At 44.6% G+C, this 72089-nt stretch overlaps 1 protein-coding gene across 1 annotated transcript; it reads right to left on the bottom strand.

Moving 5' to 3' along the window:
- Nucleotides 1-18748: 18748 nt before the first annotated feature.
- On the bottom strand, nt 18749-42348 carry EVA1A (eva-1 homolog A, regulator of programmed cell death). Its single transcript, XM_021699177.1, has 3 exons — nt 42056-42348; nt 34961-35134; nt 18749-20026 (listed from the first exon to the last, which is right to left on the bottom strand). Exons 2-3 carry the CDS (start codon nt 35004-35006, stop codon nt 19653-19655), a joined length of 420 nt encoding a protein of 139 aa, XP_021554852.1. The 5' UTR covers nt 35007-35134; nt 42056-42348; the 3' UTR covers nt 18749-19652.
- Between the last annotated feature and the right edge of the window lie 29741 nt (nt 42349-72089).

Raw genomic sequence — 72089 nt, 5'->3', positions numbered from 1 at the left:
GGGGGAGTGGGAGAGGGAGAAGCAGGCTTCCCGCCGAGCAGGGAGCCTGATGTGGGACTCGATCCCAGGACCCTGGGATCATGACCTGAGCCCAAGGCAGACGCTTAACGACTGAGCCACCCAGGCGCCCAGAACATTCAAAGGTCTTAAAGTGGCTCTGACCCCAGGCCCTCAAAGCCCCACCAGCCTCAGTGAAGCCCTGGAGAATAAGGTGGCAGAGAGTCACGGGAGAGAACTCACTGCCCACACTCGGGACCTTTGCTCCCTGGCCCAGTAACAGCGTTGCTGATCACCCTAGACTAAGGGTTGGCAAACTATTTCTGCAAAGGGCCAGACAGCAAATATTCCAGGCTCTAACAAGAGAGGCAGAGACAATTCTGAAGAGGAAAAACCTAAGGATATTTATCTACCAGATCTCAAAACTGATTATAAAGCTATGTTAATTAAGACTGTGGTAATGGTGTAGGGTTAGACAAATAGGTCGATGGGATAAAATAAGAGGAAAAGACATTCCTGATAAGTAACAAAGACGGCCTTGCAGAGCAGGGGGAAAAGAATGGACTAGTTAATAAATGATACCAGGACAATTGGTTGTCCCTGGGGAGGCGGGGAATGAAGGTAGATATCTAACTCATCTCAACAATAAAAATCAATTCTAACATGAGGAAAGCATGAAGAACAAAATTTTTCAACTTTTAGAAGAAAATATAAGAGAATATCTTTTTGCTCTCAAGGTAGGGAAGGAATCTTACATAAGACAAAAGTAAAGCACAAATCATAGGGGGAAAGACTGATAAAACTGACTCCAGTAAAATAAAAATTTATGTTCAACAGGAGACACCAACAACAAAATTAAAATTCAAGCCACAGACGAGGAGATTTACAAAGCATGTAACCAATGAAGGATTATATCCAGAATTTGGCGGAGCAAGATGGCGGAGGAGTAGGAGACCTGGATTTCGTCTCCTCTCAGGAATTCAGCTGGATAGGGATCAAATCATTCTGAACACCTACAAACTCAACAGGAGATCGAAGAAAAGAAGAGCAACAACTCTCTCATCAGAAAAGGATTATATCCAGAATTTATAAAGAACTACCACAAGCCAGCAAGAGTAAAACCACCCAGTGGGGGAAAAGGGCAAAGAACATGAGTGAGTACTTCACAGAAGAGGAACCCCAAATGGCTAATAAATATGTGAAAATATGTTCAACATCACTAATAATCAGGGACATGCAATTTAAAATAACCAAGTACTATTTCATATACCAGAGTAATAAAATTAATACAGTTGATAATACCATGTGTTGGCAAGGTTGGGGCAAAAGGGGAGCTTTTCTGGGCAGATTCTGAGAGTGTAAGCTGGTACAATCACTTTAGACAAAAGTTTAGCAATATCTGCTAAAGTTGAAGAGGCACAAAATTATGACCCAAAATTCAACCTCTAGGAATATACCTTAGAAAAACTCTCATACGTGTTCCAAAAGAAAATATAGTTAGAAGATGGAATAAACCCGGCCTAAGGAGATGGAGAAGAGAAAGTGGGTCTACACTGCCTGCAACAAGAGGCAGAGCAATGGCAAATTATCTGAGATTACGTGAAAAGAAAAGTGGTAAGAGGGATTTTTCAAATCATACTTTTTCCTTATTCTTGTTTTTTCTGATTGCTTTTTATGGAGAGATTAGGGACTCCCTTCGCAGATCTGATATTTTGGGCTGATGCTCGTCTTGGGAGAGTCGGGTATGTTTTGTTTCAGGTGTTCTGTGTGAGTCCATCGGTGTTAACATCAGCTTGTGTGTAAGGTAGAGCCCACACCATTCCCACATCCGTGATCTGTGCCTGACTGTGGTTCACTGTGGTCTTCCCTGAAGCCAAGTCGGAGTGTTTGGAATTCATTGCACTTTGATGTAAAGGGCATCTGGGCATATAGAAGAGGAAGCCTAAGTCTTTTGTTATGAAAACAAACTGTAAATATTAGGTAGATTTATAGAAAATGCAAATGCACTTGGGGTGAAGGTGAGCTAGATTAGGTATGTGCATCGAGAGCTGAAGCTTCTGCACTTGATAGCTCACGCCTGCCTAGGACTGCATCCCTCCACCACTTAGAACAGAGCCTTTGTGATGGCTTGTTTGCCATGCGCCACATTCTCCTCTTGTGACTCGGATAAATTTCTCTAATACTGCTATTTCCTAGGCACTGGGAAAGGAATCTCCTTGGTACCGAGACATGAGAATCCCCTGGATCCACCACATGGATTTCCAAGTGCTCATGAGCAGGTTCTCTATGCCACAAAATGCCAAAATTACACCCCGAGGGCAAGCAATTCTAAATCAGGACAAAGATTGCATTTATAGACACAGCTCCTGCTTTTCCTTAAAGTGCTTCTTCCCCTTATTAAGGGATATGAGTTGTTAACGATACTGGAATTAAAATTAAAAACTTAATAAAAAGAGACATTTTTTAAAATTAAAGGGATATGAGTTGTTAGTGATAGGCAAAGATTAAACTGGGAGGAGATTGGGCAATGGGGAGGGAGGTTATAAGCTAGACAAACTTCTGTGCAAATGTCCTTTGGCCTGGACTTGAGACGTCACATGGCCTGCTCCTATGATAAATGCAGGCATCAATAAAGCTTCCTTGTATTCTGTGAACATGACCCATCTCTGCCCTCCACCTTGAAGGTTCTATGTCTGGAAGCCTACACTCTTAGTGAAAGGAGGAGTCCTGGAAATACTAAAGGAGACGAGCAGCAATATTTCTTGAGTTTGTATCATACTCTAGACTCTATTCTTATTTTCCTATGCATTAACTCATTTGACTCTCCTAATAGCCCTACAAAGTAAATATTATCACCCTCATTTTATGAAGGAAGCTGAAGCACAGAGAAGAAAAAAAAAAAAAAAAACCTTTTTTTTTTTTTTTTTTTGCCTGGTGCTATGTAGCCAAGAAGCCGAGGGGCCCAGGTTCAGAGCCAGACAGCTCCTACTTCTGGTCTCTGCTGGCTCCTGCTAGACTCCAGGGCCCTACCTCACAGTACGGCATAAACTCAACTGGTGGGAGCGAAAGGAGGCAGGTTGACCAGTCTGGTAAATGTTCGAAGGGAACTTGGAGAACTGAGAGAGTGAGAGAGAGAGACAACTAGTGGGCAGCACTAGGGAACGATGCTTTGTAGAAGCACCGTTCTGCACACTTGGATGGTTTTTGTTTTCATCAGTGGCCTATATGTTAGAACAGAAAGATAAACAGTTGGGTTTCTGCAGACTGGTACACAGCAGATGGCATATACGTGGAAGATGATAGGACTTCTTCTTCCCCGTCCTGCACTTCATGGAACTTGGGGGAACAAGCAGCCTCCAACCCAGACGGCTGCAGGGAGGAGTGTCGCATAGATAGAAGTCAGGTTTCCATTAAAACAAGATGTGGAGGAAACCCTCAGGAAAGAGGTGGATAATACAGGATAATCGTTTTTTTACCTTACAATGGGGCATCCACAAGGTGGTGTAGAAAGGTTTGGAAGTGAGAGTAAAGCAAGCAGGGAGTGTGCAGGATCCAGAGGCCAGCAAAGGTTAGCCCGCCAGAGGACTTGCGTTATGAGCTGTAGAGCATTTGGTGCCCTACAGATGCCCTGGGGCTCCGGAGCACGGTGTTGTCCTGGCTAGTTTAGGCTGAGGTTCCAGGTGCTGGCATAGGGCCTGCAGAAGCTGAGGTGGGGGCTGGCTGGGGCCCCAGGGGATGCTTCTGTCCCTCATTGCCAACGTGCCTTCTTTCCAAGAACTGCGGGAAGGATTGAGGGTCAGGCAGGGAAATTGTGTGAGGTAGAGAAAGCCCAGGGGAAAATGGTGCCTTTGGGCTGCTTATCCACATGCCTCAATTCCAAAGAACATGAACAGCAAGAACAGATTTGCCCTCTACCCACTGTCATATGTGTGAGTAAAAAGCAGACAATTTGAGCCAGAAGCTTGTAGGGACACCCTGGCCTCTCGGTAAAATATGGCACAGGCCTCTTTCTGTGTCCTCCCAGAGCCTTCTCCTCTGCCTGGGTTCTTTATGTCAGCAAAGGGGCTGGTCAGGTCCCGCTTTAATTAATGCCTCCGAGCAGGACGGACGTGCTGTGCTGATTTAGGGCAGAAGTCAGCCAGTCTGTCACCTGTGATAAAAGACAGCCTCACCTGCTTTTGTTATTTTTTAAAACTGTTCCACAGTTTGGTGCTCTGTAGAGAATGTCGCTTTTGACCCGACCACCGTGGAACCTGACTCCATTCATCAATATTCTGCTCTCAAGTTTCCGCCACCAGGAGGCCAGGCAAGATGGCTCCAAGTGTGGTCTGAGGACCACCCACAGGAGAGAGCCCCTGCTCCACGCCAGCCTCGCACTCCCTAGAGCTGGGCTGGGATCTCCATGTTTATCACTGCGCTCTCAGGCACATTCCAATTTTGAGAACCACATCGGAATGTCCTGACCCCTTTCCTGGCTCTTTAATTGACGGCTCCTTATTTCCTCCATAACATTAGTCATTCACTGACCAAAACCCATGAGAATGTAAGATCTACAAGGAAAGGAGATTTGTCTGTCTGTTTACTGGCGTATCCCAGATTCTTAGAAGAGTGCCAATTGTGTAGTCGCTGCTTAATAAATATTCCTTAAATAAATGAAATGTTTTTTGAACGCTCACTTTGTGTCAGGCATCACTAAGTGCTGGGCCTGCCCCAGCAAACCAGGCAAGCGGGGGCTGCTCCTCTCCCTTCACAGCTTCTGGTATTTGGGGTAGGGGGAGGCAAGCAGCAGACAGGTCGGAGACTGGACAAGCGATTACAATAAAGTGTAAGGAGTATTATGATCGGGGGTGGTGAGACTAATATCAGGGTTTGTGGATGTGACTCTGTGGAAGCCACAGAAGGGAGGGCAAGGTCCAACACCCCTTCTTTATCATTCAGGTGCAGATGGCTCCCTCCTCCTCCCCGACACAGATGCTTGAGGGCTCGCACAGCCAGTCAGACCTGAAGGGACTCAGAGGCCAGGGAAGGTGGGAGGCAGGCTGGGTGCCCCCTGTGGGAATAAAAGAAGGATGCGATAGGGTGTGGAAGAACATCCACGGAATGCACTGGTGAGGACAGAAGTCTGTTTCAATGTCAGCAGGAGGTGGGAAACTGTCCCAGTCTCTGCGGCATGTGAAGCCTCACCCAAAGTAATAGTAAAAGCCAGAAAGTGAAAGAGGGGGTGGGGCTTGTTCAGAGCATAGCAAAAACGGGGTGAGAGGCTTACATTCATTCCCTGGGGCACAAGCAGCCAGGCACGTGGAAAGAAGACAGACGGTGGGTGAGAATCTTATGGCCAGCAATCAGCGGGGGTGCAGAGCCAGCATGAGAGGGAGAAAGGGACCCAAGCCGCAAGCAGCAGATGCGGTGTGGTCCTGTCCACCTCATCCTCAGCTTCTCCCTCTGCCTTTCACTTGTACTCCATCACTTTCTACAGGCAGGTTCTGTTCTCATCATTTTGAATAAAAAAGAAAACTGGAATTTAATCCTGCTTTCTTTTCTTTGACTGCCAGTTACAAAAACTGTCCTCTTCTTTTCCTTGGCTACTAGGAAATTCAGAGCTAAAGGCAAAGTCCAATTAAAACAACCAGATTTGTCCTCAGCATTTAGTAAATTTGTTTCCTGTTACTTCTCCTTTTTAAAAAATATTTCTCTTTTCTATTTTAACAGCTGCACTGCAATTGTTTCTATTCTTGAAGGCTGCCTTAAATTTTTTGGAAGTTTTATGCAGACATAAATTATGAATAAATCAAGCACATGTGTCCATTTTCTCCCACATAGCAATCCCTTAACATTCACTCTGACTACATTGCCTCTTCTCTGGCCTTTCTGCAGTCCTCATAATAATCCTTAGTTACTATTCACCGCAGGCACCAACATGCCCCTGGAACCTCTCATTTCCTTCATATTCACCTTGATTTCCACTTGCTCGCCTTGCTTCTGGCTCCCACCTCTGCCCTGACCCCTAAGGTTAGCGTTCATTGCTCTTCCCTGGCTCCGATGCCTCACTCTGCCTCCCGGATCCTGACCACGTGACACCCATTCCACTGGAGGGGGATCAGAGCGACCTTCCTTTCCACAAAGGATTCTCCCAGGGAAATTGAGCATTCACTGGGGGGACCTACACAGGACTTGGTTCAGGAATTTTGAAGCTCTGGCCCCAAATCCCAAGCAATGAAATAACTTAAGCAAGGTCTCCCTTTCTGTATTTCCATCCTGCTGTTTGGTAAATGCATGCTCACTCATTCACAACTAAGGCTTTCAAACCCGGCACGCTCATCCCGCTGTTTGACAGTTGTGCTTCCCAAACCCTTTGAATCTTAAATTAATGTCACTACAATGTTATGATTCATTGCTCTAACTCTCGCTCAGGGTTGTGACTGTTTCTTTTAAGCAGCTCTTCCATTAAGGTGGAAGAGCCAGCATAGAACACACACATATGTCCGCCCAAAATCCCCAGCTCTGTGGGTGGTCCCAGCCTTGTGTTCCAAATACAGCTCTGGGAAGGGGAGGAAAGGAAGGTTATGCTTGTTTATCTTTCCCAAAAACTTAACTTTCAGTGGATGTCTGTGCTTGTACACATGGGTTATAGGGATTCTACTCTCCCTTCCTTTCACTAAGAGACAGGAAAAATTTGAAAGGGGTACAACTGTGTGTATGTGATACTACCTCTGAGTTCTCCAGCCCCCAAAACGAACTTTATCTTAGTCCAGTTTGACTAACACAGAGCACGAAAACCATTCATTCATTCAATAAATGTTTGTCGAGGATGCTGTTTTAGGAGCTGGAAACACAGCAGTGAAATCCTTGTGGATCTTGCACTCCAGTGAAGAGAAAATAGACAATACAACATGTAAAAATGATGTAACATTGGATTGTGCTACATGTTATAAAGAAAAATAAGAAGATAATTTTAGATAGAATGATCAAGGAATGCCCCTCTGAGGTATCATTTGAGCAGAGATCTGAATGAAATAGAGATTTCCCCCCTTCCTTGGGGGGATGTCTTCCATGGCAGACATCAATAATCAGTCAGCATCATCAACTCTTTTCCATGGAGCCATACAATCCTCTTAGCAGTCCAAACTATCACTGCCATTTGGTTGGTGTTAGCATGCATGATCAGGCCTGTTTTCCATCCTGTTCCAAAAATCCCTTCCTTTTCTAGAGCAAGGAGGAAAATGTAAAATAGAGAATGAATCTAGGGACAGGTTTTGCCCATCATTAAGAACCTAATGATGTAAGATTGATTATCTTCTTCCATTTTCTTGTCATAAATACAAGATGTTTCCATCCTTTTGCAGTGTTTACTTTGTATGTTTGAATTTATAACTCAAGACTCTGGTATTTTATGACCCATTTATAGTCACCGGGCTCTGCAGCTACCTAGGCTGATTTATCCTATGTACCAGCCTTAAATTGTGGATGCTCTTATGCTAGAGGCATATTCTCAGACTTCAACTTGAAGCACATTGTAAGTAACATGTTTCCCTGACAAAAATCCATTTCCTAAATAAAAACACTCTATACACACCTCAGCCAATTTTCTTTTTATTCATTCATTTACTGAGTACCCACTGGGTGTCAGGCACAGAGCGTTATTAAAGGTCGGTAAGACACATGATGTCTTACTGAAATCTTCTACAGATGCCAGTGGAGGATAAAGTACTATATAGGGGAAAATCCAAATCTTATCCTCCCATAACCATTTTTAAGACCCATGACCTTACAGATCACTACCTAATGATAGCCAGTGACTGCTAGTTGCCAGCCCAGTGACAATCTTCATTCTACTTAATTTCTACTTAACCCCGAGGACCATTTCTTTTTTGCTCTCCAATTGTATCTCTCAGTTCCTATGACTAAGCATTGTTCTGCCCTCTGTTCCCTCCCATCTTTCTCTACATTCTTTCTCTTGGGGACCTCAGTCACTCCCAGAGATTTAACATTGCTTTCACGCAGGTGAGTTTCAAATATGTATCCCTGGTTACAGCTTCTCTTCGGAGTTATAGTCCACCAAGATATCATTCTGGAACCTGAGATTCTATATGTTTGAAGTCAAACACATCATCACTGCATTCACCAGGGTCTTTTATATTGCAAATGACAGAAATCCAACTTAAAGTAGCTGAATTGGGAAAAGAGGAATATATTTCCCTATGTAGCCGTAAGAGTCCTGAGCTAGATCCAGGAACTCAGTGTTGTCAAGAATTGAATCTCATCCTCTTTTCTTTCCCTTCCCTTCCCTCCCCTCCCCTTCCCTTCCCTTCCCTTCTTTCCCTTCCTTCCCTTCCCTTCCTTCCTTCCCTTCCCTTCCTTCCTTCCCTTCCCTCCCCTTCCCTCCCCTTCCCTCCCCTCCTCTTCTTCCTACCTTCCTTCCTTCCTTCCTTCCTTCCTTCCCTCCCTCCCTCCCTCTCTCTGTCTTTCTCTCTTGTTTATGTGTGTGTGTGTGTTCATTCCCTTCTTTCTAAGTCAGGGTCTCTCTATTAGAATATGTTCATTTAAGTTGCCATAAGCACCAGGCTTACTTTCACTGCCTAAGTAAACCTAGAGAAAGAAAGAACTTCTCTTTCCCAATAATTCCATCAAAAATTCTACAACTGAATTTCATTGGGCTAACTTGGGACACTGATCATCCTGTAACCAATCACATGACTGAAATGTAGAGATATGCTTACTATTGATCTAAGTCCTTGGAAGCAATGGATTGGCTTCAATCACATGAACTGTAGTCTTTTATAGAAAAAGTGAGAAAAAGGAGAAAGTATGATGGATAGGCAAAAGCAACAGATATCAACTATAATCTATTCCCCCCCAAAAACAAATCTTTCCTTGCTTTCTCCTTTCCATTGCCTGAAGACAAATGGCCAGTCTTATTAGCCAGTTCTCAAAGTCCAACCCTCCAGAAACTAGATCTAACCGATCTTTTAGGACTGAATCCTCACCACTTCCCTAAGTATGTCTCATGCCTCTAGTTAACTACAGCTACTCACTGCCCCTCATTCTGCCTCTAAAGCTCTCTCTGGCTGTTGTCTATAACCAGGATGCTGTCCCTCCTCTCCTTTGTCAGTGTCCTCACCACTTTTCAGGCCCAACTCCAGGACCTCTGTGGATGTTCAGAAAGGAATTGTTATGTAGTCATTTTAAATGATTTTGAATAGATAGAAGCTTGGATTAGATGGGCAGTTTCTGCTAAACTTGGATGATTGATTTCTGGCTTATAAGATTCTCACATATATGAGAACACCTTATGTACCCACAAAAGTCTTTGGTAAGCAAGAAATAACCCAGTATGCTGGTACATGAAGCACCAAAAAGATGTGGGGGTAAGCATTACTGGTAACAGGAACGTACTGATAAGGCTGCCCTTCCTTCGGAAAAAGGCGAACACTATGTGTATATGCTGTTCACCAAAAGCTAGGAGGCATTCTGCTTTAAGGAAAGATGGCTAATAGATATGTATCGACTTCGAATGTGTATTCACTTCTCCTTCTTGTGTCATTGAGTCTTCATTCTCCCTAAGACTGAATGCTTCAGAGAAATAGAGGCAGCTCCATGACTATTTTCCCCAGCTTTTGGAAAGTTCTAGCAGTCTTACTTTCTTTCATAGTCTTTCAAAGACTAACTAAGGTAGAGGACACAATTCTCTTGGTGTCTTGAACATAATAAGTACTCAGTAAACACTTGCTGAAATGATACCCCTGGAAAGTCCAGAATCTATGCCAAGGAATTTCAGTGGTAAAAAAAAAAAAAGTGCTTTATGAACATCCTACTCTTTCATAGATTTTCCTCATATTAATAAAATCTTCAGATATAATCAGAGGTTATTTTATTTATTTGTTCATTTTTACAAAAGAACAAATTTTCCCCTATTGGCAGTTCAAAGAGCCTGGCAGAAAATAACAATCAGCACAATTAGTATTTTTTTTTTTAAGATTTTATTTATTTATCAGAGAGAGAGAGAGAGACAGAGTCAGGCAGAGGGAGAAGCAGGCTCCCTGCTGAGCAAGGAGCCCGATGTGGGACTCGATCCCAGGACCCTGGGATCATGACCTGAGCCGAAGGTAGAGGCTTAACCAACTGAGCCACCCAGGCATCCCAGCACAATTAGTATTGCCACCAGGTATAGCAACAGCAATAACACCAAAATTGCCTGTGAATTTCAGAAGAGCTTTTGGATGCTAAAAACTTAACATTCAGTCATTCATTCAATGCGTATTTACTGAGCACATACTAAGGCATGGCATTGTGCTAGGAATACTGAAAAGACAGATTTATTGACCTCATAAAACCCAGAATCTAGGAGGAGAGAGACAATTAAACAAGAAATTACCTGACAAATACTCTTTAAGCACTGAGTATGTTAGAGCATTTAAACTCAATGAACAAATTGCCTGCCTCTTTATTTGCAATATGTCAAGGTTAATCCTTGGGGCTCTGTTTCAAATCCAGTCAGGGAACATCAGCATTCTTATAATTTTCCACACTTTTAGTTTAGGCAAAAGGGCAGAGTTGGGCATGTCAAGGACACCTTTAGCAGCACCTGCTGCCTTCCTGGTCCCTAGAGAAATCTTGCCAATGGTCCCCTTCACCTAGAAGGAATTGGTGAGCTACAGGCATCTTGGGACATTTGGGTCACTGCACTCACATGCAAATTGGTTCAGAAAAGTTTAAAAACTACTTAGGTATTTGGGGAAACCCTCCAAAAGTAGTTTTAGATTTTCATGCTTTTATATTCATATGCTTCATAAAAAATTTTGAATAGTAGAGTCGATTTCAGTATGGACCCAAATTTCTGAGAAAGCTTCAGGAATTCTATGTACTGGTGGTTCTTTGAAGGCCTGGAATACAAGCAGGCACTCACTCCAAATTTCAGTTTTAATCTGTGCTTTGCATTCAGTTTTATTGATTTAAAGGAGTGCTTCCCGAAGTGTGTCAATGGACCCCCAGGTCCAAGGAGTGGTAATTGGTGAGCTGCAGAACATAATTTGAGAACAGTTATCTTAACAGATATTGGTGTGTTTCGTGAATAGTTTTTTGTTTAGTGAGTAGTTTTTGAAATAAGGACCCAATTTTGAATTCTAAGGGCTATATCTGCAACAACTGACTGGTTGCCAAGGATACCACTGTGTGCAAATTACAGAAAACATAATGAACAGATGGATTCTTGGAGGGAGGAGAATTTATCTGAACATAAGAGGCAGGTGGAGATAAATATTCTGATTGGAAAAGAAGTCAGAGAGTTTATATGGCTGACATAAAAACACACCCTCATCATTTTAAGGGCCTCCGCCATTTATCTTCTTCTGCCAATGGAGACATCATTAGCTTTCAGATAGATACCTGGGTGGAGGCCATTTGAAACCTGAGGCTAGCTAATACAACTATGTCTCATCTCCCAGGTCTGCCAATCATTTACCTCCAGTTGACTTTCAATCACATTCTTCCCAGTTCTTCCCAGTTCTTCCTTCCCTAACTGATAATAATTGAGCTCTTCCTTGGGTGCGTTTGCCAAATGTTCTATAAAACCATCAATCTGCAATCAGCAACATGTTCTACACACTAAACTTCCTCTTCAACTTCACCTCTCCCTCTTACCCAGCTTGTCTATAGGAATTTCCTATATTTCCTGAGACTATGGTGAAGCCTATGATTCTTCTACAACCCAAGGAGCACAGGGTTAATAAACATATCATTTCCTGTTGTTCCTATTGCTGCTGTAACAAACTATCACCAACGTAGTGGCTTAAAACAACACACATTTATTATCTTATAAGTTATGAAGTTCAGAAGTCCAAAATGGGTCTTAGGGCTAAAATCAAGGTGTTGGCAGGGCTGGTTCCATCTGGAGATTCCCGTGGAGAATCTGTTCTTTTTCCAGCATCTAGAGGCGGCTTGTGTTTTTTGGTTCATGGTCGCATCACTGAAAACTCTGCTTCTGTCATCACACATCCTCTCTGACTTAAACCCTGCTACCTCATAAGGACCCTGTGACATGGGGCTTACCCAGATAATACAGAATAATCTCCTATCTCAGTTATCTCCTTAATTTAATCACATTTATAAAGTCCCTTTTGTCATGTAAGGTAACATATTCACGGGTTCCAAGGATTTGGATGTGGATATCTTTCGGGAGTCATTACTCAGCCTGCCACAGTTGAGGAGGGTATAGAATTCTTTTTTTTTTTTTTTTAAAGATTTTATTTATTTATTTGACAGAGAGATAGAGAGAGAGCACAAGTAGGCAGAGAGGCAGGCAGAGGGAGAGGGAGAAGCAGACTCTCCAAAGAGCAGGGAGCCCGACATGGGGCTCGATCCCAGGACCCTGGGATCATGACCCGAGCCGAAGGCAGCCGCTTAACCGACTGAGCCACCCAGGTGCCCCGAGGGTATAGAATTCTGCATTTATCCTTTTTTTTTTAAGATTTTATTTATTTATTTGATAGAGAGAGAGAGAGATAGGGAGAGCAGGAACACAAGCAGGGGGAGTGGGAGAGGGAGAAGCAGGCTTCCCTCGGAGCAGGGAGCCGGATGCGGGACTTGATCCCAGGACCCCGGGATCATGACCTGAGCTGAAGGCAGACGCTTAACGACTGAGCCACCCAGGCACACCTGTCCTATTCTTTATCATTATTTCCAGACCATTCCTCTACAACAGTGTCAGCAAACTTTTTCCATAAAAAGCCAAATGGTAAATATTTTAGACTTTGTGGGTCAAGGCAACATTGAAGATATTATGTAGGTACTTACATAACTAAACATTTAAAATGTAACTATTTTAACATGTAAAAACCTTTCTTAACTTGCAAGTGGTACAAAAAACGTGGTAGGCTGTATTTGGCCCATGAGCTGAAGTTTGCAAAATTCTGCTTTACAAGCTCTTATAAAGTACTTCCTTAGAAGCTCATGCCATTTTGCTAAATCACTTCTGCTTTATTTTGCCTCTGTCACTTACAGATATCCTGGTCACTCTTCAATACCCACTGATGAATTGCCCACCTGGAGAAGTATTCAAAAAGGTAGGAACAGCCACTTGAGTCCTAGATATGCAAAAGTCTAATTCTGCAAAATAACAGTAATATCCTAAAAAGAAAATTATATTTCTGTTTATGTATCTCTCCTTCCTATCAAAAGTTCCTGGTTCAGAAATGCATTCTTCCCATTCAAGGAATCCACTAGGGTATATCCACATATTATCCTGAGTGATAACAGTTTTTCCATTCTGAGGACATATATGAGACTTGGTGTCATAACACAGTCTAAAGAATCAAATATTCTCCATGAAAAGACCAGAGACTATGGATAAAAACACAAATTTGGGGGAGTACAAAGGACAGATTTTGGTTCATCACCTGGTCTTTTTGACTATGTGGAGCTGGTTGCACAATTCTGAATCTGAACAGGCTCCCAAATATGGGGCCTGGCCTCAAGCCCAGAGAAATCTTTCTTCTTTGAGTCTCAGAAGTTCCTTGTGTTCTTCAGATGGGAGCTGGAAGGGAAGGTCATTTTTAATTTCATTGATGCCACTCTTAGACCCTGATCTCTGCCTACTGCTGAAAGAAAGAATACAAAAAGGAAGAGAGAGCTAGGGAAAGAGACTTTCATATGACAGTTCCCTCTCTTAGAGACTGAATGATGGTTTTTCCTACAGAAAGGAGATTTTAAAATGCATCTGAGGGTCAAGTGCCTCAGATCAAGTGAGGCCAAGATGATCTTGTAAGTAGGAATAATAAAAGATAGATGATGTAACGATTTTGGAGGCACACTCCCAGTGGTTAAGCCTAATATAAAAGTTTCCCTTTATTTGGTTCAAGCCTGAGGGACTGGAATATTGGTCATCAGTGAGGTTAAGAATAGCCATTGCAATTTCTTTTCTTTTTTTTTTTTAAAGATTTTATTTATTTATTTGAGAAAGAGAATGAGATAGAGAGAGCATGAGAAGGGGGAGGGTCAGAGGGAGAAGCAGACCCCCTGCTGAGCAGGGAGCCCGATGCGGGACTCGATCCCGGGACTCCAGGATCATGACCTGAGCCGAAGGCAGTCGCTTAACCGACTGAGCCACCCAGGCGCCCGCCATTGCAATTTCAAGAAGGAATACCCATTCCTTATAAACCTGTAAAAATTTTGTATGACTCTCAGTGCTGGATTAAACGTGGAAAGTGCCCTGAGAGTCCTACCACCTGGTCACATCTAAGTTAATGTAAAAGAAGATGGGAGAGATTCTAAATTGGAAAGAGACAAGAAAATGGTTAACAGTAGAGGAAAGCATAAATGATAAAGCAGATAAAGCAGACCTTCATAAACTTAAGAAAAATCATCTTCATTACAAACAGTTAAGGCTCTGAAGCTCTGTAGAACAGCACACTGCAATTAGCCCTATTTCCCATTCTCTGAGGCTTTGTGTTATTTTATTATTCAAAACTATCTAATGAGAAGCTACTATGATCCAGGTCCTGCATGCACACTGAAAATACAGAGGTGAATAAGGTACTGTACAGCTGCCAAGGGCTTAAAGGCTAGGGCACAAAGGCAGGTACAGAAAAATCACATAGAGTGTGAGTGCGCAAGCAACAGAGGGGACACAAGGGAAGATTTGATTCTATCTGGAAAATGTAAGGAAGATATTCTTATCCCAGGGTGAAAGAGCAATTCATACATTTAAAACTTAAAGAAAAATTCATGAATTTTTAAAGATTTTATTTATTTATTTGAGACAGAATGAGAAAGAGGGAGAGCACATGAGAGGGGGGGAGGGTCAGAGGGAGAAGCAGGCTCCCTGCCGAGCAGAGAGCCCGATGCGGGACTCGATCCTGGGACTCCAGGATCACGACCTGAGCCGAAGGCAGTCGCTTAACCAACTGAGCCACCCAGGCGCCCCAAATTCATGAATTTTTAAATCTACAATTAGGATAAAATGAGGTCATGATGCAGATTCTCAAGCAAGACCTGGGGAGACTCTTGACTCTTACCCTGAAGCCTAATACTTACCAGTACTAAATTTGTTAAATATTAAATCCAATATTTAGGGCAAAGAAAGAATATATCCTGATCTATAAAGACTGATTTGGACTGGCAGATAATTAGAAGACCGACACCCCTTTCTGACCACAATTTTTTTTCAACCACAATTTTCAAGAGGAATCCATTTTTCAATATGTGCTATCTCAACATAGGTTGAGAAGATGAGGAAAAACATAATAAATGAGGCTCATTTTGCTCTGCCCAAAGCTGACTAGAAGAGTAAGTATAGCTCTCAGAACAGCCACTCTGATAAGAATGATGCTGAAGCTGTGAAAGCTATGGCAACAGGCAGGAAGTGCTGCCATTTTACTTCAACACAGTGAATACTAGAAATGTATATGTGTAAATAAAATATTAGCATAAAAGGGAAAAAGTACCATGAGAAAAATAAATAAGTATGAAAATATTTAGCATCAAGAGTGGAAAGGCAGGAACAAGTTAACCTTGACTCTAACATGAATTATTGCAAAGGGAGATGGATGGATAGATATCCTCAGTGAATATAAAGTAAGCCCAAATAAAGCATAAGAACTTAAATGTATCCTTTCATAATAACAGTTCTCAATAAATACTTAATAAAGGCCACATATGACAAGCCCACAGCTAATAACATACTCAACAGTGAAAGGTCTAAAACTTTTCCTCTAAGGTCAGGAACAAGACAAGGGTGCCAGTTCTCACCAGTCCTATTCAACATAGTACTACAAGTCCTAGCCAGAGAAATTAGGAAAGAAAAAGAAATAAAAGGCATCCAAATAAGAAAGGAAGAAGTATACTTGTTTTGTTTGAAGGTTGCATTATCTTATATATTGAAAACCTAGAAGACTCCACCAAAAAACTCTTAGAACTAATGAACAAATTCAGCAAAGTTACAGGATTCAAGACACGAAAATCTGTTGTATTTCTCTATAATAATAATGAACCATCTGAAAAAGAAATAAAGGAAACAATTCCATTTACAATACCATTAAAAACTTAAGAATAAATTTAACCAAGTAGGTGAAAGATCTGTACCTAGAAAACTGTAAGACTTTAATGAAATATATTGAAGAAGACACAAATAAGTGGAAAGATATCCCATGTTCGTGGATTGGAAAAATTAATATTGTTAAAATGTCTATACTACCCAAAGCCATCTATAGATTTAGTGCAATCCCTATCAAAATTCCAAAGGCACTTTTTACAGAAATAGGAAAAAATAATCCTAAAATTCATATGGAACCACAAAAGACCCCAAATAGCCAAATTAGGCTTGAGCAAGAAGTAGAAAGCTGGAAGCATCACACTTCCTGGTTTCAAATCATAGTACAAATCTATAGTAATCGAGACAGTCTGGTATTGGCACAAAAACAGACACATATACCAATGGAACAGAACTGAGAGTCTAGAAATAAGCCCACACATATATAGTTAAGTAATATTTGACAAGGGAGCCAAGAATACTCAGTATGAAAAGGATTGTCTCTTCAATAAATAGTGCTGGGAAAGTTGGATATTTACATGCAAAAGAATGAAATTGAGCCCCATCATACACCACTCACAAAAATTAACTCAAAATGGATTAAAGACTTAAATGTAGAGGTGCCTAGGTGGAGCAGTTGGTTGAACATCCAACTCTTGGTTTCAGCTCTGTTAGTGATCTCAGGGTCATGGGATTGACCCTGCATTAGGCTCTGCGCTTATCACAGAGTCAGCTTGGGATTCTCTCTCCCTCTCCCTTTGCTTCTCTCTCTCTCTGAAGTAGGTAAATAAACCCTTAAAAAAAAAAAAGACCTAAATGTAATATCTGAAATGGAAGAACTCCTAGAAGGAGCACTATACAAGCCAGGCCAAGTAGTCCTTCCCTGTGATTTTAATTTTGAACCTTGAGGCAAGATGTTTCTTTCCTTTCATGTCCTTATGTTGGAATGATGTTAAGTCCAAAAGTGCCTAGGGTGCACTCCCCGCCAGTAGTGAAGGTTCAGCTGAGGGGGTTCAGATATGCCATGAGTGGATGGTGACCACTGTGCCTCACAGTGCAGAAAGAGGCCCTTAAAGGAAGTGGGTGGGGAGCTTCCTAGGGTAAATGTACTCCTAACATCTTCTCAGATGTTTAACTGTCAGCCAGTGCTTCTCTGAGGAACCATGGAAGACCAGGGAAGCTTCATCAGAAGCATCCTTTCCATGCTGTCTTCTGAGCTAAGTAAACTGTGAAACTGCCCCCCCACCCCCCACCCCCACACACACAACCTGTGAGCTATATGGGAGCTTGGTCAGTAGCAATTAATCCAGTACACTGTAGAGGTATACATAGGTCACAGTTTCATCTGAAGTAGAAGAAAATGAGACCAGCAACAGAGAGAAGCAGAGATGAGAGCTGAGAAAGAACAAACTTTTGATAGCATTTCAGCATCTGGACCCCGTCATCCATGAAGCCTGATCCAACACTACTTTTCCCAGTTATATGAACCAATAAATGCTCTTAAGTTGGATATTATTCTGTTGCAAATGAAATGGCCTAATGCAGAAACTGGAACAAGGAATGACAGACCTAATTGTGTAACTGCTTGGGTCAAGATAAGGAATATAACAATTGAGGTCTCCCTATCTTTGGCTGAAAAGCTGAAATCCTTAGTATATGGAAGTGAAGCAGTGGGTTAAACTGTTATCTAGTATTTTGTGCCTTAGGCAAAGTCCCCACCACCCTAAAGATAGGAACTTTATGGACTTGGTAGAAAGGCATCAGGATATTGGGGTGAGAAAGCCTGATGACCCAGAACCTTCCCAAACACCTCCATCACTGCAGCGCCCTTAGCCCCTGGCCTAACAAGGGTCATATCCTTCCCTGTTATCAGCTTTGGGTGAATGCTGGGGATGAAAGCAACACCTTGCTGTTTCACTTTTCTAAGAGAGACCAAGGTGATGTTAATCTGAAGCCCAGGCAATTATTGCCTAGGGACTGAAATCACAAGAGTGGGAACCCAGATTCAAAGACACTGATTTACAAGATTTTTGGCAGTTGTTACTAGCCAATGGGGCAACCCAAAATGATATAATCAGATCAGCCACCAAGGTTTCAAGCCAACTGTATCGCCTCCTGGGCAAACAGAGATTTGTGAGTGTTCACTTCTTAAGACAGCCTTCCAAGCCCTTATCACAGACAGTGGGTTGCTAAAGCAATAGAGACGCCAGCAGAGGAAGTCTCCCAACCATCCTTTCAGGCTTGGTGATGACGCCGATGGATGTCAGTAGGAAGGCTCGGGAACGCCCAAACTGGCTGACTAAGGAACCCACTGCATGTCAAGAGAAGGGAGCCGACAGAGATTGAACTCACTATTCCTGTCTATAAGGCTGGAGGATGCTGCTTGCTTCTCTGTAACCCATTTCTAAATGTGTTTCAGCCTTGCTGTCTTTCTTCTCTACTGACTTCCCTTCTCCATATGGCCACCATCTTATTCTTAGCCTTGGACAAGCCTATCCTCTGCTTAACAACAACTCAGCTACATTGTAACTATAATATGCAACACACAGCAATGAAAGGTCCCCAGTTAGTCACACAGGGGCCATTTCTTTATTCTCCAGTTTCTCCATTTCTCCCAATTCTCCAGTTGTTGAAAGGGCCTGGCAAAAGACCATAGCCACCTATGTAAAAGGGCTGCCATTTAAAGTAAGCATTACAGCAGAGATGGACATGAAACAAAAAGAGATTTTATGTAGCATTTATTTTTTTTTTAATCTCATCCTAATTTTGGCTTTATTCCTCATCTCCTATTCCCATTCTTTTCTTGGAAATCCAAACTTTTTTTTTAACAAAATGTTTAAAATCATAATTATCTAGAGTCATAACAAAATTTCTTCTCTCCAAAAAGGGGGAAAACACAGCTTTTATTCTTATGCACCATCCTCAAATACGCACATTAATATATATTTTATAAACTATTTAAAATAAAACCCTTCATCCTTTGAGGTTATTGATATTTTCTAGCTCACTGACACATTTCCCATAATACATTAATTCTACCCATTTTCATGAATGAGGTGGGAACTATACTAAAAAATAGGATTTTAATCCCTGAGGTGCCAGTTAAAATGGACAAGGTTGCCATTGCAACACAAGATTTTTAAAAATCAGCCTTAAATAATAATCATAAATCATGCTATCTGGATGACAGTCACCTCCATAGCATGGGGTCATTTAGAAAATGGAATTTAACTGGGTTAAGTTCACCCTGCTACTCCTAGCCTTCATGCCATGACAATCTTCCTTGTGTAAAGGAGTAACACATAGCAATGAAGTCTGCAGAAACTTCTGAGATCCTCAGAAATCAAGAGAAACCACAGTCCCGTTTCTCTAATCTCCATCCAGATTGCTAGAGAGGGTTTTTCAGCACCATCCTACGACCTGCAAAGATTGATGAACTGACTTGGTTTTTCTACTTCTCCATAAATTTAGTCGAAAAGGAAAGCTCAGTCCTCCTGGCTAGAAAATGGGCGTGCCCTCTTATCTCTGCCCCCAGGACTGCAGCAGAACTACGTTAAGCTCTGTGCCCACCCGCCCTGCAGCCCCTGGCCCTTGCCGACGGCTTCCTGCGGCGCGCGGGCTTGGGCTCCCGCCCCTAGTAATAGCGGTTCAAGCTCCTGGTCCCGGGAACCTCGGGTTGGCCGTTCATCCAGATCTCCCTGATGATGCGCTCCCGCTCCTCCAGCCGCTGGGCGCGCTCCAGCTCCTCGGCCGAGGTGAACACGTTCTTGTTCAAAGTCCTTTCGAAGCGGCGGTGCCTCCTGACCGAGATGTCAGACGCCGTGTCTGAGCTGCCATCCTCGCTGTCGCTGCTGTCGCTGCTATTCTCTCGGTCCTGCAGGCACTTCTTCCGGGAACGCTGCCGGCAGTCCGTGTGGCAAGAGATCCTCATCACCAAGGCAGCCAGGGTGAGCACCAGCCCGATGCACACGCCGGAGACAAAGTACAGAGCTGCTCGCTCAGGATTTTCTGCAGGAGGAGGAAGAAGAGGCATTTGAGAGATGACGACTCCATGTGCGGAGAGCACATAGGGCTCCTGCCCGCCTTGCGCACCTCTCACCACACCCCAAAGCTTCGACGGTTACAAATATTGCCTTCCCATGTGACAAACTACATAGTGTATTCAAAACGTAATTATCAACGAATGGTGAATCTGGGTATAGGGCGTATGGGATTCTTTTTTTTTTTTTTTTAAAGATTTTATTTATTCATTTCACAGAGAGAGAGATAGTGAGAGCAGGAACACAAGCAGGGGGAGTGGGAGAGGGAGAAACAGGCTTCCCAATGAGCAGGGAGCCCAATGTGGGGCTCGATCCCAGGACCCTGGGATCATGACCCGAGCTGAAGGCAGACGCTTAACAACTGAGCCACCCAGGCGCCCGGGCGTATGGGATTCTTTTCCTCTATTCTTGCAACTTTAAATTTGAAGTAATTTTAGAATGAAAAGATAAAAGAAAGAAAAGTATTATTTAGGATGTATTATAAGCAAGCAACTGTACCTAAATGTCATTTGCTTAGGAGGTGTATATGTGTTTAAAGCCTATTTTCGCCTACAGAGGAAGATTCTTGGCTTCTGAATTTGCTCCTGCAACCCCTAAAGAAACTTTTAATCACAGATGTAAGCAGCTTTTTTTTTTTTTGATGACAAATTTATAAATAAAATCAAGGACCAATGCCTCCTTTATTCTAACTATACCATCACAGGCCTAAGTCAATACATGTGGTCAGTCCTTAGATGCCCCCCACCTCTTAGTATTCTGACTCTTATACAAGCCCCTTCCTTTGAGGGCTGGACCTAGTGGGCCGAACCCAGTGATCTATTTCTAAAAAACAGAATATGGCAAAAGAGATGGATGAGTCTAAGATTAAGTTACAAAAGACTAACTTCCAACTTGCTTATGCGTTTTGTCTGGCTTTTCTCACTCACTTGCTCTGACGAGGCCAGCTACCATGTTGTGAGCTGCTCTACAGAGGGGCCCATCAGCAAATTAGTTTTCCATAATCTCTATTCACTGGTTAGTATGAATCAAAACATATATTTTTTTTGTGGGTTTTTAAAGAATATAAGTGGGATCATATATAATACATATCTGTTTTTTTTTAATTTAAGAATGTTTCTTAGAGAGATTTCCAGATATGCCAATAGCATTCTTTTTGACTGCTGCCTAGTCTTCTGTAGTATAGACATATCAAAGTTTAACTATTTCCTTATTACTATCACATAAATGGTTTACAATTTTTCACTATTATGAGCAATACTAATGTCAACATGCTTGTATCCTTGTACAGATCTCTTTATATACATGTAGAATTATTTCTACAGGTTAGTTATCTAGAAATAGGACAACTGCATCAAAGGGCATAGGCATTTTGAAGTTTTATGCATTCTTAATTGTACCCAAAAAAGGTTCTATCAGTCTAAATACAGCATATTGAATGCATGTGTTTATGATGCCTCCTTCCCTTTGAAACTTCTACCAAAATGACAGTGATGTGAATACAATAGATATAAATTATAGGTACAAAGAGGAGAGGAGAGAAGAAAATAGAAGACACTAGTAGCAGATACAAGGGTAGTCAACAAACAACATAAATGTGGTGAAAGGGGGTGACCAATATCATGGTGGTGTAAGATATCCCAATTTTTGTGTCCCTTTTTTTTTAACAGCTAATTAAGCATCCATCCACAAACAAAAGTGTCTCTGTGGGGACCCTCTGATCCAACAGCATAGGCCAAGAAAGCCAGGACGAGTCTCTCCCACCTGCCCATCAGATCATCCAGTAACAGACAGACTGCAGACAGAATTTGGTTTGGACTGTGGAACGAGCAACCCCAACCCTAACCCTTCCCAGCTGTGTTTGGGGAAAATCTTGAAAAGTGTTGACCTGGGCAAATACCCATGGATGAAACAGAATTCCAGCACATCAGTGAAGGAAACAAACAAACAAAACAAGTTTGAAGGAACTTTTCCAGTAGTGCCCCTCCCCGCCCCCCGAGTTGACATAGCACAGAATTGAACTATCCCGTGGCACCACTCTGTGGGGGAAAGGGGAGCAGTGTGTGAGTGCCTGGCTACCCTAGCTTTGCCAGATGCTGCACAGGAAACCCATTTCCCTCCAGCAACATTCAGAGTACTAAAGTGGGACCTCCATGACTGAGAGGAGGGAAGAAATTGGGAAAGAGGCAAGTAAGAATATCAAAGGGCATTATAAAGGGACACAGTTCATGCTGACTGAGCTCAGCATGTCTGGAGAAAGTCCACCCACAAGCCTCTGGGAGAAGCTCAGCCAAGGATCTTCCTACCACCTGGCAGACATCCCTAATACCCCAAGTGCTAAACCCATACCTTCCCTCACTTTGAGGTGGTTCCTTACTTGGGCTCCAAGATTGGCGGCAAAAGTTGGGTAAACCGGAATGCTATCAGAAACACAGACCTGGAACTGTGGGCAAGAGAGAAACCACAATCTTGAGCTGCAGCACCACCTTCTGGAAAAACAAAAGAGAGGTTTCCAGGAGCCAACCAGGTGAGCTGTAAGATCCAGAGAAGACATAAAAGCTTAAGAATTCTGCCACAAGAGGGAGCAAGAAGTGTGGAGCAGGTGTATAAATACAAGGTCTGAGAGAATCCCATATACAACAGGACCAACAAACAATATACCCCATCTGAAAGCAACTAGTGAAGAGTTGAGGAGGTGTCTTTTACTTCAGAGGCAAAGCAGCAACACAAAATTACAAGGAACATGAAGAATCAAGAAAACATGTCATCATCAAAAGATAATCCTTCAATAAAGACTTCAAAGACATGAAATCTTATGATCTAGCCGATAAAGAATTCAAAATAACTGTTTTGAGGAAACAATGAGCTACAAAGAAACACAGAAGATAATTCAGTGAAATCAGGAAAAAATACATGAACAAAATGAGAAATTTAGCAACGAGATAGAAACCATAAGAAAGAACCAGACAGAATTCTGGAGCTGAAGAATTCAATGATTGAAATGAAAAATGCAATAGAGAGAATCTGCGGCAGAGTAGATCAAATGGAAGACAAAATAAGTGACCTAGAAGACAGTGCTTTTCAAACAACCCAGTGCAAGGCAAACAGAGAAAAAAGAATGGCAAAGAAAGCCTATGTGATCTATGAGATTCGGTCAAATGTACAAATACTAGCATAATCAGGGTTCCAGAAGGAGAAGAGAGGAGGAAGGGGCCAGAAAGTTTGTTTTAAAATATAATAGCTGAGAACATCCCAAAACTGAGGTGACACTTTGACATCCAAGTTCACAAAGCTAATAGATCACAAAGCTAATATCTCAATGCAAAAAGACCTCCAAGCCACATTATAATGGAACTGTCAAAAATCAAAGAAAAAGAAACCTAAATGTATCTAGAGGGAAAAAAAAAAAGTATAACTTATAAAGGATTAGGCTATCAGTGGATTTCTCAGCAGAAACCCCACCGGCCAGGAGAGAGAGAGTGGACTGACATAGTCAAAATGCTGAAGAAAAAATTACCAGCCAAGAATACTCTATATGACAGTTATTCTTCAGATATGAAGGAGAAATAAAGACTTTCTCAGTGAAACAAAAGCTGAAGGTATCCTGCCTTACAAGAAATGCTGAAAGGAGTCCATCAAGCTGAAGTGAAAAGATGCTAATTAGTGGCACAAAAACATCTGAAAGTGTACAACAAACTGGTAAAGGTAAGTATGCAATCAGATTTAGAAAACTCTAAATCTGTAATAGAATAGTGTGTTAACCACTAAACTATGGTATAATTAAAGGAAAATAGTACTAAAAATAACTGTAACTATTATAATCTGTTAATGAACACAATATATAAAAAGAGGTAAATGGTAACATCAAAACTATAAAGAGGGGAATAAAAGGGTGGAGCTTTTGTATGCAGTTGAGAAGCTTTCAATGTTTTACCAATGAACACGATGTTAGCTGTGGGTTTGTCATATATGGCCTTTATTATAATGAGGTATGCTCCTTTTATACCCAATTTGTTGAGGATTTTATCATGAAAGGATGTTGTATTTTGTCAAATGCTTTTCCTGCATCTATTAAGATGATCAAGGAAACATAGGGAGATGAAATCACTGTCTTTAAGAGATATCTGCACTCCCATATTCGCAGCAGCATTATTCACAATAACCAAGACATGGAAACAACCTAAGTGTCCATCAAGAGATGAATGGATAAAGAAAATGTGTTGTGACCTTAAGTACATTATTCTAATTGAGGTTAAGTCAAAAAAAGTAAGACAAATACTGTATGATATCACTAATATGTGGAATCTAAAAAAGTCCTCATAAAAACAGGGTATAGTAATGGTTAATAAATGCTGGAGAGTGAGAGAATTGGGTATGTGTTGTTTAAGGCTACAAATTTGCAACCAGTAGATAAATTTAAGTCCTGGAGATTTAAAGCACAGCCTAGTGAATATAGAAAACAATATTGTATTATAGACTTCAAAGTTGCTAAGACACTAGATCTTAATTGTTTTCACCATGGAAAGAAAGATAATTAGGTGATGTGAAAGACATGGTAGTTAATGTTATGATGGTAGTCATACTGCAATATATAAATGTATCAAGTCAACACCTTGTAACCTTAAATCTACATAATGTCATGTCAGTTATATCTCAATAAAAATTAATTGATTGCTTGATTTAAATAAATAAATAAATATTCAGTGAGGGAGGATGAAACTGAACCCTGTCTAGTTGATATCCAGGAAACATTGAGAGGATTGAGGGAGCTCCTGGCCTTGAGGAGCTTAACAGCCCAGCAGGGAAGCAGACCCACCCATTCCCATACTAAAGGGAAGAGTTTCTATAGAAGCATGAAGAGGGATCTCCAGAAACACAAAGGTGAGTGGAAAAGCTAACGTTCAGATATGGGGATCTGAGAAGGCTTTCTAGGAAAGATACCCAAATCCATGCTTTTACCAGGATGGAAAACCACTGGGCAGACCAGCATCAATTTGAAACCTCATCTCAGTCATCTTTTAAACACTACTTACCTACCCTGCTGAGTTGTGGTAAAGGTTAAAGGTATTACAGATGACCAGCATAAAGGGATTATCCAAGATCTTGGCAAGGAGAGGCATTCAATAAATGATAACTCTATTTATTTATTTTCTTCCTTCCTCCCTCTCTCCCTTTCTTCCTTCTTTCCACGTTCTCTACCTCCCTTCCATCCATCCCTCCATCCATCTAATATTTTTTCCTCCTCCTCCCTTCCTTCCCTTCTCATCCCACCCTTTCTTCCCTGGAGTGTGTCTCCATGTTTTTCAAACCCTGCCCTCACCACGCCCCCATTTCAGAGGTTAACTTTGAAGATGGTTACTGAACTTTATCTTGGGAACCCCTCTTCTCCCTCTAGCTTAACTAGTGCATCCTATCCTGCTACTCCAACCAGAAAACATACTCTTTTGCCTACAGCTTTCTTAGACATGGATTCCCAGAAAAGCCCAGTAAAAGCAATGAGAGAGGGCAAAGAGTTGACTGGGCCTCACTGGTTCCTGAGGAGGTGACTCAGGGCTGATTTTCACAGCTGATATAATTTGTTTTGTTTTTCTTCATCATGCTTCTGCAAAAATCAAAACTGTAGCTCTATTGTGGTTGTTTTCTCTAGTCTGTGCTCCAGGTCACTTCCTCCTGGCCAATGATCCACCCTGGTCTTGGCCAGATCCAGACAGCTGTTAATTGCCCAGGAAGTAGAGTGGGGAGGGCTATTGTCGGTTGTTTTCCCTCAGTAAATAAAAATAAATGTATTGCTGTATCTTGCTTCCTGTAGGGTCATTGTTTTCGTGGGCAGGAAGAGGCTCTATGTGGAGGTCCTGGGCTAATTTCATTTGCAACCTCGGAGGTCAGATCATGCCCAGCAGACTCTATAGGAGAAGAGCAGCATCAGTCTAGGCCAGATCAGCTGGTCCCCGTGCAAGTGTAACTGGTTCCCCTGCCTAGACTTTTGGCCTCAAAGCTTGCAACCCCCCCTTTTTTTTAAGATTTTATTTTATTTATTTATTTATTTATTTGTTTGTTTGTTTGTTTATTATTTTATTTTATCTTATTTTATTTTGAGAGAGAGAGCATGAACAGGGGACGAGGCAGAGGCAGAAGGAGAGGGAGAAGCAGACTCCCCGCCGAGCAGGGAGCCCAGCTGGGGACTCAATCCCAGGACCCTGGGATCATGACCTGAGCTGAAGGCAGACGCTTAACCAGCTGAGCCACCCAGGTACCCCAAGCTTGCAATCCCTTGATTGGAAAGAAAAATGTTTACAAATAGGTTTTAAAGAAGAGTAATGGGGCTTTTGTAGAGTCAGGGGGTATTCAGCATAATCTCTTCTCTGAACTCTTAAAGCATTGCAAGGATTCCTCTTTATGAGATTCTGCCCCTCCCCATAGAGAAGCAAAAACTCCCACTGACGCTTCTGCCCTCTCTGAAATGCTGGAGAAAGCTGCCCTCTTTCTTCCATCCCTGACTTGTTCTTCCTTGGGAAGAGGAGGTGTGGGAGAATCGCTGCCCCACTAGGCTGGCTCTGGAGTATATATACTCCCTCGCTTTCGCCTCTTTCATCTTCCCTTACCACCTGTCCAGGCCATAAGCATCCCTAAAAGAGGCCTTCCTTTGACCTTACCCATCATCCTAATGCACCCTGCTCACCTTCCTTCATCTACCGCTGGAAAGATCTATGGTCCTATGGCCCTAGGACTAAGGGGAGCTAGGTAGAAGGCCCTGAACATTCTCTGCTCTGGCGTAACCAATGCTGCAGTTGATACCCTATTCTGATTCTTTACTGACTCCTTGAGTCTGGAAGGGGGGGGAGAATGTGATTAATTAGCCCCTCTGATCTAGGCAGCACTTTATGTAGTTGTATTATAGTTAGTTATGTAATGACTATATTTCCCATACAACAGTGAGAAATTTGTGGGCAGAATCCACCTGCTTCACTTTGGATTTACAGAACATGCAGCACATTGCCTTGCTCATTGTGTGTATCTCACAAATATTTACTGAATTAAATCATGAATACATAATTTCTAAAAGTCCGGGTAATACATTTATTATATATGGATAAATATGTATAATAGATGTACATATGTGTATATATGTGTGTATACATATAAATGTGTGTGTGTGTATAATGGTACAACATTAAAAGAGTAAGGGATGAAAAAAATTTATAAAATCACCATAAGCCCACAACCTGAATATAACTACACACTGTGTAGTGTAGTGAAGTGAATTTTCTTCTGTTCTTTCTTCCTATCATATAAATATGTACATATCTATTTATATTTACTTGGTTGTATTTATATAATTTATATTTTTATCTGCATACTTTTTTTGTTTGCTTGTAAGACTATGTTTAAACGCAGTTTTAGGTTCACAGCAAAATTAAGAGGGAAGTACAGAGATTCCCCATAACCCTCACCCCCACATACCCATAGCCTCTCCCATTATTAACATCCCCCACCAGAGTGATACATTTGTTATAACTCAGGAACCTACACTGACACATCATAATCACACAAGGTCCATATTTTACATTAGGGTTCACTCTAGGTGTTGTACATTGTATGGGTTTGGACAAATGGATAGTCAGAGTACTTTTGTGTATAATGCTACTTCCTTTTCTCCTTGTTTCATGTGTTGCCTTATAATGCATTCTCAGAAAAGGAATATTTGTGTTAGAGGATACGTATTTTTATACCTCTTGATACATATTGCCAGTGGCTTTTCAAAAGTAATACATTAAATTTTCTTGCCATCAGCTGTGTATGAAAATACTACTTTTACCAAACCCTCTCCAGGAGAGTATAGTCCAACTGTTAAAATTTGTTCTAATATGATAGGTCAATAAATGGTTTCTTTATTCCACAGAAATTTACTGTTAGTCTGTAGTGTCTTTGGGGCTAAAGACACAAAGGTTCTCAACTCTCACAGGATTTCCAGTATAAAAGGGAATAACATGAAACAGAAACTACAGTACTTTCTTCAAACCCCAAATTTGTGACTATCAATTGAGTTATGCTGGATTAGACTCCCTCACTGCTAAGAGACCACCTCTCTCAAGCCAATCTCATGGGAAAAGTGATTCAAATTCTGGCTGGCTACTACATAGTTCACACCGCTGTACTTACAGTTACACATTCAAAGAATATTAGGTGATGGACATTAAGGAGAGCATGTGATGTGATGAGCACTGGGTGTTAAACGCAACTGATGAATTATTGAACACTACATCTGAAACTCATGGTGTACTCTATGTTGGCTAATTGAATTTAAATTAAAAAAAAACAAGGAATACTGTTTAAATAAGAAAAAAAATGATCCCCCAGTACATCTGCATTGGAAAAAATTACTGTAAATAAAGCAAAAAGACAAATGCCAAAATTATGAAAAATATTTGAAATATGCCACAGAGACAAGGGGCTAGTACATATGTGTACTAGAACACCTAGAAAGAGCATTAAGAAAAAAGACCAACAACCAATACAGAAAATGGACAAAAGATTATGGACAGTTCACAGGAATAGAAAGACAAATGGCCATTCAGTGTATGAAAAGCTGCTCACCCAAAGCAGGACTTGGCACACTATGCCTCCTAAGCCAAACCTGACCACCGTGTGTTTTGTTATCGGCACACAGCCGTGCCCATTCATCTATGCTCTATGTCTGCTTTAGGCCAACAGCACAGGAGTTCGGTAGTTAGAACAGAGACTGTATGGCCCACAAAACCAAAAATATTTATTATCTGACCCTTTACAGAAAACGTTTGCTGACCTGTGACCTACAGAAACAGAAATTAAATGACATTTAGATATTTTTCATTTATCAGATTCTCAAATCTCAACAGTTTAAAAATAGCGTTGCAGGACCTTCTTATGCATCCTAAAAAGAGTAAATGGGTAAAACTCCTGAAGTGGCACTTTGGTGATATTGACCTTAACTAATAATTTATACACCTTTTGATCCAACAGTTCCACTTTTGGGAACTTATTCTACAAATGCACTTGAACATGTATGTGTGCCCACAGTTCTTTTTATTGCAACCCTGTTGCCCTGTTTGAAAAGATTTGAACTACTCCCACTGGCCAAGAGAGGACTGGTTAAATTATGGTTCATCTGTACAACGGAACAGTATATAGTCATCTAAAAGGAGGAAGCTCTCTATACGCTGATATAACATATCTTCATGATAACGTTTTTGGTGAAGAAAGCAAAGTACACAAGAGTATGTATGATATGCTACCTGTGTTTAAAAGGGGCGAGGATGAGACTGGATGTTCATCTTTTCTTACCTGTGCACAAAGAACTCTGGAAGGATGCAGGAAGGACTGATGATGGCTCAAACGTAGGGACTGGATGGAGGGGGCAGCTCTGAGCTAAGACTTCTCACTATATATCTTTTTATATCGTTTGATCATTTAGCCATGGTTATTCACTGATTAGTTGAGCACCTATTGCCAGTGCCTCTAGAATAGTGCCAGACACTATTCTAGAGGCTGAGGAAAGAAACAAAAATCTCAGTGTTCCTGGGAGCTTATATCCTACTGGGATAGATAGTAAATAAACAAGATAAACAAATAAAACAGGTTGTATGTTAGATGGCAATAAGGTGATAAGGAGAAGAAAACAGTAAAAGTAGGAAGGAGGATATGAAGTGTCAGATGTGTGCTGGAGGGGAGCAGGCAGGTGGAGTGACCAGAGGGAATCTAACCGAGAAGGTGACTTTTAAGGAAGAAATGAAAGGAAATGGAAGAGTGGTCAGAAGAATGTATTATCAATTCAAAACATTAAATTAAAGAGCAATCATTCCATTTAATCTTTCTAACAACCCTATTAGAAGTTATTTATGAGGTCATTACTATTAATGAGATGATTATCCTCATCATAAATTATTATGTTATGATCCCAAGGGGTTGCTTGCACAGAGTTGAAACAAGAAATGTTAACTGCTCCAATCCCAGTACTGAGATACAGGGAAACAAAACGTGTGTGGAGGAGTACATGGAAGGGCAGGCACCTAAGCCAGGGTGGGAGAGTGAGGAGAGAGGATGGTAGAACCTGAGAAAAGGTGCAGGAAGTGGTTTAGAATAATTGAAATGAGATCTTGATCAGGGAGCTCTACAACTAAACAAGAGCACCGAGAAGTCAAGTTCAGACACTAAAAGCCCTGAGAAAGCACATAAGAAACTGCGGATTGGAGAACTCACACTACCCCCAAATCTCTTCTCCCTTGCTTGCCTCTACAGCATGTTTTCCAAACTCAGCACTATTGACCTCTTGGACCAGTTAATTCTTTGTTGTAGGGGGTTGTCTTGTGCATTGTAGGATGTTTCTCCACTGCTAGATGCCAATAGCAGCACCCCCCACCCCAGTTGTGACAACCAAAAGTGTTTCTAGATATCTCCTGCAGTCCCCCATAGGGCAAAATCATCCCTGGTTATGAACCACTAGTCTAAAGGTTGAAAAAGTTGTGTCATTTTTTTCAGCTAGATGGTCAGGTAACACAGTTCTGGCCAATGAAACATGACATCTACTGGATCGTCCTTCCTTTTTCAACCATCTTGAATGAAGGCAAGAGCAACAGCAACCACTTTGCAGCCATGAGATGACAAGCATAAAAGAAAGGACATGAGAATCACAGAGATGGTGGTCCCTACATCTTTGAGCCAATGCACCACCTTCCTCCAGACTTCTTGTTATGAAGGTAAGATATCTCCTATGTGTTTAGGCCACCAAGTTGAGGCTTTCTATTATTTGCAGCTGAAAGCAATCCTAACTATAAACCATACAAAAGTGTTTGGATTTCATCCCAGAGATAATGAGGATCCACTAAAGTATTCTAAAAAATAAAAAAGAATTACATCATCAGACCTAGTTTGGAAAGATCATTTTGCTACAAAATACAATCTTTGCTATGAAGCAAGATGGGAGGCAGATAGACCATGGAAAATGCTGTTATGCAAGATAAGCAAAAACAGAATGGGGCTTGGATCAATTAATTCATTGATGGTGGGAATAAAATGGAGGGGACACATCTGAGAAACACTGAGAGGCAAAATGGACTGACCCTAAGCAACTGGATATGTGCAGTGAGTAAGATACATCTTCTGGCGTAGGTGATGCCCTACATGGTACATAAAAGAAAGAACAACTGACAGAGAAGGACAATATTCCATGCAAGCCAGGTTGAATTTGAAATGTTTATGGCACACCAAGTTGTAATGTTCAGGGCACTTAGATACACAGGCCTAGAAGTCAGAAAAGAATAAGGAAGTGGTAATTTTTAAAATATATGGATGATATAATTCTAAATTTTTTTTTAAGATTGTATTTATTTATTTGAGAGATTGAGTGAGCACAAGCAGGGGGGAGGGGCAGAGAGGAGAGGGAGAAGCAGACTCCCTGCTGAGCAGGGATTCCCAACGATCCAGGACCCTGAGATCATGGCCTGAACCGAAGGCAGATGCTTAACCAACTGAGGCATCTAGGTGCCCTAATTCTAAATTTTAAATTCCAATAAAATAACATGACTTATTACAAAAGTGGTATCAATGAAGTATAGAATACTTAAACATACAGCTAAGCAAAAGAAATTTAAAAATACACGGACACACTCATAAAATCCCAGCATCCAGATATAATTTGCAATAAAATGTACTTACATATACATGTGAATATACAAACATAAATGGCCCCATACTGCATATGCTATATGGTAACAGGCTTTATTCGCTTAAAAACACATCATAAACATTTTTCTATTTCAATTAATATTCACCCATTTTTTTGATTTTTTACTATATAAACAGTTCTGAGATCAAATGTCCTCATAGTAAAATTTTTGCCCATATCCCTAGTTATTTCCTTAGGATACATTCCTAAATGTGGAACTTCCGGCTAAATGGTATACATGTTTTTAAGGCTTTTGACAGATATTCCCAAATCACTCTCTAGAGAGGTTGTAGCAATTTACAATCCCATAACACTGTGTGTGAGTACTCATTTCTCCACACTTTCTCCAAAACTGAAATTATATACATAATCACTCAAATCTTTGAGAATTTTATAAAATAAAAATGTTAACCTCATTGTTGTTTTTATTTGGCATTTGTTTAATTGCTAGAACTCAGGCCATGTATGTTTTATCAGCGATTTGTAATTTTTCCTTGGCAAACTGCTGATTCTTGTTTTTTGTCTACTATTCTTTGGGAAATCTGATCTTTTATTGATTGGTAAAAGCTCTTTATATGTTATAAACTTTAACCCTTCTTCATTAATGCTGCATTTTTCTCTTAGTTTGCATTTGCCATTTAATTTTAGGGTACATTTAGATAAACAGGTATTTAAAATTATTCAAATTATCAGGGCACCTGGGTGGCTCAATCGTTAAGCTTCTGCCTTCGGCTTAGGTCATGATCCCAGGGTCCTGGGATTGAGCCCTGCATCGGGCTCCCTACTCAGTGGGAAGCCTGCTTCTCCCTCTCCCACTCCCCCTGCTTGTGTTCCCTCTCTCACTGTGTCTCTCTCTGTCAAATAAATAAATAAAATCTTTAAAAAATAAAATTATTCGAATTGTCAAGGTTTGAAATGGCTATTGTGAAGAATGAGAACAAGATGTTACCAGAAGCAAATACAGACTGAAGTACTACTTGAAAGGCTCAGCTGAAGTTTGATACCATGAATTTCTAATGGTTTCAATCTGCAAAGCTGTAGCAGCATTTGGTTATTTCAGGCAGAGGGCAAAACGGGAGAAAGAGGGATTTACTTAGAGTTAGTGTTTTGCCTGTTGTTTTAATCAGGAGCTAGACAAAGAAGAAGGGAGTTGTGTGCATTAGCAAATATGTTGCTGCAATGATGGACCACATGGACGAAATAAGAGGCAACTGATGCTCCGGAAGAAATTAGAAGGGATCAGGGGCCCCTGTGTAGCTGAAGACCACATACAGCTGAGTGAGAATCTAAGCGAGCTACAAGATTAGGACATTTTTTACAATTTTCTTTGAACATATTTTTTATTATTGCCTTCAACCCATTTGTTCTATTTTCTTCTTTTAAAACAATTATTTTGTATCTGTTATATTCACTTTCATATTTTAAATTCTCTTAACTCATTTTCTTTACAGCCAGAGATTGTTGCCCATCACACTCAGAATTCATTTTTAGCCAGCAAGTCTATTTACTGGATCTGACCCATTTTATTTGAGCCACTTTACTTTCCATTTCCTTGCATTCTCTTTATTTCAGCCCATATTTATTCAAAAGGAGCATTATCTTCCTGTGTCCCAACCAATATTTAATTCCAGAATATGGGGTGAGGAGGAGAAAGGTTGGAGGGGGGATGCAATCTATCAGCCCTAGCAAGATCACAAGACACACGGTAAACACCAGACCATTCAATGAATTACCACGTTCAATGGTCACAACTCAGGGTCATGCTGGCTGAAATGGAAAACTGCCAGGTACTTCCTGTGCCAAGCAGAACTCCAAAGCCCAGGAGCCTGTATGCTCTCACCCAAGATATATTCTTGCAACAGTTGATTTGCAAGTGTCCTTGGAGGCCTTGGAAACTCCAGGCCCTCCCTGCCACCACCCACTTCATTTTGGGGATGTCTTCACTAGAGAGTTGAGAGCATCATCATTCAATTGCTTATGAAACGTAATACACAGTATGGCCTCGAAGAAAGAGCAAAGCTGAGATTCCTCTGATGTGTGGTGTCAGGGGGAAGGAGGCCCCAGGCACCAGACTTCCTAGAGTGGTGAGGAGCTGACCGATGACCCAGGCCTTTGCTGACCCAGAAAGGGAGAACCCTGGCCTTGAGGCCTGTGTAGACTACATGCTGCATCTTGCCGCCCCTGAGAAGTCCTCCTTTCTAAAATTGGGTTGCATGTCATCTGAGATCCTCTCTCAAAGAGAAGCCAGGGGCTTCCTTTATCCTCAACCCTGGCTCAGATTTGCCATTGTAAATAGATATATCAGGTTTTATATCTGAACTCTGAGGTCACCACATATCAACCCTGGCTAGAGAACCAGAAAGCAAAATCAGTCCTCTGATTAGAGGAATTCTAATCAGAACCTCAGCCCCTTCCTTTTTATACAACATCCTGAGACAACAGGCAAAACAAAACATAGTGAAAGCAAACTATCAAAAAAAAAAAAATGTAAAACTCATTCAAGCAGCAGAAAATTGGTTTGGTCATTGAAACCATTGAGCATTTTCATGTATTTTTTTTAATTTCAGCTTGATTGAGGTATATTTTCATGTATTTTTAAATGGCTCCTCTTACAAGAACAGCATCTATTCTCAAGAAAGGATCTTGAGGAACAGTAGACCATCTTCCTAAGAGTATAACTTTGAATTAAGGAAGGGACAAATATCAGGCTCTCTCAGACTCACATGCTTTGTGTCTTCATGTCTCCCAGGAGGTTATCACACACCTCATACAGCCCCACAGACACAGACCACACACACACACACACACACACACACACACACCTGGGCGGGACTGAGAACCACTGCATAGAAATGAGCAGGCTGAGGATACTCCAAGAGCTTCTCCCACAGGGAGTCAAATGCATAATGACGGGAAGATAGTAGCCCCAGGCTACTTCATTCACTCGCTGGAGCCCAAAGGAAACCAAACATTTTTAGCAAGATAAAGCTTTTAGAGTCCCCCCCACCACCACCACTGATTACCAAATTAGAGAATGCCAAGCTTAACTTTCAAACCAGAAGATCTTTTATCTCAAAATTCAGCGCAGCAGAATCCCTCTGCTACAGCTATGTAGCATTTCTCTCCTGAGAATAAGGCCACTGATGGCCACCCAGGGGATAGCCTCAGCCCTCAGCCCTGGCCCAGCCAAGACTGGACAACTACCTGAGACAAAGGAATAGGCCGCTAGGATGTTGCTGAGCAAAGCCATGTTCACGCACTCGGTAATCACCAGGTCTGTGCTACGGCAGAAGGGCGGCCTCGACGTCGCATCCAGAGGAAGCCTCTTGGAAATGCTTGAGCTGGACCAAGGCGGCACCTCCCTCTCTTCTCTTCTGTCTGGGAACACAAAGTGAGTGATGAGAACACATTCTGCTTTCCTGAGGCCGTGTTCCAGGTAGACTGGACTGAAGAACAAAGAACCAGTCTCCTAAATACCAGCCAGCCTTCCCAGCCAGGGATCTGGGGTCTTGTGCCCTTTGTTCTAGCTAGCTTCTTGACTTTCAAGGAAGCAGCAACTCCTTCCATTTCTGTTTTTCCTGGACTTTCTCCTTTCTCTTCCTCATCTCCTCCCCAGTTCCCTTTTAACACTTTCCCCTCACCTTCCTTGGAACTTTTTATTGTATTCTGTCTGGCTCACCTTGGAGGCACAGCCCATCAGCACTTCGGTCACTCACTGTAACCTCTCCTCTTTGCCTGGTTCTGCTTTCTCCAGCATTGACAGTATTGCTGTACTTTGATCAGTTTGCCTCATCCTACAGGTCACCAATTGTGTGTCTTTGGTAAAGGGTCAGAGCTGGCTGTCCCAGATATACCGAAGTGGTTCCAGTTCTTAAATGCCCACAAGAACTTGGGAGCTTGAGCCCACTCTCTGCCGCCAGCTTCATGACTTTACCTGTGACCATGATGGGCCAACCACATACACACATATACATACACACACACACAGACACACACACACACTGCCACAGCCTGCCCACCAGCAGAACCGTCCCACCGGGGTTCAGAATAGGGACTTGGGATCTCAGTGTTAAGCAGCTCAGCCTCTGGCTGATGGAGCACATCCTCTCCCCAGCTGCTGCTGCGGCGGCTCAGACCTGGCATTATCATTACCCAGTTCACTCAGAGATGCTCTCGCTGAGATGAAGGGATGAAAAAGTGGCAAAGACCCTGACAACTCCTATTCAATGCTGCCCTAAGCTGAGGATGGGGAACTGAGTCACAGTGAATGGAGGGATGTCAGGTTGGGGAATGCTAAAGAAGCAGAAGCCTCCAGTCCTTGGAGAAGAAACAGGTTCTCAGGGGGGTCATGGTCTCAATAACATGGACCACACAAAAGGGCCTGGGGAGCTGCAATTCTGCAGGTGGAGAGACTGGGTCACAACAGAGAAGACAGCTCATTTTCTGGTAGATTCCAATGGGCTCAGGGAAAACCACAGCAAGGAAAGAAAGCCCAACCCAGAGGCTGAGCTCCTTAACACTGAGATCCCAAGTCCCTAGGGGCAGGTCCTTTGAATTGACTTCTGATAGGCAACAGTGCCATGTTTCCAATGTGTTTGGTGTCAGGGTCCATGAGAGAAGAGTGGTAAGCCGGCATCTTGGTGGCGCCCGTGTTTCAAGCTAGACGAAGAGGTATCCCCATTACACTTCTTAACACAATACACAGCCACTTCCATAATATCTGACCCCTACCTTAGCTCCTAATTCATCTCCTACTTGAGTCTATACCCATACACGTACACACAGAAATGTAGGCATGCCTAATGCTCCAACATTACCAGCTTACTTTTAGTTACCCAAACACACCAAGTTCTTTTATCTTTTTTTTTTTAAAGATTTATTTATTTATTTATTTGACAGAGAGAGACACAGCGAGAGAGGGAACACGAGCAGGGGGAGTGGGAGAGGGAGAAGCAGGCTTCCTGCGGAGCAGGGAGCCTGATGCGGGGCTCGATCCCAGGACCCTGGGATCATGACCTGAGCCGAAGGCAGACGCTTAACCGGCTGAGCCCTCTTTTATCTTTTCATGTATTCGATCATGCTTTTCCTTTTGCCTAAAATGCCCCCTCCTCCCCTTATCAGTCTGGCAAATGTTTCCTTTAAAAGAGATTCAAAAGTCCTATAGCAATCTCAAAATCCCAATGACTTTTTTTTCAGAAATAGAAAAATCCATACTAAAGTTCATACAGAATCTCAAGGAATCTCAAATATCCGAAAGAATCTTGAAAAAGAACTAAGTTGGAAGTCTCACACTTTCTGATTTCAAAATTTATTACAATTTATTACAAAGCAATAAATTTGTAAGCAAAACAGTGTGGCACTGGCATAAAGACAGGCATATGGACCAATGGAATAGACCAGAGAGCTTAGAAATAAGCCCTTACCCCTTGTCAAATGATTTTCAACAAGGGTGCCAAGACCATTCAATGAGGAAAGAACAGTCTTTTCAACAAATGGTGTTGAGAAAACTGAGTATCCACATGCAAAAGAATGAAGTTGAACCCTTACCTTATACCATATTAAAATTTAACTAGAAATGGGTCAAAGACCTAAATGCAAGAGCTAAAATTATAAAACTCTTAGAAGAAAACACAGGAGAAAAGCTTTATGACATTGGATTTGACAATGATTTCTTAAATATGACACTAAAAGAACAGGTGGCAAAAGTTAAAATAAACTGGACAAAAGTTAAAATAAACATCAAAACTTAAAACTTCCGTTCATCAAAGGACACAATCAACAAAGTGAAAAGGCAACCCACAAAATGGAAGAAAATATTTGCAAATCATATTATCTGATTGGGGGTTAATATCCAGATTATATAAAGAGCTCCTAGAAACTCAACAACAACAAAAACAAACAACCTGATTTAAAAAAATAGGCAATGGACCTGAACAGACCTTTCTCCAAAGATGATATGCAAATGATCAATAAGCTTATGAAAAGATGTTCAACATTACCAATCACTAAGGAACTGCAAATCAAAACCACAACGAGATACCTCCTCACACCCATTCAGATGGCTAGTATAAAAAAACGGAAGGAAGGAAGGAAGGGGAAGGAAGGGAGGGAGGGAGAGAGAGGGAAAGAAGAAAGAAAGAAAGAAAAAGAAGAAAGAAAGAAAGAAAAAAGAAAGAGAGAGAAAGAAGAAAGAGAAAAAAAAGAAAGAGAAAGAGAAAGAAAATAACAAATTTCAGAGAGGATTGAGAGAAATTAAAACCCTCATATTGTTGATGGGAGAGTAATATTGTCGAGGCACTATGGAAAACAGGGTGGCAATTCCTCAAAAAAGAAAAACTTGAATTACTGTAAGATTAAGCAATTCTATATCTGGGTACCTATTCAAAAGAATGGAAAGCAGGGACTCAAACAGATATTTGTACACCAATTATTATGAAGCATTATTCACAGTAGCCTAATGGTAGAAGCAATTGACGTATCCATCCACAGATGAATGGATAAACAAAACGTGATACACACACACACACACACAATGGAGTATTACTCACAGACTTAAAAGGAAGGAATCTGTGACACATGCTACAACATAGATGAACCTTAAGGATATTATGCTAAATGAAATAAGCCAGTCACAAAAGAACTGTAATGAATCGACACACTGTATATTCCACGTATATGAAATACCTAGAGTAGTCATATTCATAGAGACAGAGTAGAATGGCGGTTGTCAGTGTCTGGGGAAGGGAGGAATTGGAAGTTATTGTTTAGTGGGTACAGGGTACAAAGTTTCAGTTTTGCAAGATGAAAAGTATTCTGGAAATGGATGGTTGCACAACAGTGTAAATTCACTTAATGCCACTGAACTGTAAGTTTAAAATGGTTAAGCTGGTAAATTTGTGTTATATGTATTTTAGCACAATTTTAAAATAATAATAAAAATAAGGTGCTAATGAGGTACAACAGTGAATTTTGAAAGTGTTACTCCTTTTAGAGAATCCTGCAAACAAATTTTGGTTTTAAGTTAACAGGAATGTCAGTAGAATTATTTTATACTGATATTAAAATTGAAGTCAATAAAATTCCAATTTATATCACACTATAAATGTAGCTTAATTTTAAGTAAAAAATGTTATTTCACTTTTAAAATTGGATAGTAAATAATTGTAATCTATCACATTTAGAACCTAAGAGGAAAAGCATATCACACCATTAGATACAAAAATGTGTTTGTGTAAAATTTGATAAAAATTCATGATTGAGGGGGAAAAAAAAGGAAAGGTCCACTGCAGCGAAGCTCCACATCACTCAGACCCTTTTCTTTGGCTATCAAAGTATCCAGATATTCTTCTAATATTGCACCCACGATATTGTAATTGGAATGGTCAGTTTACAGGTTTTCTTCTAGACTGAAAAGGCATCTGATATATCCTTGTTCTAAAAATCTAGCATGGTACCTGATGAAAGAAGGTTCTTAGTAAATGCTGGCTGGCTGAGAAACAAATAGAGCATTCAGGCATGAGTTTTTATGCATAAGTCTCTGAGGGTGTTTCTAAACAGGTCTGAAGGTGAGCCACCTAGAAGACCAAAGGATACCAGGGCTGACTGGCTCTGAGTGGGTGCCAGGCAGAACACTTTGTCAGGACAATGAGAGGTTCACATTCAAGATGGAAGCTTTACTGTGGCACAGAAATTCTTCCTACGAGTCTCCCCATGCCCCAGGCACTAATGGAGAGGGCTGCAGGAGCTAGAAGTAAGAAGAGGGATGAAAAAGACAGGCCAAAGGTAAGGAAAGACAACCTCTGGATGGCCCACCCAAAGGAGCGACCAGGAAGATCCTCCATGGTCCGTCCACATGGCACAAGTCAGCCTCTAGCAGGGGTCAAGGAGTAACTATTTCAGGCTTCAGGGGCCATGGAGTCTCTGTCTCAACTACTCAACTTGGCCACTGTGATACGAAAGCCACCACAGACAATATGTAAATGAACAAGTGTAGCTGTGTTCCAACAGAACTGTATTTGCTACATAGATGGTAGATCCAATTTGGTCCATGAGCCATAGTTTGCAGACCTCTGGTCTAAAGTCTTACTACTTAAATTATGGTTCGAGGACCAGCAGCATTGACATCACTTGGGAGCTTGTTGGATCTACATAATCTTGGACACCATCCAAGACCTTTGGAATCTAATTCCCATTTTATAAAATGCCCAGTAGAGTTAACAAAGTGCTCTACCTGACCTCTGTGATCCCCTTCAGCCTGAGCACTAAGATACTTTAACAGCACAAGCCCAGGAGGCACTTAGTGCCTCCTTTATAAATCTGACCTAGGGTGTGAGGGCGAGTCCTCACCGGCCCTGCCACACAGGAAGTTCTCCGGGTGGTTACGGGGCACCTTAGTGAGGACACCGAGACAGAGGGCAGGGCTAGGCAGAGGAGATTCTGCTCAGGACAGCTGCCAATGAGACATGGTCTGCAGAAGTTAGAAAAGTGATGAACCCCAGAGCCAAACTCTAAACCAAACCCTTCTCCCTGACTCTCCCTTAATGGGGATGGAACAGTCCAAGTAGCTCTGGACACCTCCCACTGGTGATTTGCCCTATCATTAAAACCTTTCTGCAACTCCTACTGTGATGATTAATTTTATGAATCAATCTGACAGGCCATGGGGTGCCCAGATTAAACATTATTTCTGGGTGTGTCTGTGAGGGTGTTTCCAGATGAGGTGGAGGGAGGAGGATTCTGCCCCCCTTTTTCCTGTCTTACTGCTTGAGTTGAGACATCTCATCTCATCTTCTCCAGCCTCAATTTGGACTGTCACCATTGGCTCCCCTCATTCTCGGGCCTTCAGACTCGAACTGAACGATACCACAGGCTCTCCTGGGTCTTCAGCTTGCAGATGGCAGATCCTGGGACTTCTCAGCCTCCACAATCACATATATATATCCTAGTGATAGGATATATATATCCTACTGCTTCTGTTTCTCTGGAGAACCCTGATCAATACACCTACCAATATAAAGGTAAGGGGCATGAAGCATTCATCCAGCCCCAAGTACAATTTTGTGGTCTGTTCCTCAAGGAAGTCCCTTACCACTGCCTAGCTCCTAGAATCAGTGATTCTCAACTTTGGGCAGTTTGCCTCCCACAGGGGACATTTGGCTATGTGTGGTAACATTTTTGGTTGTCAAAATTGCAGTGGGGGTTAATACTGGCATCTAGTGGGTAGGCGGGAAGGATATGCTAAACATCCTACAGCACACAGGACAGCCCCTCACAACAAAGAACTATCTGGTCCAAATGTGAATGTATCAAGATTGAGAAACCCTATTCTAAAACAAACATCATTACTTCATTTACCGGTCTAAGTGATTCTCAGTGTTTGTGAAGCTCGTATGCATCACCAGTACCGTTAGGACGGTGTCAGGAGAGGGTTGGCAGGCGTTGGTCAGGACACGAGTCCAAGCTCTGGGCCAGTAACTCAATATTGCCAGTGTCCAGGAGAAGAGCTCACATTAACCAAGTGCTCAAGAGAACACATCAACCAATAGCAGTTTATTAATTCATAACTGGGGAGTCAGCTGGTACATGAGCTAAATCAGGTCCTCTTCTAAACAACTGGATCCTGGGGATTATCTTGGCAAGGACAAAATTACAACTATGGAGCTGCCTAGTTGCAAAGCTAGGGCTTTCTCCTGGTGATAACCCATTGGATTAACCCCACACTACTCTAGGGGAAGTCGTGTTTAGAGGACACTCCAGGGCCAGTCAACCAGCATCACAGCATACTCTCTTTGGACAGAACCCACCAATTCTTATAAATCTTACTCTCTGACAGCTTTCTCTCACCCCTGACTCAAAGCTCCTTCAACTAATTACTGACAAACTGCAACACAATTGAAAAAACACAGCTTCTGTCCATCACTTACTTCCCATAATTCTGTCTCCCTAAACACATGCTGGTCTCCTGATGAAGATGACAGCCTGTCTATGAGCACCATCTCTTAGACGGAATGGCTAATCATATGCATTGGACATTATTTTCACTGGCTTCCATTTTAGATGTAACCTCATTCCCAGTGCTGCAAAATCATATTCTCTGGAACCCTGAGTCCACTCATTTATATTGAGTGTAATCACTGAATTGTATAAAATGAAATGTGCCTGAGGATGACAGATTTCATCTTATACTTCAGTAGCAGCAGTGAGTAGGCCCTGGTGCATAAGCCTCTGTGCAGGTGACTATCTCATTACACAGTGGGGGGGGGGGGGGGTGGGGTGAAAACTCATTATCCCCTTAGCTACCTGGGGAGGGATGTGCTGTCAGGAACAGAGGATTATCTGGCAAAAACAGTTCATCCCTGGTGATGTTGGTGCCAAACAGGAGAGGTTCTGAAACTTGGTTGGCCCCAGTTGGCTTCTCAGGCTCTGAAAGAAGAGAAATGGCACAAAAAAAAACATCAGAAAGCCATCACATGCTCAGGAGATCACGTCATACCTAAGACCTAGTGTCGCCATGAACCTAGCTGAGAGGCCCAGGCAAGGTTTCCTTGGACCTCTGAAAAGATGCAGTGGCATCTCCTGAGAGGATAAAACCCACTGGCAGAGTTTCATATGGAATTTGAACCAGACAGCCAGAGAAACCAAACTCCCAAGTTCATAGCAGAAAAGGAAGCAAGGGGTAAAAGATCAGAGATGCATGCTTCCTCTTCCCTCCTGCAGCCAAAGCCCACAAACAGCCAGAGTGGGATGTGTCCACGAGGCCCCTCATCAGTGAAATTTTCAGGCCAGTCTCTCTGAACAGGAAGGGAGGGAATTTGGCTCCCAGATAGCAGTGCCCCGATGGGCCATGAAATGAAGTCTCACACAGCTCTGTGTAGGCACAAAAAACCTGGAAGTGCTGATGCGTGGATTCCCACAGTCAGAGTCACAAGGCCTCAAGCTACGTTCAAGCCAGCTAGGGAGGCCAGCAGGGGCCTCTGAAAGACTAGATCCGCACAGCTTCTTTATGTTGCCGGCTTCGTTGAAAAGTGCGTAGAAGGAATGAAATCCATCCCAGAGCTCCTGGGGTGCCGAGCGGTGCCCCTGCTCCAGGCGTACACACGCAGTCATTTGTCCGCACACACTTCCTGCTGACTCCTGCAGCATCTGACTTCTGCTTGTTCCTCTAGTCTTATAAATAATGTATCCCGGCTGCCTCAGCCTCACAAAGGATTTGTGGCACCTTGCTATCTCCATTTTCCTGGTGAAGAAATTAAGGGCAAGAACGAAAAAGAAACTTAAAGAACAGGATCGATAGTTCTTTAGAGACTCGGGCACCAAAGCGTGGAAGCAGGTCTTTGAGACCCACTCACCCTCCCCTCTACACTAGTGAAAACCACGCAAGAACTGACCCCAATGTGGCCACATGGCGTCTGAGAGGCAAAGGCTTGAATGGAAAAAGAGCTCCCAGACCACAGGATGGGAAGAGGACATACATGGTCCTGGAGAAATCACTGAGTAGAAAGAAACCTGCTTTTCTCCACAGGACTGATACACACCGGTGAGTGACGCATCCAACATGCTAGCCTGCCAGCCACTTGGCTTCCTTTGCTCCACCAAACTTCCCCTCCAGCCCACTGTAGCAAACCATTTCCAGGCACACAACCTGGACCTTGTTTTCACCTGGAAAGGTGCCACCTCTGAAATCTGGGCTGCGAGCTCCTTAAGGGCAGGGACCATGTCTTCCTTCTGCTTTCTGTTCCCAGGGCCTCCCACAGTTAAAAGCACAGAGCCAATGTTGAGTGACTGTGGGTGACTGACTCACACTCAGAAATCCCACTTCCAACCAGAACATTCTATCTTCTACTTTTCTCACGCCTGGAATCAAAGGAATTTCCCTGAGACCTCAGACTTCTTATAAAGAAAATCTTTGGGATCAAGAACTAGGCAAAGAATTCTTAGGCTTGACACCAAAATCACATTCCAAAACAGGGAAAATTGATAATTTGGACATCATCAAAATTAAAAACATTTCTTTTGTGTTAAGAGGATGAAAAGACAAACTATAGAGGCGGGGGCAGGGGGAATATCTGCAAATCATTTATCTGCCAAAAGGAGTAGTATCTAGAATATATAAAGAACCTTCAAAAATAGTGACAACACCAAATGTTGACAAGGGTGTGGGAAAATGGGGACGCCTGGGTGGCTCAGTCTTTAAGCATCTGCCTTCGGCTCAGGTCATGATCTCAGGGTCCTGGGATCGAGCCCCGCATCAGGCTCCCTGCTCCGTGGGAAGCCTGCTTCTCCCTCTCCCACTCCCCCTGCTTGTGTTCCCTCTCTCGCTGTGTCTCTCTCTGTCAGATAAATAAATAAAATCTTTTAAAAAAAAAAGGGTGTGGAAAAATGAATCACTCATACATTGCTCATGGGAATGTAAAATGAAACAGCCACTATGGGAAAAAAACTGGCAGTTTCTTCAAAAAGTAGACATGCAATTATCATACAACCCAGCAGTTGCATTGCTCCTGGGCATTTGTCTCAGAGACATGAAGAGTTAGGTTCACATAAAACCCACATAGATATTTATAGCAGCTTTATTTGTAATAGCCCCAAATTGGAAACAAACCAAATTTCCTTCAATGGGTGAAAGTTTAAACAAACTGTGGTATATCCATGACATGGAATACTAATCAGAACAACAACAAAAAAAAACCCCCAACTTTTAACTCATGCAACAACCTGGATGAATCTTCAAAAAATTATGCCGAGTGAAAAAAACTCAATTTCAGAAGGGTTGCATATTGTATGATTTCATATATATAACATCCTTGAAATGTCAAATTATAGAAATGGGGAGCAAATTGGTGGTTTCAGGGGTTAAGGAGGGGGTGGAGTCAGAAGGAGAGAGAGTGCAACTGTAAAAGGGCAACAGAGGGATCCTGGTGATAATGGGAATATTCTGCATCTTGACTCTATCACTGTCAACATCCTGGTTGTGATATTGTACTACAGTCCTGCAAAATGTTATCATTAGGGAAACTGGTTAAATGGAACATAGGATCTCTGTATTATTTCTAACAATGGCATATAAATTTGAAATTGTCTCCAGGGTCATCCTGAATCATAATCTTCACATTAAAGTTTAAGAAGCACTAATGTAAAAGACTCCACCAGGACATCATGGGAAATTCAAAATTCTTTCTCATGAGCAACAGTTAAAGGGAAGGAGAAGAAGATGGTGAGAGTTTTCTTCTAGAATATGAAGGAATTATGCAGGAGAAATTCGATTTGGTTCACATGGCACCAGGAAACAGAACACAGGCTAATGCCGGAGAAAGCACACAAGCTTCAGGACTGATCAGACCTAAATTTAAACCCAAGCTCCATTATCCCCTATCTTTAAGACTGGACAAGTTAGCTGACCTCCCTGACCCTCTGTTTCCTCATCATTAAAATGAGGCTGATTCCTACCTCAATCCATCAATCAGCATCTAAGCAGAGAAATAGAAACTGTTTCAGGTATTTGCAACAGAAGGAATTGAATGCAGGGAATGGATTGCAATGATAAAGATAGAAGAACAGGTGGAAGGTGACAGAGAAGCTGAGGGATAAAGCCTGACATGATAGATGACAAAGTCAAGAGTTTAAAGAACTTCTCAAATTGACATAATTTTAAAAAGAAGAAATTAATTGGAATAAGGATGGGGCCATGAGGCAATCAAGAGATCAGCAACAATGGGCAGCAGATGGTTGAAGGGACAAAAGGGACCCAGGAGCCAGGGTCACAAGGAAGAATCTGGAACCACAGAAATGTGGGCACTATTAGAAGAGATGCTTGAAGAAGAGAGAGAAGGAGGAAATACTCTGGCCTCCTCCTTTCCTCTACCCTCTAACCTCACACTGGTGCCTCCACTGGCCAAACCCAGCAGGAAGCCAGAGCACCTTGGAGTCTGAGAAAGGCAGCCTCCAGGTCAGCCCCTACTATCCAGGGCAGAACAGGGATCAGAGGGCAAATAGGCCCAGGTCTGGTCCACCCTGGGGTGTTTGTGGGAATACAGAGCATGTCAATGCCTGACACATAGTAGGTGCTCAATAAGTGGTAATTCTAACTTTTATGCACCGATGTTATATGATAAGCATTTAAAGGCACATTTTCTCATCACTTTCTATCTAAATATATAGCAACAAAAGCTGGGATATCTGGCTCATGCCACATGGACTCTGCCAAGAATGCTTTTTTTCTTTCCCCTCCAAATGAGCTACATATCTGAGAAATGTGAAAATCAGCCCTGTCCTAAAGTTTCATCGTATAAAGCAAATGTTGAATTTCCACAGCTGTTGGCCTCAGCCTACCCAGAGGAATAGTTTCAGTGAAACATTAATCTCTAAGAAAGCCACACTGGGGTAAGACTGCACAGTAATTCAAGCAGCATGTGCAAAATTTATTTAGTGTTGGCCAGGAATGGTTTTAATTATGTGAGGTCTTCAGAATGAGAAGAAAGTGACTAAAGATGTTTGACTAAATCACTCACAGAGGCTCTGGAGGCTCCCGGCTCCCTCCCCAGTCTCAGTTTATTTCTGCAGGCCCCAAACCATACACACAGAGGAAGCTCCCATGAAACTGGATGATGGCACTGCCAGAACCCGGATGCAACCAGCGGCAAAAACCACCAAGACAGGAAGCATCAGCACCCGTAGCGCGGAGACCTCCCTGTAGCATGAAAGCCAGGTGTCTGGCTGTGGGAGGATAACCGGGGTGAGCACAGGGAGGGGTGAGAATCCAGAGGGAATTTCCAAACCTGGGAGGCAGTGTGCAAGATGCTTTCATCAAAGGTCCCAGGTGGATACAAGGTGCAGAGTGTGCTCTGCACCTGCTGGACACCTCGCATTTCCTGGAAGTCACTTGGTGAGGTGTGGTGTTGGACTTGAAGTAGCACCTAGGAGTGGAGAGAAGGCCGGGATCCAGCCCTAAGGACAATACACGCCCTGAGGACTGGGCCTTCCAGACAGCAGAGTGGAGCCAGTCCTATGGGCCTTAAAAATGGTCACCGACCGGAAGCTGCAAAGTGTTCCGTAGGCTGATGGGACAAAGAAAACCCAGAAGTTATCTCTGGAGACTGGCTTTCCGCCTCTGGGTTCTGACCATGGATACTAGGGCCCTGGCACCAGCCTGGGGGCAGGGGTTTCTGTCCCAGGAGGGCCGATGTGGATAAGAACATACGAAAGAGGACAGGCATTTGAGAAGACAAGCAAAGGCTGGTCCTGTGAGGGGCTAGAGATGGACACCAAGGTTCTCATCATTAGCCCTAGGTCAGCCCATCAGGGGGTCAGTATTTAGTGCCTCAGGTCAGATAAGCCTGGGTGCCAAAGCGGGGCTGGTCCACGCCAGGAGGAGTGGGGCCGGGAGCCTGACCTCAAAGGGAGAGTCCAGAACGCTGAGGTTGGAGGAGGGGATATGCGAGTCTCCACTTGGATTTGCCAGAGATCTCTCCAGCCCAGCATGTCCTAAATCCATTCCCCCGCCCACCTGTTTCCTCTTTCTCTACAATGTGCATAATCCCCTGAGCCTCCCAATCACTCAGGGTCAGACTTGAGGGTTATCATGGGCCCTTCCTCTCCCTTGCCCTGAAAATTCTACCCCCTATCCCTTCTGACTCTCCGTGCCCTCTGCCACTTGCCCGACTCAGAAAAGCCTCCCTTTTCTCCACCCCCCCACCCCAACATCATATATTGGTGCCAGGCTGAGCACTAGGAAACAATGTTCTAATAATGCCACTCCTCTGTCCTAAAATCACCACCTACAGAGTCACATTCTTTCCAACACAGCCCAATATCCAAGCAAATGGAATCACTCCCTACCTCGTGTACTTCCCAACCAGTTCTACCTCTGGGTTTCACTCTGCTGAATGTACTTCTCCACTTATTGTATTTCTGAGTCCTACCCATCCTTGCAGATCAACGTCACATCACCTCCTGCGAGAACATTCTTTGATCCGCCCCGGCATATACAATTGCTCTCTCTTTTGGACTCCTGTAAACCTGTGTGCCAATCTTTAGCATATAGCAAAAGTGTGTGCTTTTTATATTTTGCACTAAGCTATAAGCTCTTTGAAAAGAGGGGCGTTACATCATATTCTCCTTCATGGAGGAGGCAGAAGAAGATCCAGGAACATTGAGTTTGGCCGAAATGTAGGAAATGCAAAGAAGTCTGGGGGAATCCCATTGGAAAGGAAGGCTGGAGGCTCACTGTGGCCCTGGAATGCTAACTGCAGGTGTGTGGGAGTCCTCAGCTGATGTGTGCCCTGACTGAGCTCACCAAATGGAGAGGAGAAGGCCCATGACTGAACCCTGGAGGAAACCAGCCTGCCAGTGTCCGCTGGAGAAAGAAGAAACGGTCATGGGGACTGGAAAGAAGTGGTCAGAATCACAACATGCGTACCACACTGGGCATGAAGAGAATTCCAGCCCTGTGGGTCAGCCACACAAGCATGTGCTTGAGTAATTCTGACCAAATCCTGTGTGGCTTTCTCTTCAGAATGGCAAGTGGGGCCAGACAGGCTGACAGATTGTGGCTCCTTAATGAAGGCCATTAAGAAAGGCGATCCACTTGCCATTGTATTCCTAACCAGTATTCCTCAAGCAGAGACTTCAGTCCACCACCAGTGGGTCCCCCAAGTCTGGTCTCTCTGAGGCATCTGCAAATGTGGGGACTCACAGAAATAATGCCCCACCGAGAAGCACTCAGATGGGCACAAGAAGCACTGCTAGTCATCTGACTCTGGTCTGTGTGGGCCTCCTGGCCCCAAGCTGACTTCTCGGTCCACTGCAATTATTAAAACCAGAGCATAAGTCAGAAGGGTGGAGCCAACACCCTGACGGCAGGGAGTCTGGAAGTCCAGTGTAGTCCCTCAGGGAGCTGTGGGAAAGAGAAATTCGAGGCAGGGGGAATGCCAGCCTTCCTTGGCAGGAACTGTGTCGATCCCTGGGGACACCGGCAGCTTCCACCCAAGACCTTCCTGATGGCTCTTCGCCAGGGGGAGCTAGTCCCACACCCACACGTGACCTGCTGTGTGCCAATTCAATCCATGCAGACAAATGCTGAGCATCTGGAAGGTGAAAATTCCTGAGCTGGGCAGACGTCTATCTGACTGCAACAAAGAGGCCTGCCCCAGCCAGCTCCGCAGCCTCCCTGAAACCCCAACGGTCTCCCACCTCACTCCAATACACTAGAGCTCAACCGATGTGTTTCAAAGGGTCCACAAATGTTTGAGTCCAATTACATTTTTTTAAATGTTTTTTTATTTTTTTAAATGATTTTATTTATTTATTTGACATAGAGAGACACATCGAGAGAGGGAACACAAGCAGGGGGAGTGAGAGAGGGAGAAGCAGGCTTCCCGCAGAGCAGGGAGCCCGATGCGGGGCTTGATCCCAGGACCAAATGGAGATATAAGCAGATATAGTCAAATGTGTGATATGCCAAATGTGAACAATCACAGACCCCATGAGCTGCAGGTTAATATGCCCACTTCAGAATAAAGGTTCTCCTGCCAAAACAGTGCATACGTTAGGAAAGCCACAGTTCCAAAAATATCTTTTAACAATTCAGACCCAAGCAAGTCTTCTCATGCTGTAAAATCATGTGTGCAAGGGCTCTACCACCCCCCTGGCTCACGTGGGCCGTACTCAATTAAATGCCAGGCAAGCCTCAGGGATACCCATTGAGTGCATGCTCCTATCAAGATATAATTGTACACCGTGCAGTAATGAGTGATCACACAACATGCTGCACCGGGTGTCGTTGGTAGCTTTAGTGCTTGTTTTATTCTTAGAGTGTTTGGCAGGCTTTTAAAATTCCAACTCAGGGGCGCCTGGATGGCTCAGTCGGTGAAGTGTCTGCCCTCAGGTCAGGTCATGATCCCAGGGTCCTGGGATCGAGCCCCGCATCGGGCTCCCTGCTCAGCGGGGTGTCTGCTTCTCCCTCTCCCTCTGCCCCTCCACCCTGCCTGCTCATGCTCTCTCTCTCTTGCTCTATCTCAAATAAATAAATAAAATCTTAAAAAGAAAATAAAATTCCAACTCAGCAATGCAGGGCTACGCTGTTACCATTCCTCCTATAGCTGACAAAGTGAAAGTGATAACTGGCAAATTAATGGCAAATTAATCTTTCGCTTTTTCTTCTTCCTTTCTTTCTTTCTTTCTTTCTTTTTTTTTTTTGCTGTGTTAAAGGCTTTAAGTGATAGTAGAGAGAAACAGGCACTGAAGCTTCTGAAAAAAATTTTAATAACATAATATTTCATAATGATACAATATGTTTTGGGGAAGTATTTTCTGTCAAACAAAGATATAAATTGGTTGAAGAACCTGTTTATCTATTCCTTTCAATTAGATCCTTTATTACTAAGGAATGCAAACAGTTGTCACATAGTGTTTGTCACTATGTCAACATTAAAACCAGTTTTTCCTACATTCCTCTTTCAAGATTCTGGGTCATCTGAATCAGAATAACCTGAATCTGCAAGGTATCCTGTTTAAAAGTGTTATTACTTCCAACGGCTGGCAGTCACAATTTTCTCAAGGCCGTACAGTTAATACAAAATACAGGGATGCATTAATAGTGAGGATGCTTTGAGGCTTCAACTGTCATTCCAAACCTTCCATTTCAAATTTTCATGTTCATTTATCATAACAGTCTCACTGTTTTCATTAATTAACTGTACATTATAAGCTAGAATTATCACATAAAATAACATATACAACAAAATATTGGGTTTTTTCTGTTTCACTCATTGATATGCCATGTAAGATTTCATTTAAAGAGTTTTAATGCTAAAAAAACTTTTTAAATCACTATGTCAGTCCATACATAGGAGAAACCCAATATATTCAGCGGAAAGGGGTTAAAGAAATAGATCTTCGTCATTAGAAGGGCAGAAACTAGATAAGAGTTGGTGTGCTTCCTCAGAGCCCCAGGTACAAACTTGGGGCTCAAGAAGATGATTGTTGAATTAATCAGTGTAGCAGAAATGGCATGTCCCTCACTCCTAATATTGGCAGAGGGAGACGTTTTGGAAATGGAGACACAGAAAAGGCCATGGAGGCAGTTTTGCTTGTCCTAGAAGAACAATCTTCCCACGGGCAAGGAAACAGACCTTTTTTTTGTGGGAAGCAGGGCAGACCAGAGAGATGACAGTGAATGGGTAGCCCACCTGTGGCCAATGACCATCAGGGCCAGCAGAGCTGAGGTGTCGGCATAACGGAATGAACGTCAGGAGCAGTGAGGTCTCTGGACTTGTGGTAAGAGGTGGTCAGACATATGACTTGGCGGGGGGGGCGGCGGGGGAGGAGTCCAAAGGAAAAGTGCAGCTGGAAGTGAGCAGAAGCAAAGCACAGACTAGGAATCATTCATTGATTCATTCACTCACTCATTCATTGATTAAGCACCTAGTAACACAAGCATACTACTAGAGGCTGGGGTTACAGAGATAAACAAGCCTCAATCAGTGTCTCTCTGGTAGAGAGGAATATTGTTCCCAAAGGGGAGCACAGGGAGCAAAGAAAGGATGGGGAGCACGAAGAAGAGGCAGCCCCAGACGTGAGTCTCAAAGAAGAAACAGGAGTTAATCAAGTGGATAATAGCTGTGAGGGACATGCCATTTCTGCTACATTGATTAATTCAAATCATCTTCTTGAGCCCCAAGTTTGTACCTGGGGCTCTGAGGAATAATAGCTGAGGATGGGGAAGGGGGAGCACATTCCAACAGAGACAGCATTCACGTAGAAAGATGAGATTTGAGATGGAAATCTATATAGTTGGCAAACAGCAGGAGGAGCAAAAGGAATGAAGCACAAAGTGAAAGGAAAGGAACAGCAAGAGATGATGCTATTGAAGGGGCCTGGCGTGCTCTGTTAGGGAGCTTGAGCTCTTTCCTGTCAGCACTAGGGAGCCAAAGAAGATGTTATGCTGGGGACAGCACAGTATTCAGAATCTGCATGCACACTTCCCTTTGCAATTGTTTTACTCCATTTGCTTGTGTGGCCTCCCACGAGAACTCCCTGAGAAAGAAACTGTCTTTGTCACCTTTTTCATCTTTACATCCTTGGAGCCTAGTGTCGTGCCTGGAATGCAACAGGAGCTCAACATGTACGTCATATGAACTAGTAAACGAATGAGCAAAGGGCAATGTAGGGAAAGCAGAGCCTAGGAGGACAAATGCAGTTGAGTATGGCCTAGAGAACACTGCCAAGTGCAGAGGCTGAGAAGTCAGGATGGGAAACCATCTGAAATGTGATAAATGTGGAGTAGAGACAGAATCCATATGTTCCCAGTAGCATGTAGAGGAAGTAGACAGAAAGATGACCACAGGTGAAGATACCTTGGAGTGGGATCGGTCACCTTGGCCTCAGGAAGCAGTCCTGAACTCCTGGGCTGTGTTATGGGTTGAATTGTGTCCATCAAAAAAAAAAAAAAAAAAAAGATATGGTGAAGTCTTAACCTCAGTACCTCAGAATTTGACCTTGGAAATAGGGTCTTTGCAGGTTAACCAAGTTAAGATGAAGCCCTTAGGGTGGGCCCTCATCCGATATGACTGGTGTCCTCATAAAAAGGGGAAATTTGGACACAGACACACACAGAGGGAAGACAATGTGAAGACACAGGTAGAAGACAAAAATGCTACCGGAAGTTACCTGGTTACCGGAAGCCAGGGAGAAACCTGGAACAAATGCTTCTCTGGTGGTTTCAGAAGGAGCATGTCCCTGCTGATACCTTTTCTGGCCTCCAGAACTGTGAGACAATACATTTCTGTTGTTCTAAGTAAGCCATTCAGTTTGTGGTACTTGATTATGGCAGCCCTAGCAAAATAATACAGGCTGGTAGTCAAAACAGATCAACACTTGCGGCAGACACCTGTGTTTATCTCCCCAAAAGGCATTTGCCTCTCCTCCTTGCTGCAGGAGCCCCACTTTTGTTTGTGTCCATCCGCCGGGGCCCAAGGCCCAGGTCATGCGATTGATCCACGTCAATCATGGTGGTCTCTTGCCATTCCACTTACCATGCGACCCAATTCTGGTCACTAGGTCTCACTAAAAGGACTGCTGTATCCACAACATAATTCAATTGTTCTTGGCTACCTCTCTGTCTCCACAGTCTTGTTTAAAAAATGAAAGGCAGAGACTGTCTCTAGCTGAATCTGGCAGATACTAAATTAATGATCAGTGGGGTTTCTAGACAACCCGATGGAGCTGGTAACTGAATTGATTTCCTTGACCACACCTTGTCAGGTTTGTCCTTTCAGAGGCTAACACTGACCTCTCGGGTTTAAACCTACAAGTTTTCCCTTATCTGATACTATTACCTCAATGTGACAAATGTCTCCTGGGTATCTATATCAGCCAGTGAATCAGACAATATTCTAATCTAGGCACTTAAATTCAGGAATTTCTTCATCCATAACTTAATGCCACACCGTCTCCTCCATATAGTAACATGCACAAATCATCAGGCTAGAACCATACGTCTGGGTTTGAGTTTTGCTGCACGTCCTTTGTCAAACACGGAAGAATAGGCTAACAGTTTCTGCAGCTAAAACACATATCCAGTCCTTGCTGCGCCGGAGGCTAATTGAGAACCTTAAAGGGCAGAATGGGTCTTCACAGGGACAGAAAGAAGGGAGAGGAGGGGGCTGGGAGACTTAGGGAGTAGGGCTTCATGCCATACCCCGCAAGGAGGGGAGAAGACTACATTTAGGAAGGGCACACTAGATCCGGGCTCAATCTCAGCTCCACCATGTACCAGCTCTGTGACTCTGGGCAAACGACTTCGGATTTCTAAGCTTCGGTTTGGAAAATAGGAAATACAGCTTAATATTCTTAAGAATTATGCTTAACAAAGAGGTCATCTATGTAATGCACCCAGCATGGTGTCTTGTGACCAGAGGGTGACCTCCCAGGACATGTGCATGGTTCTGAGTCACACACACAGACTGTCTGAGATTTTTTTTTTTCCTTCACTAGAAGAACTAGTCCATTGAACATTAAAGAAACAATGAGACATGTTCCCATCAAATGGGTCATGTAGTCCTGTCACTTTTACCTGGAAGCATGTCACAAACCATTTCTCCCCAGGATCTTTCATCTAGTTGAATTAAAGCAATGGTTCCTAACTGGCCTCCCTACCTCCATTCTCTCCCCATCCTCCAGTCCAACCGCCAGTGAGCCACCAGAATGATCATTCCAGAGCAGGGATTGGTAAACTACAGCTCACAGCAAATCCAGCCCACTGCCTGTTTTTGTGTATAAAGTTTTATTGGAACGGAGCCATGTTCACTTGTTTATGTCCTGTCTATGGCTGTTTTGCACTCACTCTACCGGCAGAGCTGAGTAGTTGCAGCACAGACTGTATGACCTGCAAAGCTTACAATATTTATTCTCTGGTCTTTTACAGAAGAACTTTGCTGGACCCTTGGTAACTTGTTCTAGAACACACTCCTCGGTAACTCACCACTCCCTCCAGTGAATTGCCTCCAAGAGAAAATCTATGTTGTGTGAGTTGGCCCTTCCCTATTTTCCTCGCTCCCCTCCCCCATTCCCCCCTGCAACCTAATCTCCATCCTCGCTGAATGAGCATCCTCCAAACACACCAGGTTCCCTTCCCCCAGAACACCTCTATTCCCTTTCCATATAGAAGATTTCAACCTATTCTTTGATATTCCTTCCTTTATGAAACCTTCCAGCACTGCCCCCTCAGCCCTATCCAAAGGCACTCCTTCCTTGGAAATTATATCCCACCAATAAATGGCACGTTGTATACGCTATGGGTCTTCGTATCTGTCTTCCTCACTAGACACCCCCACGCTAAACTGTCTTCTCTCTCTCTCCCTCTTGGAGCACCCTGTTCTTTCCCAGCACAGCACTTACCAAAGTTTGTAATCATACATTTCTTTGTGTCTTTATCTCTTTAATGTCTGTCCCCTAACAATTGTGAGCTCTAAGAAGGCGGCCACTAAGACTTGTTGGATTCACCACATTACTATCATGTAGCCTGGAGCCAGCCACATAGTAGTTGTTCAGTTTGTTGAATGAGCAAATGATTGGACGAATGAAAAAAAAAATTATTTTGCTAATAAATCAAATACAAATGAAAGAACCGAAGGCATCAAAGCTGTTACTTTCTGACCATGCCAGATCCTGCCTCTCAGACCCTTCAGGTACTCCCACGGCCAGACAGTAGCACTGGTAGCTCTGTGGATATTTGGAGCATGAATACAAACCCTCATTCTTGGATCAGTGTGCAACATGTACATGGCCCCTTCCCATATCGGTAAATTCGGATTATGTGCAATTGGGAGAAAGCCATATGTAGGAATATATCATTGAGTCCACGTTTGCACTGAACTATGTGCTATCCTGGCCATATCCTCCTGAAGGACATCCTCTACTCCTTGTCTATTGAGGAAAGATGGGCAAGACTCCCGGGAGCTTTTTCCCCTCTGTCTCTAGGGAGAGTGCCCTGTCTGTCCATCACACCCATATCCAGCCAAAGGGTGAGAGACCTGGGTGGGACAGGATGGGGAGGAGGTTAGGCTGGAATGATCCTTCCCTGGATCACTCACACCATGTCCTCTAGTACTAAGGGAACCTTCAAGGTTGAAATGTGATTCTTGAAAGACGTACTGTTCACTTCTCTTGAAATCCAGAGGTCAAGATCAAGCAAATAATTCAGCTAAGTTGCTGCTTCATGTAGAGAAAAAAATATGCCAAGGCCATTTCCTGTGTGGCCTTTCTGATTCTGAAAGCCCCATCCATAAAGGTCCTCTGTGGAGGTAAGTGCGTTTCTCTGAGATGTATCCAGGAAGAGCAAAGATGCCATTTCAACCAAGGCACATTCATGAAGTTGGCAGCCAAACCCTCATTCTAGCCTTGAGCCTCTGGGATGTCAGCACTGTGAACTAAGGCAGATCTGAATTTCTTGTTTAAGTCAGGCTCTTAACCCTCTGTGGCATCTACCTCTGGTCTGAACAACAAAAGAATCCTATGTATTAAAACACAGAGATTGTCTTTGGCTCTAGATAAATATATCTTCTCAGGGCCTGTTGGACCTGTGTCCTTTAAGCCTGGTAATAAAGCATTTATAAGAAAATGTCCGTCTTGTCCATTATTAAGAAATTCAATGGCAGTAACCAAATCATCTAGGGTCATTCTAAGTGTAGGGTTGTCACCCCAGCAAACCACCTTATAATAATAGTCTTCCAATTCCTATAAGATCCAAGCAACTCTGTCTCCTGCAGATTCACCTTCACCCTGATCTCCTTTCCCAGCAGTGTGGGTATGGGGAGGGGCACCGGCTTTGAAATGGACAAGAGACACGTGATGTGGAGCCCCAGCACACTGTGCTCTCTCAGAGAATATTTCAAAGACAAATTCAGTAGATGATGTATTATACATGAATCTGATATGATCTGGATTTAAGCACACATGATGACTCACACTGGGCACTGTGAAAAACATTTTCTCTACTCCCCCTAACAAAAGCTAAAGATCAGAAACACCTATCAGGAGCTTCTTTAGTGATCTCCAAACAACCACATGGAAGCTGTCTGGAACATGGGGAGAAATATTAAAAATCCGTGTGAAAAAGAATAACATAGAGATTCTCCCAGTGTGTATACTGCATTTACGGCCACTCTGTGGGGCCCACTCTGGCTCCGTCCCTCCCCTTGTATATAATAACAGGTCTTTCCATCTCTGAAACACTCCCTCTACCCAAAACCTCTTTCCTGTTACTTCCAAAGCCAAGCTTCTAGAAAGAATTGCCTACACTTGGTATCACCACCTCCTTACCTCACATTTGTTCCTTAAGCCACTTCATCTTTCAAACTCCCCTCACCAAGTCACCAATAGCTCCCCTATTCGAAAATCCATGGATATTCCACTTCTTTTCTTAGTGGATTTCCACATCACTTGATGTAATTGATTCCTCCCTCCTGGACATTCTCCTCTTCCACATAGCAGTCTCCCATCTCCTCCCTGCCTCTCTGCCTGGCCCCTCCCTGCTGCCTACAAACGGAGAGCACAAGCCCGGATCTGACTGCCTGGGCTAATATCCCAGGTCTATTACTTATTGCTGTATGACCTCGGGCAAGTGACCTACTGTCCCTATGCCTCCATTTATTCATTTATAAAGCAGGTATAACAATCGTCTTCCCTGACAATGGTTGTTGAGAGGATTAAGGCACATCAAGTACTTAGAACACACAGTATAGACTCAAAAAGCATTAGCCATCCTAATTCTCTTCCAAGCTCTCTCTCTCCTTGGGCAACTGAGCCATACCATGATTTCATTACCTCTTGTCAAAAGTTTGCCCTTGAACCTTCTTTAAGACTTCTCTCCTGAATGTCAAACCTACAAACCATGTGCCCACTAGACTTGTCTCCCTGGCCATCCCTACGATGCTTCAAGTTCAGTTTGTCTGAAACTGAGCTCATCATCTTTTCCTGCAAATGCTGCTCCCTCCGTCCACCGCCCACCTCCCTCCTCCTCTTCCCTCCTCCTCCTCACCATCAAGTCTCCTAATGCATAGCCCCACTATCTTTCCTCTTGGTTGTCCAGGCCAAAATCCCAGAGCCATCCTAGACTCCTGCCCTTCCCTTACTCCCCCGCGCAATCAGTCACCAAACTCCGTCAACTTTATTGCCAAAGTATTTCTTGAGCCTGTGCCCAAATCCCCACCCTTATGGCCAATGTCTCTAGAGCCTCATTATTTCTCACTGGATGACAATAAATAACCATACTACTCAAAATAATTCTCACCACTATTATCACATACTGATTATGGATCGGTCACGGTAGCAGACACCTCACATACTTCATCTACATAATTCTGAACACCACCCATCCATGACAGAGAAATTGGGAGTCCCTGTCTTCAGATGAGAAGACGGAAGCTCAGAGAGGTTTAATAAATAGCCTGTTACACAAAGACGCGAAGACATTGTGGGGCGGGGACATAGACAGAGGTCTGTCTGACTCCAAACCCCAGGCTTTTCCCACTCTTGAAACTACAATGGCGTCCTAACCCATCTTCCTGCCCCTATCTCATTCCTCTCCAATATCGGCTCTATCGCCAGAGAGGTCTATTTTTACAATGAAACTCTGACCCAGTCTCTCCTCTGTGTGAAATCCTGTAGTACCTCCCCAGTGCATACAGAATAAAATCCAAATTCTTCAGCAAGACTCTTCCTGAAGTGGCCCCTTTGCTCGTTTACAGATCTGCCTCCCTTCTCTCCATCCACACTCACTCCCTTGCTTTCTTGGAGCACAGCCGGCCTGCTCATCTGGCCGGGCAGTACCTCTTCCTGGTCTCTCTGCCTATGATGTCCTTCTCCTCAGCCTGGATCCCTCCATCTCAGCCTCCTGGACGCGTGTCCTCTTGGACTCACCTGCTATCCAAGCTGAGTGTCGGTGCCCCTCCTCTGGATGCCTACCACACTCAGTGAGTGTGTCTAGCACAGAATTTTACAGTGGCACAACAGTCATTGATCGAGCACCTACTCTATGCCAGAGCTCATGGTAGCCTCCAGGGATTCAGAAATCAAGACATACATATGTCTTGCATTCAGACAACCTACTTTAATGAGAGAGATTGGATAGCAAAATGCTGAATTCCTATCTCTGAGTGTCCCATGTCCACGCTGGACTGCTGAAGTTCTTGAGCAAAAAGAGTATCTTGTTCTTCCCCGTGTCCCCAGGGCCTAGAACTGTGCCTGGCACACAGGGTGCAGCAAACACTGACAGCTTCAGCTGAGCAGACACAGCAAAGCCACAAAGCTGTCTCTGCGAGCGCAAGCCTACATCCCCAGGGACGCCCTCCACTGTCACGGGTGTCTAACTGTCCAGGTCAGTGTTTTCCATATTTCTGCAACATCCTCACAGTGCACCCTGCTTTGACACGCGGCAGGGTCTACTGCTGGAGAATCTCCAGGCCGACCATCCCTGCCCCACGTAGTTGACCCAAAGGGACCAGGTCCACACAGCAGAAAAGTGTCAGTGCCGACTCCCCTTCCAGTGCTCATTCTGCCCACCCACAGTCTCGCCGGCACATCTCACTGGAGCACGGAAGGGAGCTGCTGTCAGAGCGCACTCACCCAAGTGGCACAAAGGACAGGAGCTTCCGGAAAGTAATGCACGTGTCTTCCAGTAAGAGACCCTTCCTGCCCCTTCCCATGGGCTGCCGTGGCCTGTCTTGTCCCGACAAGGTGAGCGAGTAAAAGGACGCGTCAGCGGTGTTTGTGGAGGAAGACAGCTTAGGCAGCCCTTTTGATCGGGGTCCCTGTGCCCAAATCCCCACCCTTATGGCCAATGTCTCTAGAGCCTCATTATTTCTCACTGGATGACAATAAATAACCATACTACTCAAAATAATTCTCACCACTATTATCACATACTGATTATGTGATCCCCTGTCAAGATCCCCTGTCAAGATCCCCTGACATCTGTTCCCGGTGGCTACTGAGCGTAGGAATGACACGGCAGGAGGGCACAGGGCAAAGGGGAGAGGCTTACGTTACAGCAGGTGTTTTGTAAAAAGCCTTCCTTCCCCACACAAGTTTACAGTTACTTCTCCGCTGAGCAGCATTTCCGCCTCCTCTCACCTTAGAGGACAAAGTGCAAGCTGCCCGGATGATCAAAGACGAGGCGAGAGGGGGACAGAGGTGCTGATCCCCAGAGCAGAGAGCTTACAACTGCTTCAAACTCCCAGCAAGGCAAGGCTGCAGACACCAGGCAGGGGAGAGGAAAGGGGGAAAAAGGAGGAGGACGTGGTCATTCCCACTCCCAACTCACCCCCACAACCCACACACCTGGACTTGCCTTCTTGCAAACCAGATTTCCTAAAAGCATCTTCAATGATCACATGACCATCCCGAAACTGACTGCAGCAGTGGTGAAGGGCTTGGAGTCCAGGGGCCTGATCGGATCCCAGGTCTGCCTGTCAGCTGTGGGTGGGATCCTGATTCCTCCTCCAACACCCACCTCAGAAGGTGGTTGTGAGGGGTGCCTGGGCGGCTCAGTCGTTAAGCATCTGCCTTCGGCTCAGGTCACGATCCCAGGGTCCTGGGATTGAGTCCCATATCGAGCTCCCTGCTCCGCGGGAAGCCTGCTTCTCCCCCTCCCACTCCCCCTGCTTGTGTTCCCTCTCTCGCTGTGTCTCTCTCTGTCAAATAAAGAAATAAAATCTTTAAAAAAAAAAAAAAAGGTGGTTGTGAGGAGCAATGCCATGAAAGCAAGTCAAGTCCTTAACATGGGTGCTGGCACCCCCCCCGGGGGGCTACTATTAATTATCGCCTACTAGCCACTTGCCCCGGAGGGATGTTGCTCCTCAGAAGGGACCACCCCTCCCTCAGGCTCTGTTCTCTGACCCCATGAGGGAGCCTGCCTCTGCCCCCACGTCTTCTCTGTCGCGGCACTAGCACACTGTGCCGTGTTGGTCGGGTTTCTTGTCTATCTCTCCATTCAGGCATGAGCATCTTGGCGGTCAGGATGGGACTTACATGCTAGGACATTCATCCACTCACTTCTCACTTACTGAGTGCCTCCCACGTGCCAGGGGTCACTGAGTGGTGAGTAAATGAGGGAAGTCTTGGGATGACCTACAGAAACATCTATATCCATGGTCCAATCAGCAAGCATATGTACCCATCACCCGTGGTGAGCCCTTTGCAAACCGCTTTGGGGTCAAAGAGCACTGCAAAGGGGAAGACAGCTCGCACCCAGGGAACGTGGCAGCCCTGGCAGTTGATCTACGAGGCCATGTGCTGGATTTCCTGTAAAGCAGAGCTGATCAACAACCCCACCCCACCCCTCTCTCTCCTTGCCTCCTCCCTCTCTCTCTAAGTCCAGAGAAACCTAGCGATTGTTTCAGACTTTTGGATGCTCTAAAGGTAATGTTCCAAAGCCCAGACTCAGGAGGGGCCATCCACATAGTTCATCAGCCAGGGCTTGAAAAGAACAAAACAACCCACAACCACCATTGCAGCTTTGTTTGTGAGACGGGTTTCTTTGCTTACTGGATGTCCCTCCCACAGCCCCTGGGCTCTGGTCCCATTGCCCTGGAGGAAACAGGCCAGTAGAGACAGGAGAGCCACCATTCAAAGAGCTCAGTACACCTGAGCTTAAAATGCCCCCTCCATTGTCTCCCAACAAACAGGAACGGACTCCTGATGGCTGAAAATTTAGTCACACCCCTGCCCAAGGCCCCATCACCAGCCCCCATCTTCACACACCTTGGCCTCTGTCAGGCCCTTCCTAGGATTTGTACCACATACATGCAGTTTCCTGTCTGTCACACCCATGCTCACTAGTCCCCCACCCCCCGCAAACCCAGCAAGCTCCTACTTCTCCATTAAGACCCAACTCCAATATCCTCTTTTCTCTGAAACCTCTCCTGACTCCCTCGTGGCTGGTGCCTTTTGGCCCCCAATTCTCTGCTCTTATCTCTTCTCCACTTCACAGCCTGATGACCTGTTCATGTGTCCCTCACACATCACGGACTATGACCATGATGATAAGGACCATGTCCTCTTCATGTTTGTGTCTCTGGCACCCAACACCAGCCACTCACCCCATGCATAGTCCAAACCCACCCTGACACTTAAGATCATGTAGTCTAAACCAAATGCTCCTTACAGCACCAAAAAGATTTTCACCTAGAGGCAAACAGTGGAGGTAGATTTCACAGGGAACACAGCCTAACACCTGAACAGCAGGAGGTAGCTTTCCCTAGAACCAGACACCCAAGCTTCATGAAGAATCTGCCTGCTGGTAGGTGAAGAGGTGCTACTCAAGATGGCAGCCAAGGTGTAATGTTCTGGGCCTCAGTGAAAATGCAGGTGATGCCCCAAAGATCTTGGGTCTGACCTTACTGCAGTCATTAGCACCCAGTGGAATCTGTTTCTCAGATCAGCCAGCTGGTGACCCAAGAGAGGGGCTGATGCCAGGAAGCAGTAAGAGTGTGGTGTCTGGAAGGGAGAAGGCAGTGCTACAGGGGACCTGAGGGGTCTCTAACGTGTTGATGGACAGCGAGCTTCTCACCTGCTCCTTCCCAAAGGCAACTTATTAGAGTATTTCTGTGACCCCTAACAAAACGCAAGGCCTTGCACATACCGGGTAACCTCATCCCACTGAAGTTTGGGGGACAACCTGCCAAAACGAGGCAAACTCAGGGGGACCATAGCTATGTGGGTCAGCTGTGGAAGAAGCCAGAATACACAAACGTGCAGGTATTTGTGCAAGGCCATCTGGCCTACAGAGCAAGTGTCCAAGGGAACAGCGAGGAAGGGGCTCAGCTTTCAAAGGCAGTGCTGGATTCAGGGAAATCAAAGATTCCAAGTTGGTGAAGCGATCACCTGTAAACCTGGTATCCAGTATCACACACAACTCAAATGGGAGGTCAGTGACCAGTTCCATACCTGGTTCTCCAAAACCCCCTGCGGGTCATTAAATTCTCTTAGCAGGTTTTCCCTTGACTATCTATATAAATGGTCCGTTTAACACTCGGAGAGTAAATGTATTCTGAATCTGATCAAGGTAAGGTGGGAGACCCACCCATCACACGTTCGTTGACAGATTTCACCAACACTTACGTGCTGGCTGCGCACTGCAAGGGGCACGGGCTTGGAAAGGACAAGCTGGAGTCAGACAGCTCCTCACCCCGTCTGCGCCTCTCTCCCCTGGGCAGGTGTGCTGACCCCACGCCCTCCTCCCCAAAGACTTAGTGCTGTTCTGACCCTAACCCATGGCACACTTAAGGCTCCATTTAGCATCAAGTTCACTGGGGCTGACCCGGCACTGCGACAGAGGACTGACCCCAATGTGCTGTCTCTCTGAGGCTAGGCTCCGGGCAAGGAGGAGAGGAAAAGAACAGGAGCCGTGAAAATCATGGCCCAGTCGTGGATCACAGGTGTGGTACGGGTGGGAAATCCGATGGACTTCGGCTCTTATCGACGCACACCACAAACCGCAGCTCGTGTTTACCGAGCGCTTACTCTGTGGGGAGGACCGAGCTAAACCCTCCACCTGCAGAGCGTGAAGTGCGTGAGCCACAGGCCAGACGTCCGTGTGAATCCTGGCCCTACCGCTCCTCCGCTGTGCGACTTGGTGCAAACTGCTTAGCCTCTCTCTGCCTCCGTTTCTTTGTCGGGAAAACAGGGCAACACCAGCTCGAACTTTAAAGGTTCATTGTGAGGATTAAATGAGTAAAAACATAAAATGCTAAACCTGAACCCTGTCCTGGCATGGAGTGGCAGTCAGTATTATCCCATCCGTTCGTTATGCCGGGCTGCAGCGAAGACAGATCATTTCTTTCCATTTGACCAATAAGGCTTTGAGAGACTGAGTCAGCTTGCCCAAGGTCACAGAGTGGATAAGTGGCAAAGCTGGGATTTGAACGCACGCAGCCTGACTCCAAAGCCCGCAAGCTTAACCACCACCACGAGTCCAGCACTGTGTTAGCTACGAGGTACCCAGAGACCAGTGTGGGCATGAGCAAGGGATCCCTATGGGGAAGGGACACTGAAAGAAAAAGGCAGTGGAGGGCCCGAGCTGGGGCAGCAGGGAGTGACCAGGTTGCTTCGGGAAGTGAGGGCTGCTACACTGGCAGTCGACTGGAGCTCAAGTCTCAGAGAATGATGAGGAATTTGCCAAGGAGGAGGAAGGGCATTCCAAAAGGTCAGCACCTAGAATACCAAAACAGTAAGTTGGGTGGTGGTATGGCAGGCACCTCAAGATGGGAACCAAGGCGAGGCTGGGAAGGTAAGGTGAGGCCTTACCATGAGCAGCCATGTGAGCCAACGTCGGAGGTAAGATGGGACCCTGCAAGACAGCGATTCGCAAACTTGCGTCTGTACGGGATCTAGCTTTGTTGCTTGTAAACCACCCACAGCTTCCCATCCCTTCTGTTAGCCCTGGGGAGCCAATGACCGTATTAAGACAATGCAGTCACATGGCCTGCTGCGGTTTGAACAACAGAATTCTGGTGCTGGACTGAGAGGAGATCTGGGGACAGAAGCTGGTATAATCGGCCAAACTGGAGCAGATAAGAAGATGAGAGCTGGGAATAATAGCACCCTTCATGGACTGATACATTACACCAGGGTTTCTCCACTCAGCACCACTGACATTTGGGGCTGGCTAATTCTTTGCTGTGGGGGGCTGTCCTGAACATTATAGGCTACTCAGCAGCATCCCTGGCCCCTGCCCACCAGACGAACAGCATCCTCCCCCACTTACATGTTGACAGCCAAAAATGTTTCCAGACGTTGCCAGATGTCACTTGGGAGGCTAAAATGGAAACCCCGGTTGAGAACAACTGCTTTAAATCCTCCCATCCCTACTTTACAGATGAGGAAGTCCAGCTGCAGAAAGAAAGGTACAGGAGGGCCTCAGCCAGACTCACACGCTGGTGGTCCGTCTCCAGGGCCTGGGCTCTTAGCCACTGAGCTGAACTGCCTGTCCAGAAAGAGATTCAGGCCAGCCTTCTAGGGCACAATTATGTATTTCTTGAGAGACTGGATGATGAGAAGAGGATGAAAGAGTTAGGTTCAAAGGTGAAACATCAGTGCTTGCCACTGAACTGTGAAAACAGTAGGTACTAAATCAATCGTTTGGATTTGACTAGAATCAAGATACATTTGCTCAAAAAAGAAAAAGCCTGATTCTCCATGGTATGAGCCAGCGGTAGATGACAGGTTCCTGCTCACTCTGGATAGAGGAAACTCTCTGTAGGGCTGGACATGGGATGTGTGGTATAAATCAGCTGGTACCCAGATCCTAGCTGGGCCCCTCCCCAGCTGTGTGGCCCTGGGACACATTACTTAACCTCTCTGCGTCTCATTTTGCTCGTCTGTAAAACAGGGGGAGGAGTCCCTACTCAGAGGCTTGATGATGTGAGAATTCAGGCAGTTAATAAGAGCAAGACGGCAAGCTGGCACGATGCCGTTGGCCCTCCTCTCCCTCAGAGAGCCATCCTCATTACCTCCCCGCCTCCCTCGCGCCCGGGATTCAGTGCTCCCCCCACTCCTTCCAATCCTGGGGAACCGGGCCAGAGCGGCAAGGAGCGGACTGTGCCCCTCTCCACCAGCAGAGCGTCCCACTGAGGCTTTAGGGGGCGCCAACAGTCTTTCGACTCCCCAGTGCGCTCTGATTTCAGGGTCCTGGGGGGTCGCCAAAAGCGCACGGCGAGCTGGGTGCCTCCAAAGGGAGCGAGATCCGTGAGTTTCAACGCGCGCCCCAGAAATTTCGGGCAGGTTCGCACCCGGCAGGCCCGGGGTCAAAGGCAGTCACTGCCGCGGGCCGGCCCGCTCAGCCCAGGCTCCCGAGGCGGAGGAGGAGCGAAGCGCCGAGATTTGGGCAGGACCCGCTCTCCGAAGCCAGGCTGCAGAGGCAGAGAGCAGAGTTTGCGGATCGAGAAAAAGAAGCTGGGGGCGGGGGAAGCAAAGGGAGAAGAGGAAGAGGAGGCAAAAAAAGAAAGGGCTGGGAAGCCGAGTTCTCTGGGGGACCCAGCCTGCAACACCTGGGCTGGGGGTCAGGAACAAAGCAGCGGCTTCAGGTCAGAAGTGTTCTGGGTGTTTCCGAAGAGAGGCGCTCCGGGGAGGCCCAGGCTGGCTGGGGATGCCTGGCGCCCCTGCGCCCTGGGCGCGCTCTCGGGCGCCGCTTACCTTCGCCGGGGCCGCCGGCGCGCACTTCCGGGGGCTGCGCTCGGGGCGCGCCGGGCCGAGCCGGGGGACCCGGAGCCGATCACCGCGGGGAGGAAGCGGCAAAGCGGCGCCCGGGACTTGGGCGGGTGCTGACGCCTTGGAGAGAAATCCCAGTGGAGGAGCCGCCGGGGCCGGCGCGGGGCGCGGGGTCCTGGCCTCGGCGCTCACGGGCTGTCGCACCGAGCCCCGCAGACGCTGGAGGAGCCCGAGTCAGTGGGAGGAAAAGGTTGTCTCATTTCCTTCGGTCTCCCCCCTCCTCCACCCCCTCGGCTCCGGACCTGCCCTCCCTCTCCCCCGCCCCCTTCCCCAAGCCCGCGGCCCATGTGGGCGAAGGAAAGACGCGAAACCTGAACGGCTGCGGCGTGCGGCGCCTCCTTCCACGCCAAGTTAGTTCCCGCTCCCCAACTCCTGCCTGCCTCCGCGCGCTTCCGACCCTTTCCAGGGCCCCGCAAGGTTCCCCATCGGCAGTCTCCACCCTGTCCCGGAGCTCTAGCCTTTTCCCCCTGCTGGGACGAGTCCAGATCTGAAAGCAGATCTCCAAGCTCTTGCCAGCATCCATCCTCTCATTCCTGTCCCGTCGCCTGCTTTGAGCCCCGATTAAACCACCCAACCCAGACAGGATATTAGTACTTACTTTGTTAAATTTGATCAACTTTTTTTTTTTTTTTTCCAGTGGGGTGTTCAAAGCCTGATGCATAATCTCGAAGGAATGTTCATTTTGATCAGAAGGAGAGTAGCTGAGGTCTTTGTTTGGCCTTGCTCATTCAGAGTTGAGGTTTTGTTTGTTAAATTCAGCAACTATTTATTGAGAGCCCGATCTGCGTTGAGCTGGGCGCTGGAAACGCAGAGATGAACCAGAAGGGCATGTTGTTCCTTGACGGTCGTCGTCGGCGACAGGTACAAGCACAGAGGAGGTCCAGGGATGCGGTGGTCTCTTAAGAGAGAGGTCAGGGACTGGAAGAGCCTTCTGTGGAGTAAAGACAGCATGGGCAGAGGCAAGAAGGAATGAGAAAGCCCCATGAGGAGGCCGTCTGGCAGAGAACGTGGCCAGAGCGGGGAGCGGTGGTGGGGAAACAGGGAAGAGAATGTCGAATCAGTCCATCAAGAAAGGATAGGAGCCGCAGGGAACAGTGGGGTGGAATTTACAGGACCTGGTGACAAGAGCTGCTGGGGGCAGATAAGGAGAGGATGAGGGGAAGAGGTAGCTTCCACACCTAAGGCTGGAGTAACCAGTGACCAGTGGATGAACAGAATCCAGCGTGCCTTTTGGCTCTGCTACCCAAGGGTGGGTGTTCCTGAGATCGGCAGTATTGACATCAACTGGTAGCTTATTAGAAATCGGGACTTGCCAGTCCCACTTGACCTACCGAATCAGAATCTACATTTTCACAAGATCTCCAGAGATTCAGATATGCACTAGAATTTTGGGAGCATTGCTCTCTAGACCACTGACCGTGTACTGGAATGACTGTATATTAGACTGTGAAGCCCCTCCTGTATATTAGACACACCTGGGGAGCTTTAAAAACTAGTATGAGGCCCCTGCCGCACCCCCACAAATACTTATTTAACTGGTTTGGGGTGATCTCCTTTGAAATGCTTTCCAGATGATCTAATACAGTCAGAGTTGAGAACCACTGTTCTAGACTTGTTCGAGAACTACTTCATTTAACCTTGAAATGTACCTCTTCAGAAAGGGAAAGAACACCCATGTGTAAATGAAAACTTAAAGACTAGTTATCTCGCTCTCACACAGAGTCGACCGGTCTGCTGGAAAGGGCCCTTGTTTCCTAAACTTGATCAGGAAAGCAGATTCTAGCCTCAGATGGCCCCTAAATTACTCTCCGGACTTGGGCACGTACTCCCCTCTCAGGCCTTAGGCTCCTTATCTGTAAAATACACACCTGACTAACTTGCAACGTGCCACGATCAGAGCTTCTAACTCTCCAGCTTTATCAGCAGGCATGGAAGGCGGTGTTGACAAGTGGGTTTTCCTGGTTTTAATCTTATGTGCACCGGCCCCATGCACAGCCATGCATGAACAAGAGGAAGCCAAGGATTGTGTGCTGAGCACAGGGCCACACACATAATTGGTGTTCAATAAACGTGTGCCAAATGTACGAATAAATAATTAAATACACTGATGCCAAGAGATGGCATAGACTTACCATAGTCTGGCCCTAATCCGGGGCCTCTTCATTTGTCCCCCTAAACTGGAGGAAGGACATCTGGAAATACTCTGACCCATGAACCTAGCTTTGGATTTAAAACAACTGCTGTTAAGAACTGCTAACATTTGTTGAATACTTAGTGCACACAGGCCTTGGCCTAAATACCCTGCTTAGGATCAGCTCATTTCATTATAATGAAGAAGGTACTGTGGGGCCCCTGCACCCCAGCTGGTTGTAGGAACCACAAATATAGAGGCACCCCCTGCCTCTGGTTGTGCAGCTCAACATAGACTCCTGAGCCCTCTTGGGGGTCTTCTGTGGGTCATTCTCCAGAACATACGTCCTTGCGTAGAGACCAGCTTTGAAGGGGTGGCTCTGGAGTGACTGCCCCAGGGTCCTACAGAAACAGATGTGTCCAGAAGCTACCCCAGGCAGCCCATGGGCAGCTACGGCTGAGACTCCTGCAAGCTACTGGCTTCGTGGCCACGCACGCGCGTGCATGTGCGTGCCTTTTACGTGGACTAGCCTCTCAGTGGCCAGACCCTGCGCCCGGCCTTTTCACCTGTATTTCCTTCCATCCTCGCGGCATCTTGACAGATGAAGCGCTCCTGTTTTCTTATTTTATAAACGAGACTACTGAGGCATCATGAAGGGAAGCTCTTTTTGTCCCTGCGGCTCCTCTAGTACCCCGTCCCCCGCCACCCCTGCCCCCCGACCCTGCCCCTTCCAGGGAAAAGAGAGTCCTTCCTTCAAATCCCATTCATTTGTATGGTTACACATCATCAAAACTCTCTATGCCTCATTTTCCCACCTGAAAAATAGTTGTCCGTGATTGCCTTTTTATTAAGGTCCTGTGTGTGTGGCTTGACACCCCATAGCCTGAGAGGAAGTAAGGGGATGTAACCTGCAGACTGAGAGAAATTGAAAGTAAGTGGGGCTATTTATCCCAAGATGAGATCTACTTTCCATCTCTAGGAGGACATAATGAAAGAATAGCGTGACACCAGGGCGGTGTAATGGGCGGCTCAGCCAGTTAAGCGTCTGCCTTCAGCTTGGGTCATGATCCAGGGTCCTGGGATGGAGCGCCGCGTCCCCGAGGGTCCGCTGGACTGACCTGAAGGGTGGAGGTGGGTGAGAACACAAGGCAGGGGTGAGATCCAGAGGACTAGCTGGGCAGGGACAGAGGCAGGAGGGAGTCTGTCTGCACAGGTACGGCGTGCAGCTCTAGTTCCAGCCCGGGGTGGGGAGTTAGAAAAAGGTTCATCCCAGGAAACCGGGGCATGAAGTAACCACGGCATGGTCCAGGCCCGGGGCTGTGAGTTGGGCTCTAGTGTGAGCAGCCTCGCTGGTGTGGCCGCCAGCAGGCCCGATCCTCCCTGTAGAGGATGCAGGAACCTCAAGGCACTGGTGCTCAGAGCGGGGCTCCACCACCCCACACACTGGTGTCGTGGGCTACAGCACAGCCAACTCAGGACAAGGTCCCTTCAGTTAGCCCAGAGGACATGTGGTCATTTTAACCATCAGTGTGGTGGGCGGGGGCGGGGGTGCTGTGGCATTCCTTTGGCAACATCCTGATGCCAGGATTGTGTAGGAGGATCCCTATGTGATCCCTCGCTGAGCCCATGGATTTGCTTCTGTTTGCCCAGGCCCCCAGACGCGTTCCTGCTGGTGCCAGTTCCCAAACTCCCATCCGTGTTGCTATGACAGCAATATGACCATTTTACCCAAAGTTCACTGTGGCAGATTTTTACTACTGCTGTTGCCTCAAACAAAAATATGACCTCAGACTTTGATTATCCCCATTTTATTGTTAAGGAAATTAAGGCCCAACACCCAAAGGCAGACACCAAAAAAAAGCCAAGCTACCAGCTGACCTATGGTGAGACCTTCATGCCCCATGGTTCCACCCGAAAATAAGCTGCAATGAGGTATGTCTAGATATGTCCTCACCCCAAACCCGTGTGTCCCCGTGTGACCCATTTATCTATCAATGCAGTTCAGTTAACTGTCATTTCCTGGAGACCACCTGCCCTTCACAGGAAATTGTCCAAACACTGTAGACAACCTACACTTGACACTCAGTCCTCACTCGGGGAGCGTTTTAAAATAACAGGCTGAGCTTCAGACCAGACCAATTGAATCAGAATCTCTAGAGGTGGGACTTTTTTGTCTTTTTAACTTCTACAGGTAATTAAAATATGCAGTCAGTTTTAAGAACCACTTCTGTAGGAAATGCGGAGACAAAATCTAGGTCCTAACAGATGAGAAATTTACAAAACTGTAAGAAGCTCAGTCAAGTAGAGGATGGTTTCCAAAAGTCATCAGGAAAAGGAAAATATTGAAATCACTCCCTTGTCCGAAGCACATTAAGACAATGCCAAACTGACAAAAATCCCTAGATTGATCTCAGCCTTGAGTGAGTGAGGTCATCCCCACATGGTCAAGGGTAGGAAATCTGGTTCCATCCCAAGAAAGTACAAATGATTGAAACCAGAATCCTTGCCCCTTCTCCTATGGCACTGCTATTTACAAGAAGCCTTCAAAAGTCCAGTGCTTATGAATTCCAGAAGTAGTAAATGATCTCCAGGAGCGTCAGAGCAAGGCAGTCATGTAAACCGAACAATGAAAGACAAAGGAAATTGCCTCATGGCCCAATGAGAGGCTAATGGATGTGCAGACGGAGACACCAATGTGTCACCATTAATGATGTCACTTCGGGAAAATTGGGAGGCTGAGTTTTTTTTTTTTTTTTTTAATGCTTTGCCCTATGGTCATTTCACATTTACTCATCTTACAAAAAGTGAGCTTGAAAAGAAAATGGGTACTTGTATAAAATGTGAGTTTGGAGAAGCAGGACGATTTCTTTTTCTTTCTTTTTCTGAACGCACTGTCTCACTTTTGCCATCACATTCCCTGGCAAAGCAATGGGATTTCTGTGAAGGCCCACGGATAGTCATTTAACCAGATGGCATTTCAGTTCATTCATTCCATGACAGCCTGCCGAGATGACACCACTCCTTCGATAGTATCAGCTACTAATGCCTCCCAGACACCTCCCAGACACGGAAGCACGGAACACATCCAGGACAAACTTTCACCGGCTTTGTACAAGGTCTAATGGATGCGTTTAATCACCAAATCAATCAATATTGAGGGTTATGTCCTCTCTGAAGTTCTAGTTCCCAGATGTGTACAACCAAATTATAATATCCACGTTCCCAGGCTTTCTCTGCCTTTTCCCCAAGTGAAGTTTTACCTGTACACAGGAATATGAGGGGATGCTGGGCACACCAGTCAGGGGTTTCAAAGAAATTTTAATAGAATATAAAAACCCAAGAAATATAAACCAAACAGATGGGTCCCCCCGCGCCGCCTGCTAATAAGCGTGCTAATCACCTCCCCCACTTTTCTTAAAATGCTTTGTGCTCAAAAGGGATGAGAGAATGAGAAGAAAGCATCAGTGAAGCATGGTCTCTCCTCTGTTTCAAAGTGGAGGCTTATCTCTCATTGAATTATTTCCTCCCGGGCCCCAGTCAGAAGAGCTGAAGTCTAAATACTCTTGGCTCAACCACTGTGTCTTACTCGGAGTACTGGAGTAGAAATCAAAATATTTCTCTAGCCAGTGGCTGTTGCCCAATACAACCTTACCTCTGATTAATGATGGGTCTTGAATCAACACATATCCACCAGTTAAACCATAAACATAGCTTAGTATAAATTTTGTGTCTTCCCCCCCTCCATTTTCCATAGGGAGATTCTCACGTGCGGGCTGACACCTCCTTTCCTTCCTTCATTTCGGCCAACAGGGTTAAATAAACATGAACGGAACTTCAATAAATCATCCATATAAACACTCTCTCTCTCTAACCAATAGAAAGCCACTGTAAAATTGAGAGGTTTCAATTATAAAAACATGAAAAGATGGAACTGTGAAGCATGCCTAATGAAATAGCTAATAGTTAATCTCTAAGACAAGGCAAGTTAGACCTTCTGGCCACAATATATATGACCCTAAAAAGTATCCAGAAGATAAATATCTTTCTACTTTTCTATTGAAAATATCACAGACTCATTATAAAACGGAGACATTGTACTATAATTTTAGTCTCATGACCTGTTAAAAAATTACACTTCAGATGTGGCAAATAAAAAGTCACATTTTTAGAGAAATAAGAAACACTAGAGTTCCAAACAAAGTATAAAATTTAAATTAAAGGGGCACCTGGGTGGCTCAGTCGGTTAAGCGACCAACTCTTGGTTTCGGCTCAGGTCACGGTCTCAGGGTCGTGAGATGGAGCCTGGCATCAGGCTCCACACTCAGCCCGGAGTCAGCTTCAATTTCTCTCTCCCTCTCCCTCTGTCTCTCCTGCTCATGTGTGCTCTCGCTCTCTCTCTCAAATAAATAAGTAAATTTTTTAAAATTTTAAATTAAAGTA

This window comes from Neomonachus schauinslandi, chromosome 10 (genome assembly GCF_002201575.2).
Source record: "Neomonachus schauinslandi chromosome 10, ASM220157v2, whole genome shotgun sequence".
Lineage (NCBI taxonomy): Eukaryota > Metazoa > Chordata > Mammalia > Carnivora > Phocidae > Neomonachus > Neomonachus schauinslandi.
The sequence above is the reverse complement of the archived record's forward strand: the minus strand, read 5'-3'. Positions and strand labels throughout refer to the sequence as shown.

Bases quoted from the DNA above. Each gene is read 5' to 3' on its own strand.
- EVA1A (XM_021699177.1), bottom strand. From the start codon at position 35,006: ATGGCTTTGCTCAGCAACATCCTAGCGGCCTATTCCTTTGTCTCAG. The intron at 20,027-34,960 runs GTAGTTGTCCAG...CTCCTCCTGCAG, and splicing joins GGCCTATTCCTTTGTCTCAG to AAAATCCTGAGCGAGCAGCT.